This window comes from Trichomycterus rosablanca, chromosome 23 (assembly GCF_030014385.1).
Source record: "Trichomycterus rosablanca isolate fTriRos1 chromosome 23, fTriRos1.hap1, whole genome shotgun sequence".
Classification (NCBI taxonomy): Eukaryota; Metazoa; Chordata; class Actinopteri; order Siluriformes; family Trichomycteridae; genus Trichomycterus; species Trichomycterus rosablanca.
In genome coordinates this window covers 2503717-2564664 of record NC_086010.1, presented here as the reverse complement: position 1 = coordinate 2564664, position 60948 = coordinate 2503717, and the positions used below count along the sequence as shown (strand labels likewise).

The window sequence follows — 60948 nt, the reverse complement described above, 5'->3', positions numbered from 1 at the left end:
CCTAAAGAAATGATTGTACTGTATTGTACTTTTACTCCGATACATTTACCGTATGTAAGTTCGTTACTCTTTACTATAAAATAAAACAAGATTTAGATTTAGCTGAATGATGTGAGGTTTGGTAAATCTGCTTTTGTAAACTAGATCTGTGGTTAAACACATTACTGCGCATGTGCAAAACATGTTTTCTATCAGCGATCAGAGTGAAGCGCGTCTTTCACGCAGATCACAGATACAGAAATATCAACATATCAGAATCTCCCCGTCCAACACACTGATGTAAGTTAGGAATGATTAACAAAGTAAAGTAAAAATTATTAGCATTAATATATTATTAACAGACATCCCAAGTTGCAAAAACTCATTTCAGGGAGGTACCCCCGGACCCCGAACCCGACCAGAAAAGAATGTATGTTCCTTACTTAGTGCATTAGATAGTGTACTAGATAATAGACTTGTGTTTCTTACATAATGCTTTAGGTAGCGTATTAGTTAACGGATTTAGGTTCCCTACATAGCGCACTAGATAGTATTTTAGATAACGCATGATGATGATTTGTCATCAACTAGATGATGATTTGTGTTCCTTACATAGTGCACTAGATAGTGTATTACATAATTAATTCAGTTGTTTTTGGTTATTGTTTATTTACAGTATCAATGACTTGAATGTACAACCCAAATAAAAAGAAATGGGACAGGATAGAAAATGCAAATAAAATAGACACAGTGTTTCTTACATTTACATCGACTCTTTCATTTCATCTTATATGAACCTCAAAATATTTCATGTTTTGTCTGGTCAACTTCATTACAATTCTTAACATACACATACATGCATTTTAAGCCTACAACACATTCTAAAAAGGTTGGAACAGGACAATTTAGGGCTAGTAATGAGGTAAAAAAAAAAAAAAAACACTAAATAATGACGTGATTTCAAATAGGTCATGCGAACAGTTGATTATAATCATGAATTGGCACAAATCATGTTCAGATGGAAGGAAGAAAAAAGGTTGTTAAGGTGGTTTACAGGCTTAAAAGAACAATCTTAATAAACGATTGCTTCCATTCAGGGCTGGACTGGGAACAAAATTCAGCCCTGGACTTTTTTCTTGACCAGCCCACTACAAGCACATCGCGCCACACATATCACCCCCTAATAACTCACTCACTTTATCACTATAATAAAAATTTAAATAATAAAAAAATAACTACAAACAAATATATATATATATATATATATATATATATATATATATATATATATATATATATATATATATATATATATATATTTATTTCCAACACTTTCCTTTGGGATTAATAGTTCTATCCATCTATCACCCACAATTACAAATTCTACAGTATTTCTTAAGATTAAGATTTACAGTTTATTAAATGGTTCTATTGGATTTCCCCATCCTGTCTCATTAAACCGCAAGAAATAAAATCAGTCTTTAAACCTTTAACACTGGTAAATATGCTTTTTTTGCACTTTTATTCACACGTGATTCACGTTTGTTCCAAATTAGTGCATTGCTCCGATGAGCAAAGAAATAAGTCGCATGTGTAAATACTTTAATATGTTGAATATGTGAGCTATGCACATAATCACTCTAAAAATGTCCTGAACAACTGCATTTTCCGTTCTGTATTATATAGGACAAGATGAGGAGCAGAGACAAATGGTACCATCTCAAATTATATCCACCGCCCTATGTAGTGCACTATGTTGGACGTGACATAATAGAACTTTCACAAAAATAGTCCTTAACACGGCTGGTTTAAAGCCCCTGGTATCCAACAGTAGCTTAGATAACTACTAATCATTCAGTGACTGTTAAAAGAAATGTTTTGTACTGTTAGGAAGTACCCTAGGTAGGGCATAAACGACATTTGAGATGGGCCCACAGTCTCTTCTTAAACGGCGTTACTAACGAAGCAGAGGCTCTGAACTCTAACTATATCTTTCTGCTCTTTGGCTATACTGTAGTTCCTCACTGCCAAACAGGTTGTCCAGTTTCCTGCACTTTTCTGCATCTGTTTGCAGCTTTTTCTGCACCTCCTTTACGCCTTTTCGACCATTTCTCCATCTCGCACTCATTCACTATGTATTTTTTGTACCGGTGGTTGTGATTACGGTTTATCCTGGGGGAGGGACATTTCTGTGATTGGCCAATGGACATGCAGTGAGGATACTGGTGTGGGCCAATGCACACTTCAGGATTATTATTCAGAAATATTTAAAACAGAATTTATTTTTCACTCCCTCAGCGGCCCACATACAGAGCGGCCCACCGGGAAAACTCCCGACCCTCCCGATGGCCAGTCCATCCCTGCTTCCGTTTATACTAACAGCATTCACTTTTACTTCTACTTTTAATACTTAAGTACATTTAATATCAAATTACTTTTAATACTTAAGTACATTAAACATCAGATACTTTTAGACATTTACTCAAGTAATATTCTGAAAGGTGACTTTTCTATCAAAGTAAATTTCTGGTAAGATACTTGTACTTTTACTCAAGTATGGACTTCAGGTACTTTATACACCACTGATCAGTGTATATATGACAATTACAGTACACTATAAACTTTTAATCAACATACCTATCATACCTTAGCATGTTATCTTTTGTCCTAAGTTCTTAATAAAAACCCCTTCTAATAACATTACATGTTTTAAATGCACTTAACTGCATTTAATCTACAGGTTCCTATCGAAAACCAGATCTCTTAAATGTTTCAGACAGGAAAACAGATGGGTTCCAGGGCTCTGTGTAGGAAACTGAAGCTTTCTTGCACACAACTAGTCAGACCATGTCTTTATAGAGCTCGGTCTGTGCTCAGGGGAGTAATCATGCTAAAAAAGAAAGAGAAATTCCCCAAACTGTTGGCACAATGTCAAAAGCATATTATTTACCTCATACCATTTTTATATACACCTGTTAGATGTGAAGAAAACAACTAAACTAAATCATTAGGAGGAGTGTCCACATACTTTTGACCATATAGTGTTTTTTTTTTTCTCATGCTGGGCACATGCAAAACATTCTTTACTTTTTATCCTTTCAAATTTGCAAATGTAAGTATGTCACAAATTGTTCCCTTTCTAATTAAAAAAATAAAAGAGTATATTCATATTCAAAGGTCTTGGGGGCTTAGTGCCCTGCATGTACTGTTGCATGTAGCTTTGTGTAAGCTTATAGTTTGCTACCTACGTTCTTTTGCAGACACTGTCAAAAACCACAAACAGCCACCCCCCCCACCCACACACATTAACATTGGGTAGTATACCCTGGTTAAATATTAGACACATTATACATATGTGTGTGTGTGTGTGTGGGGGTGGTTGAGCGGGTGTTTGTGGTTTTTGACATAAATATGTATGTATATGCTAAAAGAGAAAGAGTAATTCCCCAAACTGTTGGCACAATGTCAAAAGCATATTATTTACCTTATACCATTTTTATATACACCTGTTAGAAATGGATGTGAAGAAAACTAAACTAAATCATTAGGAGGAGTGTCCACATACTTTTGACCATATAGTGTTGACACAACGGGCGGCATGGTGGCTCGGTGGATAGGACTGTTGCCTCACAGCAAGAAGGTCCTGGGTTCGATCCCCAGGCGGGGCGGTCAGATTAATTGGAGACACTGAATTGCCCTATAGGTGAATGGGTGTGTGTGTGTCTGCCCTGCGATGGACTGGCACCCCGTCCAGGGTGTAACTGTGTGCCTTGCGCCCATTGAAAAGCTGGGATAAGCTCCAGCACCCCCATGCGACCCTGATTGGATAACCGGTTAAGAAAGTGAGTGAGTGTTGACACAATGTCAAAAGTATATTATTTATCGTATACCAATAGTGTTTAATAAGATTCACCCTCTCAATACGTGCTACCTATAGTTTATAATAAGATACAGATTCATCGAGATGTGCTGCCTGTAGTCTAGTTTTAATAAGAACAAATCAATAAAAGGTATAAATATTTACTATATCTATAAATCTGCACTACAGTAGTACATTTCAAAAAGGTTGGACAAATCAACAACTCCACAACTGTCCCAGATTCTTATGTGGTTCCTTATGTGGAAAATGAACTACCCACCTCTGCTTTATACAGTGTGGACGGTGACTCGGTCAGTACGAGAACCCACCCCTGGTTTCCTGAATTCCTGTTGTACACAGTCGGTTGTGGAGAGTTTATTAAAGTTCTGATTAAAGAACACAAAGTGTTTTGAAATGAAGTAAACGTGGGTTTTGCACATGCAAGTTAATTTGAGTGAAAAGGAAACGAGCCACTGCTGAATTAGGGGGAAGTGATTTTATTTAAAAAAAGCTGAGCAGGAAGAGTGCACTTTATTAAGACAGGCGTCTGTAGCAGTGGAAGGTAAGATGATAAAAATAATAAAGATTATTAAGCTTTAAACATGTAAAAATGTCAGATTATTGTTTTGTACAGAGCTTGATGCAGAGAAAATGTGACTGAATGATAATTACAGTTGAAGTCGAAATTTTACATATAATTTTTAATGTGAGCTTTAGGATTTCATTGATTTCTGCAACATGTTTGAAACACAATTTTCTGAAAAAATGCTTTTATACTACTACTACTACATATTATTATTATTATTATTATATATTTATTATAATTGTGTTATATGTGCCATGACCTCCTAAGTCCTTGTCTGTGCCCATATAAATATGGCTATTTTACTTGCACCCTACAGTACATTTAAAGCTCCCAGAACGTGGGTGACACTGTTTACAGTCAAACAAGCCATTGTCTGGCTGGCCAGGGTTGGTTACACTGTGTGTGTCCGTGGATGGAGGCTGCAGGCATGAAGAGGCCCATTCTCCTAATTTTTCTGTGCCCATGTGATCAGTAACATATTTTATTCAAGTTTTAAGGTGCAGATTTTGAAACGTGTTTAAGTCTAGAGAAATGTAAAGCACCCAGCCATACAAATGCTCTTTTATCTGAATAGGTGTGAGAAGCCTTCTCAGAAGAGCGGCTGTTGTTCTAGCTGAAAAGATCACACGCGTCACTCTATTTTAATAGCATTTGTTTTTAAAACTGGATGTCCAACAAGCTCATGGTCAGGTGTCCAAATACTTTTGGCTACATATTTGGCTACATATTTTGTGACCGGCCATTAATACAGTTTTAGGTTCCTAATCTGAATGATTAACATAACTCATGGTACTTTTATTTCTTCTTTTTCTCTGGTTGATAGACTCTAAAGATGTGGAGCTTCACGACGCTGGAGCTTTTTCTAACAGGTATGAACATGATGTGTGGTGTGATGTCCGACAACTAAACCTAAACCTCATACAATTTTATGATTTTATTATGTTATTGCTTGAATTAACACACTAGAGCGTATTTTAGTTTGAATTTATTTTATGTTTTGTATCACAAAGCAAGTAGAAGTTAGAATGTTATAATTAATAATTAAATAAATATGAATAATAATGACTGTACACTTACTATTACTTAGATGCTATGTAGAGTGTTATATATAGTTAGATATGTAATGTAATTATGTAATAATCATGTATAATTAGAACATATTAGTATTACAGTGATCCGGGAAACCAGGTATGGGTCCTTGCGGTGTTATCAGCCCGTCGGGTGAATACGATTGGACATGATTGGCAGGTTGTTTTGGGAGGCTGGCCGGAACAGTCTAGACTTTGGGAGGTGCGCTTTGATAGAAAACAGGAGGGTTGGCGCAAATACTGTGTGTGGTACGCGGACCAGATCCGCTATGCTGGTCAGGGTCACGGTGGATCTGATTTCCCTGGACAGGATGTCAGTCCATTGCAAGGCCAAGACACAGAGAATCACATATAATTAATAACAACAGCTATTATTATTATTATACTGTTATTATTATTAGTGGTAGAGCTTTGGACTATCATCTGAAAGTTTGAGAGTTCCAATCCCAGCTCTGCCATGCAGCCACTGTTGGGCCCTTAACCCTCTCTATACATGTTCATATGTATATATGACAAATAATTTATTCAATAGTCTGTATGTACAGATCAGATTAAAAACAACTATTATTTCTATTGCTATTATTATTATTATTATTTTATAATTGATTATATAAATATTAACAAAACAAGATTCTAAACCAGTCAAATGTTCAGTAGAAGCAAATAAAAGACTATGTGTACCAGTGAAAACCACATAAGAATGTGTGAACCATCGAGCAAGTGCTACTGGTGTTATACAGTACAAAGGACTGAAAGCTCTGAAACAGTCTCGTACTACAACACCACAAAGGCTGGCGTACATGCTCTGGACCAAGTGAAGAAGTATTCTGTAAAAATAATAATAATAAATAAATAACAAAAAATGGCTTTTGGAGAAAGTCAACGGCTGTCAATCAATCTACTCTGTACATGCATGAACCTCTGAGGGGAAACTGAGGAGGAACTTCATTCTAAAGTTAGCAAATGAACTTTGTGCAAATTTCATGAAAGCAAAGCGTCAGGCTACTGCAGCAGCAGATTAAAAATAAGAAGAGGAAGTAATACCAAGTAATCAAGCAAAACAGACCTTCGTGAAAACAGATTTCATCGTGAGAAATGTCACAAAACACTTTAGTGTTAATGATGTGCTCATGGTCTAACCCTACCATTCAATTCTAGCTTACTAAATAATACCTTGTTATTGTTTAGTAAATAACTAAATACATTTTCAGTACATTAATAATCATTCACTGACCAATTTTACTGTTGTAGACTTTTAGCATGTTTACATGGGTGTATAGTGCTTTCTTACTTGCCTTTGATTACTGTTGCTAGAAATAAAATTAAAATTGAATGAGACAGGTTAAGGTATCTTTAAGGATATAAGGTTAAGGTATCTTTAAGGATATAAGGATTTTATTAGATTAAACCCAATTCCAAATTATAAACAGGACATTTAGAGTTTATTTTTTTATTTTTTTTATTTAAGATTTTTTCACCTTCTGCCAATTTTGAATCCTCTGCCGGATCACCACATGCCCCCTCCAATCTACGGCCACTTGTTATCACCTGCTAAGTATTACTGTATCATGTACGGAGAGCCACAATTAGCTCCATGTTCTTTCTACTTTCTACTAAATGGTGTAAAATGAGCTTTTTTCGCTGCAATGAGACGCTGCTCTCACCTAGGGGTGACTCTAAGACAATAACACCCGAAATAGAAGCAGTGAAACTGCTTTTCTAGCGATCTCTAATTATTCATTCTTACTGTGCAGCCCGGTAATAAATAGGGGATAAATAAGTTGGGGACCACTGCTCTAAGCCTCTATGGAAGTTGTAGCCTCGAACCAGCACTATTTAAATAGGCACACGTATAGTCATTGTTATTACTTAAAAAATCTATTTGTAGGCCATGGCATTGCTGTCGGTATATTCCTGGCCAAATTGTATAGTTTTATAATAATTTCTCTTTAAAAACTCTTATTTGATACCTAAGAGCTGTGATTTATTAATTAAAATATACTGAAATAGGACAATAACCAAATATTTCACTGTTTCCCTCTTTAGCTTTACTGCTGAGTGGTTTGCGTCCCTCCCTGGAGAAGAATGCTGAAGTGCCGAAGTCAGTCACCGCCGTGAAGGGAAGCTGCGTTCTGGTGCCGTGCAAATCTCCCCCCTATAAAGTACTGCACTGGTACAAATATCAAAGCCGAGGCTACCCAACAGTTTACGCAAAAAATACAGACGAGATAATTGATCAGTTTAGAGGAAGGACATCAGTCCCGGGAAATGCTAATGAGGGAGACTGCACTCTTAGGATTGACAACATCCGCCAACAAGACAACGTGGAGGTGTACGTTTACTTCACACGTTATGAAGATATAAAAACAAGAATAAATGTCTGTAAGTATCCAAACCAAATGTAACACGTTAGCGATGCTAACTCTTCATGCACAAGTTTAATTCCCTCATACGTTAACTTTGACATGTTTTGCTCGCAGTGGAACCCGAGACCCGCATTGCCGTGCAAAGCTCAGTGGAAGAGGGAAAGATTTTCAACGCATTTTGCACCATCCGCCATTCCTGTCCCTCATCTCCTCCTCAGATCGAATGGTTGGGCTTGGAAACCATTAGCAATAAAGTCTCCAACACAAAGAGCGAGGACAGCTTGTGGATCGCCGAAGCCTCTGCCACGTTTCGACCTTCCAGTGAGGATCACGGCCGAAGAATAAGCTGCAGGAGCAACCTGACCGAGACTGTTGTACCGGCCGTTAATCCAGTCACACTTAATGTCTTATGTGAGTAAAAATTCTACATGAAACATCTTCTTCCACCTCAGATTTTGGTGAAAACAGGTGAGCGTGGCTCCATTTGCAGAGAGCGCAGTGCTGATCACTGACCAGAGATCACAAACAAACAGAACCAGAGAAATTCAGGGGCAGGTTTGAATCTCATACCAGGGTCTGTGCTGAGTAACAGTGGACAGGCCTGGACTTTACATGAAACAGTAACGTCACAGCAGGAAGGTCCAGGGTTCGATTCCCAGGTGGAGCCGTCCGGGTCCTTCCTGGGTGGAGTTTGCAAGTTCCCCCAGTGTCAGGTCAAGTCAAATTTATTTGTATAGCGCTTTTTACAATGGAATCCAGGGCCAACAGACCAATAACCCCTATTTTATTTTATTAAAAAAAACTCCCTTAAAATTACAGGGAGAAACCTTGAGAGGAACCAGACTCAGCAGGGACCTCCGTCCTCTTTGGGTGGCTTGAAGGATACGTTAAATAAATAGGATTTACACAAATCATACAAACACAAAATTACAAATTAGACCCACCATGACCCTGAATTGAATGTTAATATAAAAAAAAAAAATCCCAGCTTTTTCTGAATTTAGAAACCCCATTGCTAAGTGTTATATTAAATAAATTACATACGTCTTTTACAATAAGTGAATAATCAATGCATGATTGAGACTGCTCATTCGCAGCCTTTATATGTTCACAGATGCCCCCAAAAACATCAAAATAAATCACACGAGAGAAAACGTCATCGCTGAGGGTGAAAACATCACACTTGAATGCAACAGCAACAGCAACCCACTACCAGCTAACTACGAGTGGCGCATTAGCCCAACTAACACCATCATCCAGAGCAAAGAAAAGACAATCACTCTTTGGTACGTCAGGCGAGACACGTCTGTCTTCTGCATCGCTTCTAACACCGCTGGACGGGGTGAATCGGAGCCGCTGTTATTCAATGTGACATGTGAGTTCTTTTAATTTAATATTTTATTATTTTAATATTTGTAGTGAATGTGTGATCACCAAAACAATCATTTCCACTAACTGTCCTGTACTGAGAGGAAAACCAGTGCAGCAGCAAAGTCAAGAAAATTCAGGGTCGAGCTTGTTACCTTCTAGCCTGTTTCTATCATAACTAAAGTACAGAGTAGTGCTAACATAACACATAACACAAAGTATATTCACAAAGCAAAGCCACAAGAGCTAAAAAAGTGAAAAATGCCCAGCTACATAAGCTGCTAAATATTAACATTAGTTTGAGTCTAATAATGTTTGCCTATTTGTCTAATAATTATGACGGCAGTTGAGACAATGATAGCTCAGTGGATGAGATAATGAACTAGTAATCAGAAGGTTCTTGGTTCAAACCCCACCACCACCAAGGTAACACGTTGGGCCCGTAACTCTCAATCGCTTGCACTGTACTTAGCAACAAGTGTAAGTCGCTTTGGATAAAAGCAAGTTAAATTCAAATGGTAAAGGTGCCACTGTTAAATAAAAATAAAACAAATATGGCATTATAACAAGGAAAAGTTGCAATATAATGGCTAAAGGATGTGCAAAAGAAGGGGAAGGAACCTAACCTGAGAACGTTGAGGATCTCCTGGAACATCAGTACCAGAATGTTATTAGGATAACAACACTGAAATGGCGGTTCGAGATGCTCCCTTTCGGCAGAGCTTCTCTAAACCAGCAACCCCCAACCTTTTATGCATCACGGACCAGTTTCATGTAAGATATAATTTCACGGACCGGCGGGGGCTGGAGGATTTAAATAGAAAACCAATACTACTCACAAATGATGGAAAATCATTGAGAACCCTAAACTAAATGACCCACGGACCGGTACTCATTACTACTATTACTAATAAGCCTACTTCGTTTCATTATTGAAATATTATGACTTCACTCTAAAAAATATGACTTTACTCTCAAAATATTAAGTCCACTATATGAACAATGGCCCCGAAATGCAGTTATAATTATTAAAAACACCATAAATAACAAATATTTATGATATAGGCTTATTCAATAATATGAATAAGCATCAGGGCTATCTAGAAACTCAAACATATTGACATTGCCCTGGTGTAACAATACAAAGGTTGAAATTAATGTATTAATCATCAAAAATGATCATAAATCGTTATAAATCTCTGGATTTATTTATAGATAACTTGATTTCATAAAGTAAAATATGTTTAAAAAGAAAATATGTTCCTGGCATAAACAGTCAAAGTCTGTCCTAATTCCCTCTTTACTGAGTTTGTTTTCTCAGTGCAAGTATTGGTGTTGAAATGATTGTCCATGGTAATTGCACCCCTACACTATATATGAGGTAAAGATCAGGTTAAAAATTCCAGGTGTATTTCTTTACCACACCGTAGCCAAAACCCAACTTGCCTTTTTTTGCACCTCAGACTCTCCCACCATCCTGCCGGACTCGTTTTGCTCGTATCAGGAGGAAAATCTACGATGTGTCTGTCAGGTAGAGGCGAATCCACCTGCTGACATCTCATGGACAGTGAATGGAAGTCTTGAGGTGTTTCCACACTTTAACATCACCACCAGACAGGACAGACGCAGGACCGTGTCGGAGCTCACAGCCCACAGCTCACAGGCGAATATCACCTGCAGTGCAAGGAACTCCCTGGGTGAAAGCTTTTATCAGATGCCTGTTCGCTCCGGATTGTCGGGAGGTAGGTTGGCACGGCTTTTAAGTGAGTACGTCAGACAGACGTGACTGCAGGAATCTCAGATTTGTTTTCTTTGTTGTATTAAAGTGATGCGGGGTGTGGGAGGAGCCGCGGCAGCTCTGGGCATCGTAGGAATCGTGGTGACAGCTACAGTCTGTTTCAGAAAAAGAAGGTACATTTATTTTTATTATACATTTACATTATACATTTATTCTTATTTATATTATATAATGAAGTTATTACTGTAGCAATGGGTGTGTTTAGGTGAGTGTTTAGGTAAATTTATGTGAGCGTTTAGGTGAGTGTTTAGAGGAGTGTTCAGGTGTGTTTAGCTGAGTGTTTAGATAAGATTAGGTAAGTGTTTAGGGGAGCGTTTAGGTGAGTATTTAGGTGAGTGTTTAGGTGAGTTTAGGTGAGTGTTTAGTTCAGTATTTAGGTGAGTGTTTAGGTAAGATTAGCTGAGTGTTTAGGTGAATGTTTAGGTAAATTTATGTGAGTGTTTAGGTGAGTATTTAGAGAAGTGTTCGGGTGTGTTTAGCTGTGTGTTTAGGTGAGTGTTTAGCTGAGTGTTTAGGTGTGTTTAGGGGAGTGTTTAGGTGAATGTTTAGGTAAGATTAGGGGAGTGTTTAGAAGAGCGTTTAGGTGTGTTTATGGGGAGTGTTTAGGTGTGTTTAGCTGAGTGTTTAGGTGAGTGTTTAGAGGACTGTTTAGGTGAGTGTTTAGGGGGAGCATTTAAAGGAGTGTTTAGGTGAGTGTTTAGTTGTGTTTAGAGGTGTGTTTAGGTGAGAGTTTAGGTAAGATTAGGTGAGTGTTTAGAGGAGTGTTTAGGTGTGTGTTTAGGTAAGATTAGGTGAGTGTTTAGGTGTGTGTTTAGGTGAGTGTTTAGTTGTGTTTAGAGGAGTGTTTAGGTGTGTAGGTAAGATTAGGTGAGTGTTTAGGTGTGTGTTTAGGTGAGTGTTTAGGTAAGATTAGGTGAGTGTTTAGAGGAGTGTTTAGGTGTGTGTTTAGGTAAGATTAGGTGAGTGTTTAGGTGAGTGTTTAGAGGAGTGTTTAGGTAAGATTAGGTGAGTGTTTAAGTGTGTGTTTAGGTGAGTGTTTAGGTAAGATTAGGTGAGTGTTTAGAGGAGTGTTTAGGTGTGTGTTTAGGTAAGATTAGGTGAGTGTTTAGAGGAGTGTTTAGGTGTGTGTTTAGGTAAGATTAGGTGAGTGTTTAGGTGAGTGTTTAGGTAAGATTAGGTGAGTGTTTAGAGGAGTGTTTAGGTGTGTGTTTAGGTAAGATTAGGTGAGTGTTTAGGTAAGATTAGGTGAGTGTTTAGAGGAGTGTTTAGGTGTGTGTTTAGGTAAGATTAGGTGAGTGTTTAGGTGAGTGTTTAGGTAAGATTAGGTGAGTGTTTAGAGGAGTGTTTAGGTAAGATTAGGTGAGTTTAGAGGAGTGTTTAGGTGTGTGTTTAGGTAAGATTAGGTGAGTGTTTAGGTGAGTGTTTAGGTAAGATTAGGTGAGTGATTAGAGGGGTGTGTAGGTGAGTGTTTAGGTAAGATTAGGTGAGTGTTTAGAGGAGTGTTTAGGTGTGTGTTTAGGTAACATTAGGTGAGTGTTTAGGTGAGTGTTTAGGTAAGATTAGGTGAGTAGAGGGGTGTGTAGGTGAGTGTTTAGGTAAGATTAGAGGAGTGTTTTGGTGTGTTTAGAGGAGTGTTTAGAGGAGTGTTTAGGTGTGTTTAGAGGAGTGTTTAGGTGAGTGTTTAGAGGAGGGTTTAGGTGAGTGTTTAGGTGAGTGTTTAGGTAAGATTAGGTGAGTGTTTAGAGGAGTGTTTAGGTGAGTGTTTAGGTAAGATTAGGTGAGTGTTTAGCGGAGTGTTTAGGTGTGTGTTTAGGTGAGTGTTTAGGTAAGATTAGGTGAGTGTTTAGAGGAGTGTTAAGGTGAGTGTTTAGGTAAGATTAGGTGAGTGTTTAGAGGAGTGTTTAGGTGTGTGTTTAGGTAAGATTAGGTGAGTGTTTAGGTGAGTGTTTAGGTAAGATTAGGTGAGTGTTTAGAGGAGTGTTTAGGTGTGTATTTAGGTAAGATTAGGTGAGTGTTTAGAGGAGTGTTTAGGTGTGTGTTTAAGTAACATTAGGTGAGTGTTTAGGTGAGTGTTTAGGTAAGATTAGGTGAGTAGAGGGGTGTGTAGGTGAGTGTTTAGGTAAGATTAGGGGAGTGTTTAGGTGTGTGTTTAGGTAAGATTAGGGGAGTGTTTAGGTGAGTGTTTAGGTGTGTTTAGAGGAGTGTTTAGGTGTGTGTTTAGGTAAGATTAGGGGAGTGTTTAGGTGAGTGTTTAGGTGTGTTTAGAGGAGTGTTTAGGTGTGTGTTTAGGTAACATTAGGTGAGTGTTTAGAGGAGTGTTTAGGTGTGTGTTTAGGTAACATTAGGTGAGTGTTTAGGTGAGTGTTTAGGTAAGATTTTGTGAGTAGAGGGGTGTGTAGGTGAGTGTTTAGGTAAGATTAGGGGAGTGTTTAAGTGAGTGTTTAGGTGAGTGTTTAGGTAAGATTAGGGGAGTGTTTAGGTGAGTGTTTAGAGGAGTGTTTAGGTGTGTGTTTAGGTAAGATTAGGGGAGTGTTTAGGTGAGTGTTTAGGTGTGTTTAGAGGAGTGTTTAGGTGTGTGTTTAGGTAAGATTAGGGGAGTGTTTAGGTGAGTGTTTAGGTGTGTTTAGAGGAGTGTTTAGGTGTGTGTTTAGGTAAGATTAGGGGAGTGTTTAGGTGAGTGTTTAGGTGTGTTTAGAGGAGTGTTTAGGTGTGTGTTTAGGTAAGATTAGGGGAGTGTTTAGGTGAGTGTTTAGGTGTGTTTAGAGGAGTGTTTAGGTGTGTGTTTAGGTAAGATTAGGGGAGTGTTTAGGTGTGTTTAGAGGAGTGTTTAGGTGTGTGTTTAGGTAAGATTAGGGGAGTGTTTAGGTGAGTGTTTAGGTGTGTTTAGAGGAGTGTTTAGGTGAGTTCTAAATGTGTTTACTGTCACTATGTTGTACATTAAGCTTTTAGCTGTTTGTGTATTTAGACGACAAGTAAAGTCAGCAGAAGAAAACGTCACTTTCCGTAACGACAAGACGACCAAATTACACCACGAGTACAGATATGATTCAGATGAGGAGATCTACGTTAATAATGGGCATCAAGCAAAGGTTCAGACTCAGAAGGTAACATTAACACACCATTACATTAACACACACCATAACTAACACTCACTGTTACATGAACTAACACACACCATAACTAACACTCACTGTTACATGAACTAACACACACCATAACTAACACACACCATAACTAACACTCACTGTTACATGAACTAACACACACCATAACTAACACACATCATAACTAACACACATCATAACTAACACACACCATTACATGAACTAACACACACCATAACTAACACACATCATAACTAACACACACCATTACATGAACTAACACACACCATAACTAACACACATCATAACTAACACTCACTGTTACATGAACTAACACACACCATAACTAACACACATCATAACTAACACACATCATAACTAACACACACCATTACATGAACTAACACACATCATAACTAACACACACCATTACATGAACTAACACACACCATAACTAACACACATCATAACTAACACACACCATTACATGAACTAACACACACCATAACTAACACACATCATAACTAACACACACCATTACATGAACTAACACACCATAACTAACACACACCATAACTAACACTCACTGTTACATGAACTAACACACACCATAACTAACACACATCATAACTAACACACATCATAACTAACACACACCATTACATGAACTAACACACACCATAACTAACACACATCATAACTAACACACACCATTACATGAACTAACACACACCATAACTAACACACACCATTACATGAACTAACACACACCATAACTAACACTCACTGTTACATTCACTAACACACAACATAACTAACACACACCATAACTAACACCCACTGTTACATTCACTAACACACAACATAACTAACACTCACTGTTACATTCACTAACACACAACATAACTAACACACACCATAACTAACACACACTGTTACATTCACTAACACACAACATAACTAACACACACCATAACTAACACTCACTGTTACATTCACTAACACACAACATAACTAACACACCATAACTAACAAACACTTTTACATGAACTAACACACACCATAACTAACACTCACTGTTACATTCACTAACACACGCCATAACTAACACTCAATGTTACATTAACTAACACACACCATAACTAACACACATCATAACTAACACACATCATAACTAACACACACCATTACATGAACTAACACACACCATAACTAACACACATCATAACTAACACTCACTGTTACATGAACTAACACACACCATAACTAACACACATCATAACTAACACACATCATAACTAACACACACCATTACATGAACTAACACACACCATAACTAACACACATCATAACTAACACACACCATTACATGAACTAACACACACCATAACTAACACACATCATAACTAACACACACCATTACATGAACTAACACACACCATAACTAACACACATCATAACTAACACACACCATTACATGAACTAACACACCATAACTAACACACACCATAACTAACACTCACTGTTACATGAACTAACACACACCATAACTAACACACATCATAACTAACACACATCATAACTAACACACACCATTACATGAACTAACACACACCATAACTAACACACATCATAACTAACACACACCATTACATGAACTAACACACACCATAACTAACACACACCATTACATGAACTAACACACACCATAACTAACACTCACTGTTACATTCACTAACACACAACATAACTAACACACACCATAACTAACACCCACTGTTACATTCACTAACACACAACATAACTAACACTCACTGTTACATTCACTAACACACAACATAACTAACACACACCATAACTAACACACACTGTTACATTCACTAACACACAACATAACTAACACACACCATAACTAACACTCACTGTTACATTCACTAACACACAACATAACTAACACACCATAACTAACAAACACTTTTACATGAACTAACACACACCATAACTAACACTCACTGTTACATTCACTAACACACGCCATAACTAACACTCAATGTTACATTAACTAACACACACCATAATAACTTATACTGTTACATGAACTAATACGCACAATAACTAACACACACCATAACCAACACTCACTGTTACACTCACTAACACGCACCACATCTTTTCTGTGTTTTCCTAGGATCCTGACGTCTACGAGAATTTCTCTTATTAGTGATAAACCATGATGATGACGTCGCCCCGGTCATCTTTAACCCAGAACGTACCGCATTCAGGACAGTAATTGTGGCGGTCAGTTACTGGACAGACGTTAACAGTATAATAAATGATACAGTTGCTGTATTATTATTGGTAAATTATTGACCAATTCATATGAAGGAATTAATGAATGTTCTGTGTTGAATTTTGTGACGCAGCCTCCTGATTTTAATCATTATAATTCTTGTAATTTTGTATATATGTAAATAACTGGTGGCTTCTCTGTGCCCATATAAACACGGCTGGTTTGCCACGTCGTCTGAGGGATCGATTTCTCTCTGGTTCTCCGCTTAAAAACAATCAAGTGCACTTTCATTAAAGCTCTTTTCATATTCAAAATTATAACAGAATGAACTTTTTATTAAATATTAATATGTATAATGTTCCGAAACATGTTCCACATTCCACAAACTTCCATCCACTCTTTCGTTGCTCCCGTCCCAACATAATGTAATCACTAGTGTTTGTTTATAAAAATCAGTAAAGTTGATAAGGTAAAACATTAAATATCTCTTTATTTGTGCTGCTTTTCTGCCTTTGTGTATTTTTGTAATGTATTTTGTTGGAACCACAAGAATGTAAATCTTTTAAATGTGCTTCTTTCTACTGTAAATGTAAAATCTAAGAATAAAGTTTATTTAAATATAGTGCTCCCTGCCTCCGTGCTCCCTCTGCCGGCCAAAAATGGCAACGCAGGAGGAAGCGACTCCACCAGATTTGTGCTGCAGATTCAGTTCTCATTAAGAGTAAGTGAAACTTAATATCCTTAGACAAGAAGAAATGAGTCTCTAAATAAGTCAGGGGAAGTAATGTAGCAAATAGAAACTGACACTAGCAAGTGCAATACCTGACCGCTTCTTTTTACCTGTATGAGTTCACACGGGGATCTGTATCATGTACAAAGAGTCACGCACTGCTCTCCATTATTCACCGTCTCTGTGCAGCGCCTTGACCTGCCAGCAGAGGTCATAACTGCAGCAGTAATGATGAATCTTTTCAACCCGCCAGCCTCAGACATAGCCATTCATGCCCGTGTGGGCGTCTGGCCAGCCAATAGCAGAGCACTGGTGGACTAGCGTGTTTTACCGCTCAGCCACCTGGCCACCAGTACTACCAGTCACGTGTTTTTGACTAATGAAAGGAAATAAAATGCAGTAAATGAACATCACTGAGAATTCACTCAGAATTTGTTGACCGTTCCTAGGGCTCGTTTGAAGCTAAAAGGTGATCGTGCATTTGCAGTTTATGCTCCGAGGCTATGGAACACTCTACCTCCTAATATTCGACAAGCACCTTCGGCCGCTGTTTTTAAATCACTCCTAAAAACATACCTTTATAAGCTGGCATTTGAACAGTGAGGAGCTGTGTTAATTTTAATTGTTTGTCAATTTTAATTGTTTTTAATTGTTTGTCAAGTTTGTCAAATTGTCTATTTGTATTTGTTTTATTTTGTCTCTTACTCTGTATTTTTATTTGGTTCTTACTTTTTTAATATAATGTTGTGTTATGTATGCTTATTCGATGTACAGCACTTTGGTCAACATAAGTTGTTTTAAGAGTGCTTTATAAATAAAATTTACTTACTTACTTACTTACTATCATGATCATTAAATTAAAAACATAAACTTTTTATTGAATTTGGCCTAGTAATTATTTACCACGTCCATCTTACTATTGATATCTGAATGTTGTTTTTATTGCACACACGCCGGCGCTGAGAGATCAGCCTGTCCTTCCTCTGTTGATTTTAGAAGAAGATCCCTGAGTAAACGTGCAGCAGGTTGGAGGAGATGATGATTAGGAGGTGGTGGAAACACACCTCAGTAGAAGCAGATGGCTGATCATAAAACTCCCTACAATGTTTACAGTCCTCATTTATTTATGTTCATTACTGAGACAGCAGGAAGTTCTGCATCAGGCTGTCAGCATGTCTAAGAACTTCTTCCTTCCAAGAAACCAGCATCACATCAACACCTCAACAACTTTTACAATAAATCATAAAATGCTGCAGTGCTGAAGGATCTTCGTTTAAATGGATATTAATGGATGCGTTTAATTAAGGAATGATTGAGGAGCGACGGTGGGGACAAAAAGAAAAAACTCATCTGTGACATTTTACTTTGTTGGCTTTGATGTAAGTATATCAAGATTTGAAATGCTTATTACTGCAGAATTTCTGTATCGTTCAGATATAAATCAGTGACTTTCAGTACAACAACAATAATAATAATAGTAGTAATAATAAAAGTAATAATGACAATAATAATATGAATAATAATATAAATATAACAATAATAGTAATAATAACAAAAATATATGAATAAATAATATGAATAATAATAATATAATAATAATAATAATAATATAATAATAATAATAGTGAAAATAACAATATGAAAATACTAATATGATAATCATAATAACAACAATAATAATAATGTTAAAAATAATAAAATTAAAATAATAGTAAAAAATTAATAATAGTAATTAAATTATAATTAAAATAATTAGAAATAATTTTTAAAATAAGTTTTATTTTAATGTAATATTTTAATTAAAAAAATAATTCATTATTATTAATATTAGTAATATAATTATAATAATAATAAAAAATAAAAATAATAAAACAATAATAACAATAGTAGTAAAAATAATAATATTATAATGACAAAATAAACATTAATAAAAATAATTAAAATGATATTAATAATAATATAATAACAATAATAATAATTAAAATATTATTAATAATAATAAAATTATAATAATAATAGTAAAGATAATAATGACAATGACAATAATAATGATCATAACAACAACAATAACAATATTAAAAATAATAATGATAATGATATTTAAATAATAATTTACAAAAAATTAAGAATAATAATAAGAGTAATAATAATAAACACTTGATATTTGCGGTAGATTGGCAACCGGTTCAGGGTCTTTCTGTGGAAACAGACCTGATATACGGCCTTATTTTATGACGATAAACAAAATAAATAAATAAATAAAAACACTTTTTAAAAACACTACTTACTTTAATTGAAGTCAAAAGTTTACATACACTTAGACTGTGTACTCCATCAAAGTCTTGAGATTTTAATCATTTCTGCAAAAAATGTTTCTGTGACTAAATAAGAAAACTAAAAAAGAAAAATAATATTTTCTCATGACCTTCAGTTCTTTCGTAAGTTTATTGTATGAGAGTTTATTTAATATGCTTGTGTAACTTGTTAGCTTTATTTTGGACTGGATCATTAACCTCTCGATTATTTTTTTTATATATGTTTAGACATCATTCAGAGCCATGGTGTCAGGCCTGGTCATCCTCTCAGTCTTCATTCTCACCTTCCTGATTGGCCTGCCAGCGAACGCTCTCGCTTTGTTCGCATTCATCAAGAAACTGCGCGACAAACCCACTCTCACCGACATCCTGCTGCTCAACCTGACCATCTCAGACCTGCTGTTCTTGCTCTTCCTCCCGTTCAAGATGTACGAGGCGGCATCCGAGATGCGCTGGCTCCTCCCAAACTACCTGTGTCCGATCACCACCTTCGTGTTCTTCTCCACCATCTATACCAGCTCGGTGCTGCTGATGTCCGTCAGCATTGACCGCTACTTGTGCGTGGCCTTCCCGGTCCATTACAAGGTTTACCAGAAGCCTCTGTATGGCCTCATCTGCAGCCTCTTCATCTGGATCACCACGTTGGCTCATCTCTGCTTCGTCTATTTCGTGGAACACCTATCTGAGGGGGATAATCCCACCCACAACTGCTACAACAACTTTACCGGGCCCCAGCTGGATGTGGTTTTGCCCATGCGCTTGGAGCTTTGCGTCGTGTTGTACATCCTCCCGCTCATCGTCTGTACGGTCTGCTACACGAGGTTCATCCTGATCCTCAAGCGCACAGCCAGCCTTAACGGAGGGAAGAGGCGCAGGGCCGTAGGCATGGCCGTGGGTACGCTGCTGGTCTTCGTGGTCTGCTTTCTGCCCTACAACATCACGCACGTCATTGGCTTCATCATTGAGGACAACGTGACGTGGAGGGACGACGCATTGCTTCTCACCGCCGTCAACACAATTTTTGACCCCATCATCTTTTACTTCTCCTCAGCCGGCTTCCAAGGAACTCTTAAGAACCTCCTGAGACCCAGGGCGAGGAGGTCTTACCCTGGCAATGTCATGCCAACTGTCTACACTATACAGAATCAAACGACGCACGTCGAGAAAACGAAAGAGGTAGAGATCAGCAATGCACGGCAACTGCAGCCACCACAACAACTTTGATTTCTTTTTTGAGGGGAACAATTGTAGAACCTGTTGGTTTGAATAAAAATGGACATGAGGCAGGTCTGCAATGAAGGACAATTATTCAATATAATTTTCTCCTGATCTGAAGGTCACAGGACTTGAATAATAGACATTTGCTTTAATTAATTATCAAATGTGGGAAAATTTGATGCCACCAGGTCAAAAATAGGCAAATACTAGTAGACAAAATGGTCAGCACATCATGGAATAGTAAAGCTATCATGTGACTACATGCCAAACACTGACAGAAGGTCTAAAACAGTGGTAAGACAGTGGGTAGAACTTGAAAAGTTATCAATCAAGCCACTGTCTGGCCCTTGGGCAAGGCCCTTAACCTTCACTGCTCCAACGGCTGACCCTGCGCTCTGATCCTAGCTTCTAAACAAGTTGGGATATGCAGATAAAGAATTTTATTGTACTGTACACATGTAAATGTATATGTATATATGATAAAGGCATATTCTATTCTATTCTATTCTAATTGGGTCAAAGTAAAAGTAATGGACAAGGATAGATGGGCATGTAACAAAGTGTGATGTCAACTCTTCAACCAATGGTGGCACCTAAGCAACTGTTAAACAAAATGTAAACAATCTTATGGAAGACCATTATTATGTTTGCTCTGTAAGGTTGTATAATCGCCAAGGACAAAGTGAACTCCAGTGCAAACACCGTCCTCCTCTTTATGTCAACACACTGTATTGAAAACATCGCTGTAAACTGATTCAAGAAGGGTTTCAGGAACACCCTTTATACTTTTACTAAATCAGAACATCATAAAGTCCTGTCATAAAGTTCTGGGTCTCCTTCCTGATGAAATATATTTGTACCTTACTTCCTTAAATAATTTAATAGTTTCTTTTTTAATTCGAAAGCAACAGTCTAGATACATTTTTATTAAAGCATTCACAGGAGCAAAAATATTCACACATCTGCCAAAATACATGCTTGCACGCTCACAATGCACTCCTGGTCAGAGGCGATTTAATCTGCCTGTGGGCCCAGGGGCTACAGCTGCTTGTGGGCCCCCACGTATAGTTTTCATAAAATCAGTACACAACGCAAGACAACAGAGTTCAGTGGCAGCTCATGGGCCCCAGTACAAATATATATACAGTGCCTTGCAAAAGTATTCAGCCCCCTTGAACTTTTCAACCTTTTGCCACATTTCAGGCTTCAAACATAACGATATGAAATTGTAATTTTTTGTGAAGAATCAACAACAAGCGGGACACAATCGTGAAGTGGAACGAAATTTATTGGATATTTTAAACTTTTTTTAGAAATAAAAAACTGAAAAGTGGGGCGTGCAATATTATTCAGCCCCCTTGCGTTAATACTTTGTAGCGCCACCTTTTGCTGCGATTACAGCTGCAAGTCGCTTGGGGTATGTCTCTATCAGTTTTGCACATCGAGAGACAGAAATTTTTGCCCATTCTTCCTTGCAAAACAGCTCGAGCTCAGTGAGGTTGGATGGAGAGCGTTTGTGAACAGCAGTTTTCAGCTCTTTCCACAGATTCTCGATGGGATTCAGGTCTGGACTTTGACTTGGCCATTCTAACACCTGGATACGTTTATTTGTGAACCATTCCATTGTAGATTTTGCTTTATGTTTTGGATCATTGTCTTGTTGGAAGATAAATCTCCGTTCCAGTCTCAGGTCTTTTGCAGACTGCAACAGGTTTTCTTCCAGAATGGTCCTGTATTTGGCTCCATCCATCTTCCCATCAATTTTAACCATCTTCCCTGTCCCTGCTGAAGAAAAGCAGGCCCAAACCATGATGCTGCCAACACCATGTTTGACAGTGGGGATGGTGTGTTCAGGGTGATGAGCTGTGTTGCTTTTACGCCAAACATAACGTTTTGCATTGTGGCCAAAAAGTTCGATTTTGGTTTCATCTGACCAGAGCACCTTCTTCCACATGTTTGGTGTGTCTCCCAGGTGACTTTTTATAGATATCTTTGAGAAATGGCTTTCTTCTTGCCACTCTTCCATAAAGGCCAGATTTGTGCAGTGTACGACTGATTGTGTCCTATGGACAGAGTCTCCCACCTCAGCTGTAGATCTCTGCAGTTCATTCAAAGTGATCATGGGCCTCTTGGCTGCATCCCTGATCAGTCTTCTCCTTGTTTGAGCTGAAAGTTTAGAGGGACGGCCGGGTCTTGGTAGATTTGCAGTGGTCTGATACTCCTTCCATTTCAATATGATCGCTTGCACAGTGCTCCTTGAGATGTTTAAAGCTTGGGAAATCTTTTTGTATCCAAATCCGGCTTTAAACTTCTCCACAACAGTATCTCGGACCTGCCTGGTGTGTTCCTTGGTCTTCATGATGCTCTCTGCGCTTTAAACAGAACTCTGAGACTGTCACAGAGCAGGTGCATTTATACGGAGACTTGATTACACACAGGTGGATTCTATTTATCACCATCAGTCATTTAGGTCAACTTTGGATCATTCAGAGATCCTCACTGAACTTCTGGAGTGAGTTTGCTGCACTGAAAGTAAAGGGGCTGAATAATATTGCACGCCCCACTTTTTAGTTTTTTATTTCTAAAAAAAGTTTAAAATATCCAATAAATTTCGTTCTACTTCACGATTGTGTCCCACTTGTTGTTGATTCTTCATAAAAAATTACAATTTCATATCGTTATGTTTGAAGCCTGAAATGTGGCAAAAGGTTGAAAAGTTCAAGGGGGCTGAATACTTTTGCAAGGCACTGTATATATATATATATATATATATATATATAGTCTAGTAACGTTAAGCAGGTTACACAGATTCCCAAAATCCCTTGCTGTGTAGTGTGATTACATGCATTCTGATATTTTATTGTCTTTTAGTTATTTTTATATTTTACTTAACAAAATCATTGCCGTGTTTTTTTTTACTTTCGTTATCGCAGCACTTTACTGCTAGCATTAGCCACTTGCTACCGTAGAGGGTCGGCTCACCTAGCCGCTGTCTGGTGTTGATGCATGGGTCTTTTGCTGTGCGGTGGTGGAGGTGTGGGAATAAACACACACGACAGGGTAGAGTCACTTTAACTGTTTAGTCAGGACTTCAGTGAGCTTTACAGCGTTACAGCACTTTAGATCGCCTAGTTCCAGAACCCGAACTTCAATGCTGGGACCATAAGGCGAGACTCACATACAAAACTAACTGCAGAACGTCCGAACGCACGTGTATAAACCTGGTGCTGCATTCTGATTGGCTGAGCTGAATGTCACTCACATACTAGCTCTAACGTCCACGTTGCTTAACTGAAACCACCAATCAGAATTACGGCAGCTCGTTTATCTGGCCAATCAACAGTCAGAAATATGAATAACGCGTAAATGATTTTGTAAGCTTCCCCATTCTTATTAACCAAAATAACTAACAAAATAAATAAAAAATAAAAAAGCCAATCCGGGGCCCTCAATTATTCAGGGCCCCTGGGCTGAAGCCCAGGTAAGCCCATGCATTAAATCGCTCCTGACTGTAGCTCAAACTGCTGAAGAAGTTCATGCTGGTTCTGATAGAAAGGTGTCAGAATACACAGAGCATCACAGTTTGTTGCATATGGGGCAGCAGAAGCGGGACCAACACTATATTAGGAAGGTGGTCATAATGTTATGCCTATTTGGTGTACATTTATTCACACACTTTCAAGGCGATAATTTAAATACAGTTCAGAACTTCTATCACATCATTCACAGAGGAAACACAAAAAAGAACAGGTACTAAGTACCATGACTTTTCTATGATTCCTCTGCTGCTTTGAAAAACCTCTCACCCCTCACCTGCCTGCCACTTCTTTACACCAGCAAGCAGTGGATTCTTAGAGTCATGCTGCGTATTGGAGTAATGGTATTCCCCATATGTATTTACTACTTGTGATGGCACCTTGACCAGACAGCAGCGGTCGCTATTACAGCAGCTATGAGAAGAAACCCCGTTCGACCTTCCCACCCTTAGACCCGTCCTGTCAAGCACCTAAACATTTATTTATTTAGAAGATCAAGCAGATGCTTGTATTCTTACAAATGAAGCAAAGCTAGAAGGCTTGAGAGCACCGACACTGGCTTTATCCGGAGATTTAAACTCACAATATTTGGTCACTAGATCAGAATTCTTCTACTGACAACTGGCAAAAGAATAAAGTGATTCACTGTGAATCTTTATTAGCAAAATATAAAATGAATTTAGCAGCTAAACGTTTAGCTAAAACTCATAAGCATGAGCTAAACATCTTTTCTTTTAACAACCCAGCAGTGCCTCCTCTTTTTAGGTGAAAATATTTTTTTTTTTATAAATGTTTTAATATACATGTATTTTATCCAGTTGGTGTGTTATTTTAACTGTATTTAACATGTGCAATCGTATTTTGACAAACTCAATACGCCTCAAAGCAGATGAAGCTATGCATACCAAATGTGATGTTTGTCGCCCCCTTGTGGTTGGGAACCATGATGTTAAACCAGACCTGGGCATTGTACGGCCCGCGAGACATCCCCAACCAGCCCGCATGAGGTTCGTGGCAATTAAAAATTAGACGTAAATAAATGTACATGAAACATGCAATATAACAGGATTGATTTTGACGGGAGCGCTGTGTCTTTAAATATCCGTAAGTTTTACGTGTGTGAGAGTGAGAGTGTATCAGCTTCACCGTAATGCGAACACAGCTGAGTGTGACTGACGGTCGAGTTTTTAACAAGACGTGAACTTCTGAAGTATTTATGTACTGAAGTCAGGTGTAAAGCTGTTTAACGATCACAATTTAGGCTTTAAATCGCTGTTATGGTACTAAACTGAGAAATGCATGAACATGAACGATGCGGAGCGTCACACCTGAAGCTTCACTAACTAAACTGCAAAAGCAACAAGGACTTTTTATAAAGTTTAACACATCCAGAACCGAAGCAGTCAGCACCAGCTCTGTGATTTTAATAAGAATATCCAACAATAACAAAGGACTGAAAAATAAATGAGGTAATTAGACTCAAAACAAAATAGTGTAAAGTTTAAAAACCTGCACATTTTGTTCACATTTGTTTGTTTTTTTGCATTTGTTTGTTTAAATAGTAAAATAATGTTGATGTTTTACTCAGCCTACTTCTAATTGTCATCTAAACATCAACAACTTATTAGAACTGCACAATTTACTGCTTTTAATAAAGAGTGGGCAGTTGTAGCCTAGTGCTTAAGGTACTGGACTAGTAACCAGAAGGTCGCTGGTTCAAGCCCCACCACCGCCAGGTTGCTGCTGGCCCTTAACCCTCAATTGCTCAGACTGTATACTGTAACTTTATTGTAAGTCACTTTGGATCAAGGCGTCTGCTAAATGCTGAAAATGTAAATAAAGAGATAAAATTAATATTGAGCAGAATTAAGTTCACCTTATTGGTCCGGCCCTCCACAACAGTCCCAGTTGCTTATGTGGCCCCTTCGAAAATGTAATTGCCCACCCCTGTGTTAAACTATAGAAACCCAGGGTAATGAAAATGTATTTTGTATAAATACTAATGCTGTAAATATATTAATGTTGTTAGCTTGTGGTGCAGATGTGTTGAATCCAACACTCAGTTTTGTTTGTTATTCCATAGGTACTTTAATTTAAAAGAGACTAAATTTACCTTAGGCTGATGTGGAGCATTCCTTTCACCCTGAGCATGCAGGCTTCAAACACAAAAGCATTGAGTTTAAGGACTTATTACTTCTAATTCAACACCATTAAAATATAAACTGTCTCAATCTTATAGGAACATGCTTTGTTTTTAAACTCTTCTTCCATGCTTTGTGAAATCTAGAACTTTACCGCCATCTAGTGTCTGTATAACTGAACTTACACTAAAATGAGAGGTTCTACATGCTGTGAGCTTCCAAACATTCAGTATAACACTAATTATCTTACATTTTGTAGTGCCAGTTAGAAAGACGTGGTTTGATGAGTTTGACCTGCACAAAGCCCCGACCTCAACACTGTTTGACAGCTTTGAGATGAACTGGAGCAAGGATTACAACTCAGGCCTTCCCATCCAACATTAGTGCATGTCCTCATATATGCTTTGAATGCTCTAAATAAACAGGAATTCCCACAGATACATTCTTGTAGAAGAGTGGAGGCTGAAATAGCCATAAAAGGAGTTAAGCACATAGTACAGCAATGATTTTATTGTTTTTACTTTTTGATGCTGATGTATATTCTGATATATTTGGAAGAAATGTACAGGGGTGAATGCTGGTGCAGTGGTGGAGTGTGTGTAGCGAAGACACATGAGTCGCGATGACCTAGGTTTGATCCTCAGCTCCAGTCACTGACTGTGAGGAGTTTCGGAAGTCGTTCGCTGGACCGTCTGAGTGACCGACTGATGTGGGCCGGTCTGTAATGAACTGTCCCATTTGTCTGGGTGTATTCCTGCATAGCTCTTGGTCTTTCAGGGTGATGCCGGACCAGGATGATGTGGTCAGTGAAGTCGACTAAATAAATACTAGAATTTATTATACAGTAGTATCAGCAGTAACAGGGATCCATGAGGCTGAGAGGAACCTCGGACAGGAACAGCAGATCGATCGTTCCATTAGCAGTGAGTGTCCTGCGTCAGAGTAATTAACGCTGAGTGTCGTTCGGGGGTGTAGCACTTCCTGTCATGATTGAGATTAAATTTGCATGGACTTCCTGAATGTTTTGAAGTTTCTGTCCTTGTCTTTTGCAGACTGCAGCTGGACCTGTTGAAATTATTTTAGTCTTTTTCAGTTGTATTGCTACTAATATCTTTAATCTGCACTTACAAAAAGTACTATATTATTATTATTATTACTTATTATTATTTTACAGCTGAGCAGATCACTAGCAGTTGGTAAGTCCTTCAGATGGTTTTTTTCTGCATACAGATATGCAATCAAGATATTTTTGTAAATTCATATTTTAGCGGTTTAATCTCTTTTATATGTAATATGGAGTAAAATGTTTAAATGTAAATACTCGTACAAATAAATCTAATAATGTTGAGATACTGAAATTCATTTATATTGTTGACAGGTTCACATAGTTATAAAGATGTCCAAGTGTTAGAAATGGCAGAATGGTGTGTATATATATGTGTGTGTGTGTGTGTGTGTGTGTTGGTGATTTGAACCATTTTTTATACACATCAGTAATTTTTATTGAGGTCTTTTACTATTATAGTCAGTATAGTTCATATTCTAATACATATCAGGGATTTCAGTGATTTATGTAACTCTGTCTGACTTTTGGCTGAATAATTGTCATAAGTACAAAAGTAGGGTATCAGTTTCTAATCAGGGTTTTTTTTTATTTACAGCGGCCCCAAAACCCACTGCAATGTAAAGCTCACTGACCCTGCACAGTGTCACTTGTGCTCCAGTGACCTATACAGATTATGCGACAATTTGGGTTTTGTTCATAACCTTGGCAAGAAACCACTGTTTCTTATATATATATATACCGATCAGCCATAACATTAAAACCACCTCCTTGTTTCTACACTCACTGTCCATTTTGAGTCATTCTATAATTTGGGGTACATTCCATGTCCAATTATAATAATTATATTTATTCTAACTATTTTCTTTAAAAATATCATATTTTACATGTTGTAATATCACAAAAACATTATGTGCATCCTATGCTTCATTTAGCTTGAAATTTGTCATGATGTTCCTAAATGAACAGTTTTTGCTGTGTCCGTTTTTTAAGTTGAGGGTGCCTTGGTTTCAAAATAACGAATAAAATCATTAAGGGCAACAACATTATTACAACTATTTTTTAATTTATTTCAAAAGTTTAAATACTAAAGAAAAATAATATTTTTTTAATTGAGTTTCTCTTTTAAATAATTTAAATATCTTTATTTATTAATGTCCGCAAAAGTTCAAGTCAACTATGTTACTAACAGAACTCCACTCAGCAACTCAAAAATGGTTTGTTCTAAAACTATGTGAGCAGCATTACATGATATCATTGTTCTCTGTGGAGGGTATATTGAACAAACTGTGGTGAATGTGCTATTATAGATAAAATATTTTAAAAAAATAAGAGGACATTGTCAATGAGTATATTAATTGACCGTCAACTATGTTACATACATTGTCATGGTTACAATTTTTTTTATCATTTTAATTCAAATGTATGTTCAAATTAGATATTATTCTGTTCAAGAAATGACGTGGTCAGCCAGGCAAGGTCTACCACTGAAGTTATGGGTCAAAATAGGGAAATTGTCAACTATGTTACCTGTCAACTAAGTTACCTAGTAGTCTACATCTACTGTCCCTTTAATATAAAAATAAAAAAAATTAATGTTTAAGCTTTGCAAATAGTGGATATGTTACATAAAGGAATATGTTAACTTGTACCACTGATTGTTCTATTGAGAGAGAACATTGTTTTTGTACTTTTTTGGTGATGTGAAATGTACCCCAAATTATAGAATGACCCTTTATCAGCTCCACTTACCATATAGAAGCACTCTGTAGTTCTACAAGTACTGACTGTAGTCCATCTATTTCTCTACATACTTTTTTTAGCCCCCTTTCACCCTGTTCTTCAATGGTCAGGACCCCCACAGGACCACCACAGAGCAGGTATTATTTAGGTGGTGGATCATTCTCAGCACTGCAGTGACACTGACATGGTGGTGGTGTGTTAGTGTGTGTTGTGCTGGTATGAGTGGATCAGACACAGCAGCGCTGCTGGAGTTTTTAAATACCGTGTCCACTCACTGTCCACTCTATTAGACACTCCTACCTAGTCGGTCCACCTTGTAGATGTAAAGTCAGAGACGATCGCTCATCTATTGCTGCTGTTTGAGTCGGTCATCTTCTAGACCATCATCAGTGGTCACAGGGGCGCTGTTGGCTGGATTTTTTTGGTTGGTGGACGATTCTCAGTCCAGCAGTGACAGTGAGGTGTTTAAAAACTCTATCAGCATTGCTGTGTCTGATCCACTCATACCAGCACAACCACATGTAAAGATTTTACTTCGACAGCAGATCATTTATCATCGTGTATTTTTTTTTTATTACAGCATTTAATTTACGACAGATATAATTAATAATAAATGTCATGAAAACAGCAAGTGGCAGCAAATAACAGCCATAAAGTTCTTGATTTGCAGCGCGCTCGAGTCATATTTCATGTTTCGAACAGCAGGAAGTTCAGGGTTAATGTTTAAGCTTCTGGTTCTGTACGTGAACACAGGAAAGAAAAACAGATTCTGTCATGATAAGCAGTTTTGTTTTTTATGTCCAGGGACAGAATTAGATTCTCTGTATCAAGTTAATTTAACATGCGTCCTACAGACAGCATTCAATTATTCCAGTAGTTTTATTAATAATATATAATGATGCTTGCTCAAATGATGACATTTAGGGAGTATGACTGCAGGGTGTAAATGAGTGCATACAAAAGCTGACAAAACTACAAGTCACTTTTTTATTATTTAAACATATTTAAACTAATCCACTTAAAATACAGAGCTGTCCAGTAAAACATCTTTTTGTTTTTAAATTTAGCATCTTGTGACATGGACGATGATCCTTTAAAATGTAGAAGTTATGAAATTCATATTTTCTGATCTTATGTGGGGCAGCACGGTGGCTTAGTGGGTAGCACTGTCGCCTCACAGCAAGAAGGTCCTGGGTTTGATCCCCAGGTGAGGCGGTCCGGGTCCTTTCTGTGTGGAGTTTGCATGTTCTCCCCGTGTCTGCGTGGGTTTCCTCCGGGAGCTCCGGTTTCCTCCCACAGTCCAAAAACATGCAGTCAGGTTAATTGAAGACACTAAATTGCCCTATAAGTGAATGGATGTGTGTGTGTATGTGTGTGTGTGTATGTCTGTCTGCCCTGCGATGGACTGGCATCCCGTACTGTGTGCCTTGGGCCCATTGAAAAGCTGGGATAGGATTCAGCTCAGTAGGAGCATTTTAAGGAAGCTAAGAATGTAGACACACCCTCTTCTCAGGAGTGTAGGATGACGTAAATGCGTCTATATAGAGAGATCACAAGGTTTTCACACAGACCCGATAGTTTAGGTCTTAGGTCTTAAATAAGGTGTGGACTGTATTCCATGATTGTAGAAGCTGTACAGAAGCTGTTCATGGTGCTTGATGCTCGTCTCTCTTGTTCCTCCAGAGTTCTGCGTCTACCAGAATGACAAATTACTGGGTGCTTCTCTCAGGCTACATTATCACCTTTCTAATCGGCCTGCCCGCCAACATCCTGGCCGTTTACGCCTTCGTCCTGAAGCTCAGCAACAATCCCACTTCCTCGGGCGTCCTCCTGCTGAACCTGACCGTCTCCGATCTTCTCTTTCTGCTCTTTCTGCCACTGAAGATGCACGAGGCGGCGCTGGGCCTTCAGTGGAACTTATCCCAAGTCCTGTGCTCTATCATGTCTTTTGTCTTTTTCACCACCATTTACACAAGCTCTCTGGTGCTGATGGCGGTCAGCGTCGACCGCTACCTGGCAGTGGGCTTTCCCATAGCCTACATGAAGTTTCGCAAGGTCGTCTACGGCGTCATCGGTGCCGTTTTCATCTGGACGTTCAGCGCGGCTCACTGCACGATCGTCTTCATTGTCGTCCACATGAGTGGACAAAACCACACGCAGGCCAACGGCACCTGTTACGACGACTTTTCAGACGATCAAAAACGAGTGCTGCTTCCGGTGCGCTTGGAGTTTTTCGTGGTCATTTTTTTTATTCCTCTTTGCGTGTGCCTGTTCTGCTACCTTAACTGCATCTGGATCCTGTACCACAGGCCCCTCATATCAAAGGAGAAGAAACAGAGGGCCATCGGGATGGCGCTGGGCACCTTGAGCGTGTTCCTGGTTTGCTTCTTGCCCTATAACTTGTCTCATCTGATAGGCTACAGTACTAACGTCAGCCCATCCTGGAGGCCCTATGCACTGCTCCTGAGCACCTTCAATACCTGCCTGGACCCCATCATCTTCTACTTCTCGTCCAGCATGTATCGCAAAACCACCAAGTTCTCCTTAAAAAGTGTTTTCTCCTTTTGGTGCCAAAAACCAAGAACCTGAGAGCCAGGATGATGAGTCTCTTTTTTTATTTTTTTATTTTTTTTTTTTTTTATAGATTTAACCCCCCCCATTTCCCCCCCCACCCCCCCACCCCCCATTTCCCCCCTAATCTAGTCATGTCCAATTACCCTGATCGCGTCCTCTATACTGATTCGACCCTTCACCGCTGACTGAGGACGCCTCTCACCTGACATACGCCCCCTCCGGCACGTACAGTCAGTACAGACTGCATTTTTTTTTTACCTGCACCAGTCGAGTTCATACACTTGACGGGCACTGTGTACGGAGGGCCACACCCCCATCAGCATTATTGCAGGCGCCATCAGTCAGCCAGCAGGGGCCGCAGTCGCACCAGTTATGAGGACCTATGATCCGACTTTCTTACCTTCTAACCCTGAACAATCAATCGTTGTTCATGCTGCGATTCATAAACATGCTTGTATTTCTTTTTAAAAATCTCATTTCTCATAGATCAGGTGCATAATGAATGATTTATGCACCTTTTTATTGTGTAATTTTAAGTTCTTTTTAGTTTAAACTGCTGAAAATTTCATGGAGGAAGATGACGACCACTGAGCGAGTTTATGAGACGGCCAGAACAGAAATGAACAGAAAAGGAGCTACTAAGGTGGTTAATGTCTCTCAAATAAAGAACATAGACAAACTATATTTCAAGGATTGAATTTATTTTGTCCAGTTTTCATTGCAGATTTCACTTTGCAGTATAAATTCCCAGAGTAATAATACCGGGTTTGGTGTTTAAACAATTTTAATAATACTATTAATGCTAGATCAAAACCTAAAGCACCTTGTTATGTTTTTCTCCAGTTTACTTTAACATAGCGTTAGCACTGATGACTGATGTCACTGACTTTCACTTAATCATACATGCTAACTGCCCTTCCAATTGTCCTTCCAATACAAAAAAAATTTAATATAGTAAATAATAAAGTAATAGAGTTTATTTGTCCATCTAGCGTGAGCCGGCCACCCGCCTGCACTCATGCATCCTGTAGGCGCACATGTAAAAAATACCTGCAAAACAAACCAAACCAAACACAAATGACCAACTAACGTATTAAAAAACGTACATTACGACTTACTGCTGATATTTTACCCACCTGCAAAGAAGGTCATGAGCAGAGCGACCCAGCCGAGGATGTACGACCAGGAAAAGCGCCAGTCTCCAAACCGCCTCCCGAGGAAGTTCACGGTCACGCCGGTGTAGATCGCCATGGCCAGCAGAACGAAGAGAGCTGTCAAGATATCGGAGGTTAACGTGAACAGTTCGTCGGATGAGATATAAAATGTTTGCTAGCTTCTATTGCAATTGACTTCCTATGGACGGCTGTGCAAGTTAATTTATGGCCAATTTCATTGTCCAATCGTTGTCCATTCAGTTTCTGTTGATGAAATTTGTCCCTACAGAGAGTTGTGTAGAAAAACTCACAAATGGTGCTCAGGTGGCGCAGCGGTAAGACACACTAGCACACCAGATCTGACATTTGCCACCCAGCTGGGCTGGGCGCCTACATGAACATCAAATGGCTGTAGTTCATACAGGGTGGGAGCCGGATAGTGTTCCTCATAACTGATGCAATTACGACCTCTGCTGGCTGGTTAATGGCGCCTCCACAGAGTCGAGGAATAATGCGTTGATCAGGGTGTGGCTCTCCGTACACAAAGCTGATCCGTGTATGAACTCGCCTCATGCAGGTAAAAAATGCAGTCGGTTACTGCACACGTGTCGGAGGCGACGTGTGTTAGTCTCGCTCTCCTCAATCAGGGCGGGGATCAGCACCAGTAGAGAGGAAGCATAACGAATTATTTTATGAAATATTAAGATGTATAATTCGTTCCCCGAATGTTCTGCTTCTATATATTTCTCTACAAGTGCTAATCAGTTGTTCTCCATTCTTTCTGATCTTTAAGTCTCACCAGGTCCGACTGCTATAATCATACCCAGCATACACAATGGTGTTCCTTTTAAAAACATTCCGAAATCAAGTAACTGAAGCACATCTAATTTTATAAACATGCTTAAAATGTGACAAAATTGACATGGCTATTATTAGCAGATCGTACTTTAGTAGATACGTCAGGCTAACAACTCACTCGAAACGAAAAACATGATCCCCGCAGCGAAGGAACGACTGAACCTCTCGAAAGCAGAGAAGTGGGCAAAGGAGAGGATGCCAGCGATGATCCCGGCGAAGCACGTCATCGAGGACAGAATCATGAAGGCTCTTGTGGCGTTCCAGTACGCTGACGAAAGAAAAAAAACAGAATGTAAGACTCTCAGAACGGTTAAGGTCCAGAAAGTCCAGAAAACCCCAATTGATGAACGGTTGCTATGGATAAACGTATCTGCCAAATAAATAGATGTAAATGTAATTCTATTCATTTACTGCTCATTTCACTGTAATTATGGTCTGGTGCATCTTGTTTGCTTTAATTATCCTTGACATGTCTAAAACTCAATTGGAGTCCATCTGATGCATTTTGTATTCACTGGACATAAATTGGCATAAAAGGCAACGTCAGGACGAAAACCAAACCTTGAAGTCTGAGGAACTGCTTGTGGCAAAGGCATAAATCAATATCTAAGGCTGTGAATGTTCCAAGGAACAGACTGGGCTCAATACATATGAAATGGAAGAAGCTTGACTGAACTTTGAGTCACATAGAGCTGACTGTTTGGTCAAACTGGGCATCCTGGCAAGAAGAGGGTTAGTCCCATGGCCACTTTATAACCATCAAGCGTCTTTGCAGCACTCCCAAATAGGCAAGTGGCAAGACGTAAGCCACTGTTGAGGAACCTTCCTTAATGTCCATATATATAATCCTTAAGGAATATATGGCTCTATATGGCCCAGTGTTTTTGTGTTTTTGTTATTTCTAGACAATGCCGGTGCTAAAAATAAAATTGGTGATATTAAACCAGTGATTTGATTCCAATGTTTGGCCCTTTTCCATTCCAAAATCAAACCTAAACCCTCTGTTGAGCAGCCGAGGGTGACAGTGGCTCCCCTAAAATTACAGGACGAATCTTTGAGAGGAACCAGATTCAGCAGGGTCCTCCGTCCTCCTTCGATGGTCTGGAAGGAACATCAGGGCCTGACCAATGACTGAATGGGCACACACGTCTTTAGACATACGCCAAAATCTTGTGACAGCTACAGTTTTTGAAATAAGATGGTCAACAAGCTCATACTCGGGTGTCCATATACATTTGGCCATTTAACAAAGTCAACTGTTCAGAAAGGTGTTAAATAATGCAGTACGGTGTCAAAAAACATGATTAAGAGGTCAAGTTTGGTCTGTTGTAATTAGGGGGTTATATAGGTGTCATGTAGCCCTATGAACATTACCCATAGTTCATGTACAACCATCCTATAAAAAAAACAACCAGACTCATAGTAAACATGCACGTTCAGCATCAGGAGCCTTTATGTAATCTGTTTATTTATATTTATGGTACCAGTACTTCATCTTAGGCTTACCGATGCTGTCTGTCTGCATGTAGCATTTGCCCGACATGCAGTAGCGCCACAGACCCTGGTGGGCGAAGCTGCCCGACAGGCGGTACTGCATCCAGTAATCGGTGGCCGTCGACACCACCAGCAGGATGTTGGCCACGATGGCGCAGAACAGACCTCCTCCCATGAAGCTGTACATCCCGACTGACTCTCACCACACTGAAATCACATCACATCCCATCAGCCAATATACACTACGAAGCCAAAAGTATGTGGACACCGTCGCGAAGTATTAAATTCGGGTTTCAACTGCACCTGTCGTTGTGGTGTCAGTTTAGAACCTCTTTATCTTGTCCCCGACGTCAACCTTGCTGGACATGTTTGGAGTTAAAGACATTCACTAATCCACAAACCCACATCTAGGGGGATGTTTAGAGCAGCCAATCCACCTACCTGCATGCTTAAGGAAAGTGGGAGATGCCCACACAAAAATAACTTTATTATTAGGAATAATAAAGGCTATCATGCAAAAAAAGGAACAAACTTCAGGCATTAAGGTTCTAATTTGCTTTCAGGTTCTGAAGCCTTTGAACCTAAAATAAAACAAAGCTTGCTTGACTGCTGACAGTGCCTCAGTGTTTCAGCAGCTTCCAACTCATAACAACTTTTTTAATGTTTTATGGATTTCACCTGATCATCCAGACCAATTTTATTCAACAGTAGAAGACCTTTTTTTTTTTTTTTTCTTTGAACCTTGCATGAGACCACTGTTCCACGTTCTTTTAATGTAACCATTATGTGCAGTCAACTGTAGATAGAAAACCACAGATTACAGCAGATCTGGAGGTGAATGTATAGCTTCTTTATCTCATTTCCTTTCTCACTCATCGCTTGAATTGACCAATCTAACCCAAAGCTGTATGTTAGGTTTTAGATCAGGACTCTGGGGTTCCTTCAAACCAAAGTCACTTGCTCAAGGGACTTGCTCAGGGGCCCAACAGTGGCAACCTGGTAGTAGTGGGGCTTGAACCAGCGACCTTTCGGACTTACTGGTCCGGTACCTTAACCACTAGGCTACAACTGCCTTATGCCTAATGTATAATTCATAATAGGGTGTCTGAGCGGCGCACTGGTGCGGGTCCTTTCTGTGTGGAGTTTGCATGTTCTCCCCCTGTCTATGTGGGTTTCCTCTGGGTGCTCCGGTTTTCTCCCACAGGTCCACAGACATTTAGTCAGGCTAATTGGAGCTACTAAAAATGTGTGCATGTGGGTGTGTGTCTGCTCCATGATGGACTGGCGACCTGTCCAGGGTGTTTCCTACCTTTTGCCTAGTGAATTGCACACACTGCAACCCTGACCAGGATGAAGCGGTGGTAAAACAGACAGTGAATGAATGAATAGAATAGATCGCCTTTATTTGTCATTATACATATACACATGTACTTGTTTGGTAGCTGGGGTCAGAGCGCAGGGTCAGCCACTTTACGGTGCCCCTGGAGCCCCAGGGTTAAGGGCCTTGCTCGAGGGCCAAACAGTGGCTTAAAGGCAGAGCTTGGATTTAAACTCTCAACCTTTTGATTGATAGCCAAAAGCTCTACCCTAAATTTAGATCCCTAAAGTCCCTATAATAGCTTAAATACACCTGTTAATGATGGGTGTGGCTGAAACACCTGACCTCAATAATTAGAAAATGTCCACATACTTTCGGCTAATACCGTGTAGTGAATAATGCAGGCTGGTGACAGAAACCCAGAGCTGTGATGTTATTTGCATGCATCAGTCTAATAAATGGAAAACAGGCTGAATATTAGTATGGCTGTAATGAATGATTAACCGAGATGGTATCTGTTCTAAACCAACATGACAATGGAATCATTCAATGTCCTATTGACTTATATAAAAAAGAAGATATTAATTAACTGTTAGGTCTTTTTAGGCAGTCCTCTAGGTGCTATGGTTCGATTCCCAGTGGATGGACTCCACACAAGGTTGGACATATTGCAGTATGAGTCCATCCACCGGGAATTAACAAGTAGAGCCTAGAGGATTGCCTAAAAGGACAATAGTCGCTGTGTATGCAATGCACCTATTACTAGGCATCTACACAGATCTACTTTCTCTCTGAATTTTACCTCCGTATCACTCCGCTGACCACCGGTTACTAGGTACACTATATGGACAAAAGTATTGGAAAACCCCTTCAAACTATCGAATTAATGCATTTCAGCCACATCAGCTTCAAACAGGTGAAATAAATTAATAATTTAAAGGTAATTATATGCTTATAACTTTGTAGCAACAGTTTATGGAAGGGCCTTTCCTGTGCACAAAGCGAGCTCTATAAAGACGTGAAGACAAGCTCAGTTTATTATTTCTGCGCAGAGCCCTGACCTGGAATAAAGCCATACAAATGCTGTTATCTCATGACCAAATGGGCACAAATTCCCACAGACATACTGTACTTGTCTCGTAAGTGTTGTGAGAAGCCTTCTCAGAAGACCGGCTGTTGTTATAGCTAAAAAGATCACACAGATCAACATTTGTTTTTTTAATGGGAAGCTCATGGTCAGGTGTCTAAATACTTTTGGCACCAGTACGGTGACGCCCTGGCTCAGTGGCGCATTCATAAGGGTCCTTTTTGTGTGGGTTTCCTCTGGGTGCTCCGGTTGTCTCCCACAGGTCCAAAGACATTCAGTCAGGTTAATTGGAGATACCTGTTGATAAAGGGTTTTGCTGAAACACCTGAACTCAGTAATTCGGTCAAGTGTCCACATACTTGTAGTGAATAATCCAGGCTGGTGACAGAAACCCAGAGCTGTGATGTTATTTTGGCAGTATACTTTTGGCACCAGTGCAGCGACACCCTGTCCTACAGTGCAGCCTTTAAGTTTTTTTTATATTTAAATAGGCCTTAATTTTGTAATATTTTCTACCTCGTAGTGTGGAAACTTTGAGAGATGTCCTATCTTTTTCAGAAGCTCTTATCTCTTATGTCATGGCTACTTGCCAGAGTTCAAAATAACTGTATATAGTTTGTACATTTTGCTGATGAATATCTGAAGGATGTGAGAGGAGTAAATGTATGAATTCACCTAGAAAACGTTTCAGTGCCTCACATCAACCTGCTTTTACATGGCGCCTGTTGTTCCACATATAATGCACGACTTTATAACACTTTGTGCTACTTGATTTATTAATTATTACTAATTCGCATTAAGTCTAATACATAAGAGGTGTTAACATTATTGATTAGCGTAAATCCTCTGTGCTCTAATCAATAAACGATAAATAATCTACAATCCATCCAAAACCACTTCATGAAATGTATGTGGGGAGTTGGAGCGGTTGGTATGTATTTAATAAATGAGATTTGACTAAAGAGCACATGTAGTAGAGTCTGTTACTAAGTCCGGGCTCATGTTCTTTATGAAGCATGCTCACACTTGCAGCATTAACAGGCGCTTTTATCCAAAGTGATTTACAATTAGGACTGAATACAATTAACACAGTTGAAGGTTAAGGGCCTTGCCGAGGGGCTTGAACCAGCAACCTTCTGATTACTAGCCCAGTACCTTCCAGCAGGCATATTTCATTTTTTTTGTAGTTTGCACTTCTATACTTCCAAACATTTAGTCAATTATTATTATTATTATTATTGACACCAGTGATGAAGAGGATTTATTTAGTTTTAGAGAAAAAGAAGTATATTTGAATATTCAGTCATAGAAACAGAACAGTTGCAAGAATCATTGAAATCTAATTCATTAAATACATACCAACCACTCCCACCCCCCACATTTAATCATGAAAAAATGTGCTAACATTTTTGCTAAGTAAATGCTTCTCAGAATGTAAACAGGTTCTTTTGATTTAGTGAGTTTGGAATCAGTATTTCTAGCTCTAGCTTCTGTGTTTCTTCTTCTTTACACTTTAGGCAACTATAGTCGTCGATCATTAATGACATGAGGATTATTTCATTTCTAGTCAAAATATTCAGACCCGTAACCTGCAATAAATTCAGTAATGTTTCTTTTTTAATGTAAATTTATCTTACCTGAGTTCTTCAGAAAACAAGAACAGTAAACTTTCCTGCAGGGAATGAGAGAGGAGGACAGAGGAGCGAGGAGTGAGGAGCCCGGAGCAGACGTAACCCCAAAGAGAACTCTGTAGGCCGAATTCCAAAAAGTTATCCCCCCTGTGTTTTTTGTCGAGGGTGGCAAAATCCTTTAAGCTCACGCGTCTGCCCACGCTGAACAAATGCACTTGAGCCGGGTGATGCCAGGGCCACGTGACCCCCCTCTGTTCAGATTGGGGTCATTGTAATTTGTGTTCTCTTTTTTTCTTGTATTAGCAGTTCTGGAACTGTGGATGTGCCGAGGCTTGCAGTAACGCTGGTCAATGCATCGTGCTGACGCTTCACTTTCTTTCACGCTCCGACTGGCCGGGTTGTTTCGGACACGTGATCGTTCGCACCGAAAATAAGGTGTATAAAAATCAATAAATAATTAATATGTATATACACAGATGAGCCAAAACATTAGGACCACCTGTCTGATTTAATATGGAGACATGGTCTCCACAGGTCATCTGAAGGACTGTGGTACTTAATACCTGGACATTACCAGCAGGTCCTTTAACGTCTCTATGTCTGGTGCATCTCGTCTGATTTAAAGCAAGTCTTCCATTGCTTTGATGTCCAGTTCTCCCCCAGTCATCACCAGTATTAAAATAAGCTGCAATTTAGCCACATGTTGGTCTGTACTATACATACGCCATGGCCTCATGCCCCCCTGGGGTCTAATTTTAAGTGCACCTTGCCTTTTCAGAGATACCTGACCAAACTGTTTTGGCCCTTATCAAAGTCACTCAGACCTTATTAATCTGATTATTCATTTTTGTAAAGCACATCAGATCTAAAACAGTTGACACGACAACCATAAGCAGCTATTTATGCATATTTATTTTTATTTATAAAAAATAGACAGTAAAATAACAGAAAGATATGTTAAAGATAAAAGTTCATATAAAACGTATTATTACATTACATTATTAAGGTTTTTATACATCGGATGTCTGACATAATGAGAGGATTAGAACCTGGGCATCGGGGCTGGGCTACACCGTAGTTGCCAGTCTTACAGGGGGCAGCGCTGATGGCAGCGGGCCTGATCGCTCTCCCGACATCTGAAAACAAAGCAAATCCAGCAAGAATTAGAATCAAAATCTAACAAATCAGGACAAATCAGTGTTTATATCCAAATATTCACATCTTATTATCTGTTTTATTATTATTCAGTCACACTAGATTTCTAGATCAAAAGTATGTGGAGCTTATTGAACCGATTAAGGTACTAAAGTAGTAATCAGAAGGTCGCTGGTTGAAGCCCCAACACCCACCATCAGGCTGCCCCTGGCCCTTAAGCTCCAAAAGCTTGCATGTAGACAGTCACAATTGTAATTTTCTTTGGATAAAAACGCCGGCTAAATGGCATAAATATAAAAGTCAAGATCATGGCATTGTGTTTCTGTAGATACTTTAAGTTGACAGCTTGACTTCAATGGCAAAATTTGGAATGGCTGTGATGTATTTACTGCAGAGCTGCTGAAATCGAACCTGGCTGGTTTACCAGTTCCATTTTATGAACCGTTTGAGTAACAAAAAAGTCAAAAGTGTTTTAGGGCACTGGAGTGGTGCAGCACTACAACACTCGCAAGTTCGAACCTTAGCTCTGCTATCAGCCGGCCGGCCCCTACACACAGACATGATTGGCTCTCCATACGTGATATTGATCCCTGTGTGAACCTGCCTCGGATAGGTGAAAAGAAGCGGTTGGCAGCTGCACACGTCAGAGGGGGGGCGTGTGTTAGGTATGGCCCTCCTCGGGTCTACAGGAGTGGAGGAGAGAGAGAGCTGGATACGACTAAATTTGGGAGAAAAATAAAGCTACGATAAGCTACGCATGCCCGCCTGAAAACGAGAGAGCGTCCATCACCTGGAGATGGTAGATGTTATAATCTGGAGGAGGTTTCAGACCGATGGTGAGGAGTTGATGAGGTCGGGTCAGATCAGGTTGATTCATCACTGCCTAATGAAGAACACAAATCAGTCAGATCAGAGAAACAGAAGTATTATTATTAGTAGTAGTATTTTTATTATTGTCATTATTGTTCTTATTATTATTGTTATTATTATGATTATTATGATTATTAGTATTATTTTATTGTTATTATTGTTGTTGTTGTTATAACCAGTGTTTCTCGGTGGAACCAGACTCGTTGACCAGGATAAAGCAAACAATGAAAAAGAAAAATGAAATGAATAATAATAATGATAATAATGGGCGGTACAATGGCTCAAGTGTAGCACTGTCGCCTCACAGCAAGAAGGTCCTGGCTCCGATCCCCAGGCGGGGCGGTCCGGGTCCTTTCTGTGCAGAGTTTGCATGTTCTCCCCGTGTCTGCGTGGGTTTCCTCCCACAGTCCAAAAACAATGGAGTTTATTGGAGACACTAAATGTGTGTGTGTGTCTTGAGCCCATTGAAAAGCTGAGATAGGACATATATATATAACAATAATAATGTTCAGCTCCCTACTGTGAAAAAGAGACTTGCCATAACTTTATAACGAGCTGCACGACCTTCAGGAGCCGCGACTGTAAATAAACAGTGTGTGTAATCTGATATTTCAGCTCCACTCTCAGGCTTTTGTTGGGCTTGTGAACCTGTAGCACAACGAAATTACGACATGAACGTTGAACTTAGCCGTCTTTAAGTCTTACTGACTTCTTATTTTAGGTGAGTTGTCGCCGAGCCCTTGGAGAAATTTCAGCCGACTGTTCAATACTGGGTAGATTTACCACTGTTCCAATTTTCCTCCTTGTGAGGACAATAGCTCTTACTGTGGTTCGGTGGAGCAACTCATAATTCATTATTAGCAATGTTAGCATCTGTGAGAAAGAACGTCTCGTACTCACTTTCTCCACGGCTTTTGCGACAGGATACTCGGGGTTCCGATCTGTCGACACAAATCACGTATTAGAGATGATTATAAACGAGAGGATGAAGACGATTGGCTGAATATTGAGATCACACACCTTTCTTTTTGTGGCAGTAGTAGCAGAGGAAGATGAGGGCTGCGATGAGGAGCAGAAGAAGGATCCCGCACGGGACTCCGGCGGCTATAGCAGCAATGGCCGACCCGCTAAGACCTGCACAAACGCCACACAGATCGAATGTAGAGATCTGTGTATTGGGACGCCCCTTCTAGTTATCGAATTCATGTGTTTCCGCCACGACAGTTGCTAACAGGTGTAATGAATCAGTTATATAAAGGAAATTAGGTGCTTCCAACTTTGCAGCAACAGCTCAGTGCCCAGCCATACAAATGCTGTCATCTTTTGGCTGAATGGGCACAAATTCCCACAGACATACTGTACTTCACATGTCTTGAGAGAAGCCTTCTCAGAAGAGTGGCTGTTGTTCTACCTTTAAGATCACACACAGAGGTCACATATTTGGGATGAAGGTTGGTTTAAATGTTTTGGCTCATCAGCGTATTTGTCCTTTGCATAAAGACTCGAATTACTGGCTAAATGTTCGACTAAAGCAATCCAACCAGTTTGCAGAGTTTACAACAACAACATATGAAGTTATCATCATCATTATCATCATCGTTATCATCGTCATCATCACTGCCTCAGCATGGAAAACGAGACAAAACCCTGTTTAAAAATACGGCTGAAAATAGTGGCCTGAAAAAGTATTATTGCATATTTAATAATAATAATAAAATAAAGGACACTTTAAATTTACATTTTTGGCATTTGGCAGACGCTTTTATCTAAAGTGACTTACAGTTTACAGTCTAAGCAACTGAGCCCTTGCTCCAGGGCCCAACAGTGGCAACCTGGCAGTGGTGGGGCTTGAACCAGCGACCTTCTGATTATTACTTCGTACCTTAACCGCTAGGTTACTGTGGTCACAAATGTCATTATATTTTTTCCTAAAAAAAGAAGAGTGAAACTCTTGGCAAGTATTGGCTAGTGATTGGTTTTGTATTGGCTAGTGATTGGTTTAGTATTGGCTAGTGATTGGTTTAGTATTGGCTAGTGTTTGGTTTAGTATTGGCTAGTGTTAGTGTTTGGTTTAGTATTGGCTAGTGATTGGTTTTGTATTGGCTAGTGATTGGTTTAGTATTGGCTAGTGATTGGTTTAGTATTGGCTAGTGATTGGTTTAGTATTGGCTAGTGATTGGTTTAGTATTGGCTAGTGTTTGGTTTTGTATTGGCTAGTGTTTGGTTTAGTATTGGCTAGTGATTGGTTTAGTATTGGCTAGTGATTGGTTTTGTATTGGCTAGTGTTTGGTTTAGTATTGGCTAGTGTTTGGTTTAGTATTGGCTAGTGTTTGGTTTAGTATTGGCTAGTGATTGGTTTAGTATTGGCTAGTGTTTGGTTTAGTATTGGCTAGTGTTTGGTTTAGTATTGGCTAGTGTTTGGTTTAGTATTGGCTAGTGTTTGGTTTAGTATTGGCTAGTGATTGGTTTAGTATTGGCTAGTGTTTGGTTTAGTATTGGCTAGTGTTTGGTTTTGTATTGGCTAGTGTTTGGTTTAGTATTGGCTAGTGATTGGTTTAGTATTGGCTAGTGATTGGTTTTGTATTGGCTAGTGTTTGGTTTAGTATTGGCTAGTGTTTGGTTTAGTATTGGCTAGTGTTTGGTTTAGTATTGGCTAGTGATTGGTTTAGTATTGGCTAGTGTTTGGTTTAGTATTGGCTAGTGTTTGGTTTAGTATTGGCTAGTGTTTGGTTTAGTATTGGCTAGTGTTTGGTTTAGTATTGGCTAGTGATTGGTTTAGTATTGGCTAGTGTTTGGTTTAGTATTGGCTAGTGTTTGGTTTAGTATTGGCTAGTGTCTCCAGTGCTTGCCGATTCACCCAGATTGACTCCTGTCCTGTTTTTTTTTACTAAACAAATGAAACTCTCCATGTTTTCCTAAGTCTCGGCTTGTGCAGGTTCTCTTTAGGCTCCATTTTACCCCGGACGTCTATGGTGACGTTCCTCTCGAGCTGCGCCTTGGTCCTGCCGTTACTCAGTACGCATGTGTAAACGCCGCTCTGGCTCGTCTGAACGTGAGGGAGTTGGAGGGCGCCGTCGGAGGAGGACGGGAGAGTCCTGCCCTTATAAACCCAGTGGGCAGTGGGAACCGGTTCTCCTGCAGCTCGACATGACAGAGTCAAAGTCTCTCCGGACACGAAGGCTGCTTTCGCAGGGCTGACCTCCAGCACCGGCTGATCCGGACCATCTAGAACACATGGATTTGAAAATTTGAAGGGGTGTCCCAATACTTATTTTCCTTTTTTTTTTTTATTTGCAGCCACTGTTCATGGTTTAAAGCTTATATATCTACCATATTATTGAGTTTAACACACGTCAACCAAGAAGTAAATATGACCCAAACAAGATTATTTAAATACAGCTTATTTTTACCCAAGTATTTAGTCAAATAGTTAAGCAGACCATTAAAGGATTAATATATAAATACCAGTGACCGACACTTACACAGCACCGCAACCTTAATGCTCTGGTTCACGGAACTGAACGGGTTCCTGAGCACCACGCTGTAGTTACCGGCGTCGCTGCGGCTCGGCCGATTAACCGTCAGACTCTTCTGCGTTATCGAGTACCGAGAGTTATTTCTGATCTCCAGACCTTTGAAGTACCACTCGAAAGTACTCGCTGGCCCTTGCAGATAGCTGTAAGACAAAGTCATCGTGGCTCCGCCCTCTACAACGTCTTGTGCTCCAGCGTCCACAGAGACGTCCGTTATTTTGTCTGCAAAGATAAAAAAGTCACTGAATTTGACCCATTTTAATGAAGCACATTTATTAATCTGGTCTAAATTTATTCATGGCATTGTAGGTGCAAATGAGGCGTCATCTGCCAGATTAAGTTCTTCAAGTAGAAATTCATCCTAGACTCAGAAGCTGTGTTTTAAAAAATGTTTTACTCACCATACACAAAGAGTGTAAAGTTCAGCGAGGCCTCGTGTGCCCCGGACTTCGCCATCTGTACTGTGTATGTCCCGCTGTAGCTGACCAGAACATTTTGGAGGACCAAAGATCCAGTCTGATCCACCGATAACACTCCTCTGTATTCAGAGGCGATGTCAGCATTTGCGCCAGAGCCTATGTTATGCGTAGCCAGAATCAGCGTACCCTTCAGCCACGTCACCAGAGGATCAGTGACTCCGCTGTAGGTGACGCCGAGGGTCACGTTGGCACCCACGGAAGCGGTAACCACTCCCGGTCCAGTGGGCACGATGACAAGGTTGCAAATGGAACCTGTGAATGGAAGAAAAAGAACAATAAAACACAAGCAGAAGTAAATCATGAAGACCCCAAAGGATTGTCCATAATTGCTGATTTTCATGGACTGCCTGACATGTCAGCACTCTAGTGACTAGCGAGTGCGTCTTGGATCAGGTGAAGCAAGACCTACTTTGGGTACTTTCCACAACAAAAAGCTATTCATTGCAAAGTCTCAGGGAAGTGTTTTCTTAAGTCAAGTGAGCTTTTACTGAGGAAGAAGTGTACAGCTAAAGTCAAAAGTTTACATACATAAAAATAAATGACTCCTATAACTTCTATTTTTGTTACAAATTTCTGTCAAAAATAACTCAAAGAATTTTGAGCCTTTCTGTACAGTAATATAATAATATTACATGTCAAAACATACATAAATCAAACCTTATATTTGGTTGTATGTCCCCTTGTATGTCTTTTTAACTCGATCGCATACTTTTGATAGCAGACGACATGCTTTTGGCACTATAAGGGTTATGATCAGGAGTTTATTACAAAACCAGTTTTCCTCATAGGTTTTGTATCACTTATTATTATTTATTCGGCTGACTTTACACATTGCAGCAGTTTCACTGGAAGCAAAACCACCAGCTTAATAAAAGCACAATACTATCGCCACCATGCTTCACAGGAGGTACAGTGCTGTTGGGTCTCCACCTAACATACTTACGATCATAGTGGCCAAGTAAGTCCATTTCATTTCAGCTGACTACAAATCTCCCCTGCAGACTTATTTCTTCCCTTCACTTCTATCTTGCACTGCAATCATGACATCCATGGTGATGTCTAGCTTGATTGACTGTAAACAATGACACTAATATTGTGGTTCTAGGATTACATCTGACCATCCAGACCAATTTTAGCACATAATAAAGTCCAGTTTAGGGTTTTTTTTACTGACCTTTCATCTACTTTGTATTTACATACAATTTAACGTTTGACTTTTATTGTATTTTTAAAATTACCATATTAAAATGGAAAAAAAAAGTCCTACACGGATTGTATTTATCATAGAAAACTATTTTTTTTCAACATGTAAAACATAATTCAGTGGTATTTAGATTAATAATGATTAAGTATCAACACTTTCCTGTTTTTATTTGTATAAATATATACACTTTGCTGTATATTACAAATAATATTGTTATATTTTGAGCATTTTCTTACCTGTAATGCTGCAGGCGAGCAGAAGTAACGTTACCGGATTGGCGATGTTAGAAGGACTACACATCATGACGACGTAAATACGCATTTATAACAAAAAACAGCAAAAAAGTAATTTCAACAGGCTTTAAACTAACCTAAAGTTGTCGAATGTTTGTCTAATAACGGGATAGAAAACTTAAAAATAATATTTTCACCGCCTCACGACTTGAACTGTTTTGAGGACGGTGCTGAAAGATTCACGATTGAACCGAACTCTTTCAAACGACTCATTTGATTCTAGAACTGAATCAGCCACGAGAGTCGATTCGCAAGCACAAATCAAGTACCGTTTGTTCTTATATAATTTATACCTGTTTTTTGTACACAAGTTTTTTGTACACATGTATTTATTAGCACATAAAGTGTAGATTTTAGTTACATATAATTAGTATTAACCTCAGATTGTAGTTGTAAATCTAGTCAGCTGTGCTGATCTACCAAACACAGAGAAAGCAAAACACGTTAAACCAGGTTTTCTTAGAAATAAAATTACTTAAGTACACACGTTTAATCAACTTGAGTTATTTTTCCATTTGTTTGTCTGTGCATTCATACAACTTTGTAAAGTGAATCAAATGAGCATAAATTGATTTAAATCATTTAAATGACTCATAATAAACGAACGCCACTATTCGGAGCTAAGCGAAGGCATCTAAGACCCGCCCCTTCTGTGTGCTTATTGGTCAGGTCAGGTAGGTTACCTGTCCCAGGTAGCTTACCTTCAGGATGGTTGGGCTGTCCCACACTGCGGAAAAATAGTACCAGAAAACACACTAGAAGAACATAATGTACTTTTCAGATAGGAAGGTAAAAATTAAACCCAAGTACACAGCAACCACACTGTGCAGTTACCCTTTGTTCTACTGGAAACTGGAACCACACTATGAACCAGACAATGCCATTAATAAAACTGTTCTCCTGGTGTACACCACTGATGCATCCATCCACTTGTCGAGCGTAAGGATCACTGCCATCCATGACCCAATAATGAAATCTTCTAGCTGTTCTGGTATTTATATATGGTGAGTGCTTGTGAAAGTTGTGTTCCACTGCAATGGCATATAATCCAGAGATTCCTCTCCTTGAGCCTACCTTTTGTACATTGTGTGTTTGGTGCCAGACCCACCATGCCCCTAACCAGGAACATCAAATACCTTTGGCCATATAGTGTCACCTGATCTTTTGCCAGGTTCAATAAGAAAAATGAAATATTAATCAAATGCTTAGATGTTAGCTACAAATTAAAAGCTATTAGGAAATGGGTACAACAACATACAGTCAAGGGAGCTTTAACATGTATCTGGGACAGAAAAAAGAACCCTCTGCCCCCAAATGGACTGAGGCCTATTGGTTTCTGGGTTTGTGTTATGACCTTAGCCCTCTAGTAAAGACAATCTTCTTCTTCTTCTTCTTCTTTCGGGTTTTTCCCTTTTTCAGGGGTCGCCACAGCGAGTCATCCTCATGATCGCTCATTGATTTGGCACAGTTTTTACGCCGGATGCCCTTCCTGACACAACCCTCCCTAATTTATCTGGGCTTGGGACCGGCACCACAATGCACTAGTGCATCTAGCGGCTAGGTATCTATAGGACAATTCAGTGTTTCCAATTAACCTGGTGGCATGTTTTTGGACTGTGGGAAGAAACCGGAGTACCCGGGGGAAACCCACGCGGACATGGGGAGAACATGCAAACTCCGCATAGAAAGGACCCGGACCGCCCCACCTGGGGATCGAACCCAGGACCTTCGTGTTGTGAGGCGATAGTGCTACCCACTAAGCCACCGTGCCGCCCCCTCTAGTAAAGACAATAAATATAATAAAACAGCAAACAAAGCTTGAAAATAAAAATATTTAATAAAAAACAATTAAGCTGAAAATAGACATCAATATTCCAAAGAATTGTAAAAAAAAACAACTTTAAAATACTGATACATTAAACAGCTAATACATGCACAACGTTCAGCTGGAGTGTGCTGATTCAATACTGCATTGTGCCACACTAACACTTTCATCTGTAAAGAAGGAATTAGATTTTTATTAGTCACTTTACATCACACATACATTTACAATGAGTGGGCATTTTAGCTGGTATACCTACCAGTTCAGTAAGAAAAGGGGCGCACTGTACTTTGAGTGCCAGTCTCCTCCACAGAGAGTCTAACACCATCATCTGTAAACAAAGAATTATATTTCTATCAGTCACTTCACATCACGCGTAAATTTACCATGAATGGACATTTTAGCTGGGCATTTTAGCTGGTATACCTACCAGACTGGCAGATAAAGGGGCGCACTGTACTTTGAGTGCCAGTCTCCTCCACAGAGAGTCTAACACCATCATCTGTAAACAAAGAATTTTATTTCTATCAGTCACTTCACATCACGCGTAAATTTACCATGAATGGACATTTTAGCTGGTATACCTACCAGATTGGTGGATAAAGGGGCGCACTGTACTTTGAGTGCCAGTCTCCTCCACAGAGAGTCTAACACCATCATCTGTAAACAAAGAATTTTATTTCTATTAGTCACTTCACATCACGCGTAAATTTACCATGAATGGACATTTTAGCTGGGCATTTTAGCTGGTATACCTACCAGATTGGTGGATAAAGGGGCGCACTGTACTTTGAGTGCCAGTCTCCTCCACAGAGAGTCTAACACCATCATCTGTAAACAAAGAATTTTATTTCTATCAGTCACTTCACATCACGCGTAAATTTACCATGAATGGACATTTTAGCTGGTATACCTACCAGATTGGTGGATAAAGGGGCGCACTGTACTTTGAGTGCCAGTCTCCTCCACAGAGAGTCTAACACCATCATCTGTAAACAAAGAATTTTATTTCTATTAGTCATATATATTTAGTTATATACTATATATTATATATTTTATTTTATATATTTATTTATATATAACTTCTAAAATAATGTTTCACTCTTATTTTGCTCCTGTCCCAACTGCGCTGCAGGATTCAAATTTTAAAATTTGTTTATGCTGAAAACATTTTAAAAATCGTAATTTGTTTTAGTGTATATTTAACTTATAATGTGTAACTGGTACATGTATAAAGTGATATGCTTGCTACGCAGGACTGTGCCCTCATTCACAAAGCGAAGTATTGGATACACATATCTGACCGTAGTATCGGCCAAAGCTCTTTTTCATCTATAAGTTTTAATACCAGTGATGTTGGTAGTTACTGGTTATCTATATTAACTTTAGCCTATGGTGTTTGAAAGAACGCAGCATATTCAGAGCATAATTACCATTTTCCACAGCTTCGTTGGCATCCAACACGATGCGAGTTGCCATGTTGAATTTTGCGCGTGCACTCTTTTTTTCTTCGGCTATACTAAATTTTAAGTTAGCTTCAAAGCCCAGGCCAATAACACTTAATATGAGTTTTAAGTGTGTAACAGAATTAACACTAGGACTACACGGGGCACAAAATACTATTTGGAAAAGAATAGCAAAAATAATCTCGTTATCGCTAAAATTGCTTTGTCATTTCCGGATGTAAACAGAGGAGGGTTGGGCGATGTATCTACCAAGCTGTACCGTAAATGCCTAGATGCGCAATAAAAAAAACTTTCGGCAAAGGACTAATGCGATGATACCGGCTAACCCCTAAAATGATACACCAAGAAAAGCAACAGGCATTGCGTCAAACTAAAGTCGTGATAGCTTACCAGAAAGAGTGTATCAACTTCTCGTCCTTGACATTTGGCTATGATTTAAAAAACATATCCAGTAAAAGTAGACTTGTCCTTTTACTCCAACTTCTGTGCAGGTTTTTACTTTCATCAATTTTTGTTTAGATAACTACCAAAGGTTTTTTTTTTTTACAAATTTCTTCTTCCACCAAAATTCTCCAAACGTTTTAATCTGCTCCTGTGATTTTGACAGCACACATCTTTCCCATACAGCCATTCTTTCCAGTGAATGTACATGAAAAATAAGATGGGATGGGGATGAGATGCAGCCCAATACCAGATCCAAGATCCAAAAGACGAGTAAAAAAGTCATTGCTTCACATCAAGACAAACTGTGCTAAATCTTGTCGAAGGCTTAGTGTGTCTGTCCTTGCTTTGGCTCCACAGCTCTGATGCTGCTACCAGCTGGAGAGAAATTTACCTGTGGACAAACAAATGGACAAACAAATCACGTGCAAATCTAGAGAGATGGTATCATGTGATCAGTATATAATGTAGGATATTATTTTTCTTTCCCCTTAGGTAGGTCTATTATATTCACAATCTATTCATTGGCAATTAATTGGGCAATCTATACCATTAAAGCAGATGATCCAACATAAATTACTCCAACAATACAGAGCATCCAACCCATCTCGGATTCCAAACGATAGCCACACTATTGAATGAAGAGTAAAAACACAGATGTTTTTTTTCTGACAGTGTTTGGCACAGTTAATCAGTCATAATGACAATGTAAAACATGTTTAAATATCTTATTCACAAAAGTATTTAGTCACTTTGCTGTGGCACTTCAAATTGTGGTCAGTTGCATCCTGCCCAATTTGCTTTAATTTAAATGTCTGTGGATCTCTGCAATTAAATCATAGCAAGGTGTAGATGATGGCAAGGATATAAAACAATATCTAAGGTTTTTCGTGTTCTTAGGACCTCAGTGGCCTTATTAATTATTAAATGAAAGAAGCTTAAACTTTCCAAGAGCTGGTCGTTCGACCAAATTCTGCATTCGTGCAAGAAGGGCCTTGATCAGTGTTATGAGCGAGTGTGTGCTTTGCTCGATTTGTTTCTTTTTTCACAATAGTCAATCTAAAAGCCAATGTTAAATGCATGTATGGCCTAACCATTCTCCTGACCTCAGTCCCAATGGACATATACAGAGGACTTTAAAATTGCAAGTCTTTCAGAGGGACCCTTCAGACCTTGGGCAATTGAAGTCAACTTGCCAGGTGAAAAGAGCTAACAATATTGAAAAAGGCTAATTACACTCCTGATTATTGTTAGAACATGGTATGGAATCTATAAGAGATAGCTAGCTAATTTGTTGTACATCGTGAAAACACACCTAGTGTTTACCAGTAGGTTCAGCTTTGAATGTCATTTCAAAGTCAAATGAGTCAAAACACTGCAAGCTTTTAAAGAGACCAATCTTCATTTCATTCCACTTGCTTAATCAGTAGGTACTGGTCTTTAACTTTCTGATAACTAGTAGTAGATGATAGAAACTATACATAATGCATATCTAGGGGGCCTCAGTGAGCCTAGAGGAGGGTCCCATTGCATTTAATTGAAGAGATAAAAAAAATCATGTGATGGGACCAGAAATTCAATAAGCTGTTGAAAAATGGGAGATTTCTTTTGACTTCAAACCCAATGTGTGTGGCTAACACACCTAAACTTAATAATTACGACCAAAGTCCACATACGTTTGGCCATAGGGTTCATTATGAATAAATCACTAAAAGAATAAAAGAAACCAGACACACATATGAAAATTACAGATCATTTTAATCGTTTAAATTTCAGAGTAGATTACTGTACAATCAAGACTCTCCAGAGGTTCTTATGGGAAATAATTCTTTCTGTTTTATGCTCTATACTGAGAGACACTGTCCACTATCCAGTTAAATTATATTTATATTATTATATTCAGTTGGATACCAGTTATATATTATACCAGTTGTCACAGACATTTGCAGAATTGTAATTATTATAAACATGAAGTTTATAAAAGAATAAAGAGTACAGATCAAAAATCATGTTCCATTATTCACATTATCATTCTAAGGGCCAACAGAATTTAGAGGGTTAAGACCCTTTTAGAATAAGGTGGACAGTTGTTTCTCAGCATTTATCCACACCAGTTTCCCCAGTTCTGCTCCTGTAGTCACTGATGAGTAAAATCAGGTACATTAGAGCAGGAAATTTAAAAGGAGCAGAACTGGGGAGGTTCTGTTCTACAGAGTAAATTATGAAGTCTGAATAAAGTAGCAGACATTGATACAGCAGGTCGTGTTTGAGAATTACTGAGAACACCGGGACCAGATGAAACCATCCATGAACGTTTGCTGTGGGTTTAGTGCAGTTACCAAAAAGAGACCTGGAAATAGAAAATACAAGAAATTAAAATCCAAAAATGCTAATGGTTACAATGCAGCATCCACAATGCTGCTTCCAAATTCTTCTTACCATTCAATTACTGACAGTTTGGTCTTGCAGGGCCAGATCTGTCTCTACTAGGGCTCAGTTTGATCTTGCAGTGCCACTTTTTCTCTACCGAGGCTCAGTGGTCAACAGTTAGGTACTGCAGTGCCAAATTTGTCTCTACTAGGGCTCAGTGGTTAAAAGTTTAGTCTTGTAGGGCCAGATTTTGAGGGTCAGTGGTAGACAGTTTGTCTAGTTGGGTCAAATTTTTCTCGATAGAGGCTCAGCGGTTAATGTTTTGGTCTTGCAGGGCCAAATTTGTCTCTACTAGGGCTCAGCGGTCAACGTTTTGGTCTTGCAGGGCCAGGTTTTGAGGGTCAGAGGTGGACAGCTGGTCTAGCGGGGTCAGATTTGTCTCTACTGAGGCTCAGTGGTCAACGTTTTGGTCTTGCAGGGCCAGGTTTGTCTCTATTTGGTCCCATAGGGTCAGTGGTAGACAGTTTGTCTAGTTGGGTAAGATTTTTCTCCACTAAAGCTCAGCAATTAACAGTTTGGTCTTGCAGGGTCTTCTAAGGGTCAGAAGTTGACAGTATTTCTCACAGGGTTCCATTTTTTGGTACTGAGGGATAATCTAAGGAATCTGAGCTCAAAGCGGGTCCTGGATCACACACTACTGAAGTACATGTTATGCCAAATTAGTGCATTTTAAGTGGTTTAGTTATTCACCATGTAGCACACTTAATAATATTATAATAACATTTAATTTCCCAAATGTTACACATGACCCACAGCCAGTATTGGAGACACCCGATCAGCAAGTCTATTGTGTCTGGAATAGAAATACAGCTAGAAATGTTCCCGGGTGAATCTGGGTACCCGTCTCTTACCCCAGTGATAATGTGCCGCTCCTTTATATTCTTCCAGCCTCCTTCAGTTTGCTGACCAGCTCCTCCACCGACTCCACCTTCATTCCAGCCTGTCTCTGTGGAGGCTCGTCCACCCGCAGCACCTCCACCCGAGAGCTCATGTCCACCCCGAGGTCGGCTGGTTTCACCGTCGCGATCTTCTTTTTCTTAGCTTTCTGGAGGTCGGGAAAAAAAAGCCAACGTGATTTTCCTTCACCTACATCATGCTTTTATCAGCCGTTCTACACAGAAATGCATTCATAAATACAAAAAAGTTTGTAAATGGTCCAAGACCTGCAGGAGGACGCGCCATGTTCTAAACCAGGTACTTCTAAGGAGTCATACCGTACCATGATGTTCGGCAGAGTGGCGTATCTGGGCGTGTTGAGCCGAAGGTCAGCCGTCACCACCGCTGGCATGTTAATCTTGATCGTCTCCAAGCCGCCATCGATTTCTCGCAACACCTTCAGTTTGCCTCCTTCAAGTGTCACCTCAGAAGCAAAGGTCCCCTGTGGAGGAACCAGCAACAAGCCAAACAGTGATGTGATGCTGTTTTTGTCTGTTCTGACCTCTGCTGGACGAGTGTATACACTCCCCTGGACTTTGTATATAGTGTATACTGTATAAGGTGTATCTAGTGTATATATATACAGGTATATATGTGAAAGTCGTGTGAGCAGAACGCTGAGCCAGCAGCTCATACACACCTGAGGCCAGTCCAACAGGGCAGCGGTCATCTGACCTGTCTGATTACAGTCGTCATCAATAGCCTGCCAAACAAACACAATCAAAGTGCCTTGATTTATTTACCTTTCCCATCATCAGAATCAATTCCACTTCGAAAACACACGTCACATTTAGTTTGGCGGGGATGAGGGGGCTACCTGTTTGCCCAGGATGACCAGCGAGGCGTCCTCCTTCTTGGCGAGAGCGGCGATGATCTTGGAGACCTGCAGTGGCCCGAGAGACTCGTAGTCTTTTGCGGACACTTCCACGTGAATGCCGCGGTCTGCACCCATAGCCAGCGCGGTCCGGATGGTCTCCTGAACACAAATATTAACAATGCAGATGCTTTGTGAGCTGAATGTAACACAACATGAGCTTGTAACCACCTCTATTCTAGAACATGCTAAAGCGAGCGAGTAGAACAGCAGAACGGCTGACTTTCCGTCCGCATTATGTACACGTTACCTGCACTTGCTGAGGTCCGCAGCTCACGGCCACCACCTCGTTCACCAGCTTCTTCTCCTTGAGTCGTACGGCCTCCTCCACCGCGATCTCACAGAACGGATTCATGGAGTGTTTCACCCCATCGGTCACCACGCCCGTGTTATCTGGCTTGACTCGGATCTGAGAGAGAGAACAAGGCACGAGAGCTTTCAGATGAAACCAGATTATGTTCCTGTTTGGTTCTTTTATAGACTTTGGGATGGCAGGATTGTATAAATACAGAATACAGGGCATCCAGAAATATCCGACATTGGTTGGAAGAGCATCACCAAGACTTCCAAGTACTACCTAGGCCCCCTAATTCCCCAGACTTGAACCCAGTTGAGCATCTGTGGAAGCACCTCGATCGTCCTGTTATTCGCTCCCTCCAGCAGCTGTGCGATGCACTACAGTCAGCATGGCTCCAGATACCTGTGACAACCTACCAGGACCTTAGTGAGTCACTCCCAGCCCGCCTGGCTCCTGTCTGTGCTGCACACAGCCAGTGCTCTGGATATAAGCTGGTGGTCGTAATAATGTGACTTGACTGTGTATGGGTGCTGCACGACAACATAGGTCCAAGAGACCTGGGTTCAAACCTGGCCTCTGGTCACTTTAAGAAGAACAAGAAGAAAATAGGGGAACGTCAACACTGAGCCAGACAGGTCAGACCGCGACTCCTGATTTGGTGACGGTCCAGGCCGACTTTGGCCGATCGCCTATCTCGTCAAACTGCAGGACAGTGCTGACTCAGCCAATCGCGGGTCGTATATTAGAGGGTAAAAAAAAGCCTAATTATGCTGAAATGAAGATGATAATAATCATGTTCTGCAAGAGGTCTGAAACATCAATAGATACTATTGATGAAGAGGCAGATAATCAATATTCAGACTCTACTGAGAGGTGAACTGAAAGTTACTCAACTTCACTGATATATTGACGCTGAACTGACTGATGAAATTCAGACTCTGAAAGTGTCTTTTTTCCCTCCTCAACCAAAATTTCAAATATTTCAATTTAAAACTAAATTAATTCATTTCAGTTGCTGCTTTTAAAGACTTAATCAAAGGCAAATTGAATGATACTTGTATCAGAATCAGAATATCTTTATTGTCATTATACCAGGTATAACAAAATCAAGGTGCAATACTCTACAGTGTTACAAACAATACATTTAAAAAACTAGAATTTACAAAATACCAAAAATTTGAATTCACAAAATTTACAGAATTTACAACAATAACAATAACACAAAAACAATAACAAACAAAATAGACTTTCTGTCAGTAACAAGCTGGTGGAAATTGCACATTACCCTTTGTAAACATTGCCTTAAATTGCACAGTCCCATGTGTTTAATGAAATCACCTTATACAGAAGTATTTAGAGTTCGTACTGCGGCTATTTTTGAGCCGGTTCGTCCTTGTTTTGATTGTAATTGTTTTATGTGATGTGTTGTGTGATGTTTTTCTCTTTGTCCCTCTTTTCACCGTTTTCTTCTTTCCGTAAGTGCTCCCTGGCACTTGCCAGGCTGTCTTTGTAAATAAGAACTTGCTATTAATGTATTGCCTGGTTAAATAAAAGTAAATAAAATGAAACATTTTAATATGCCTACAATTTATATCCCATCTATGTATGTACAAACAGTGAGCATATCTGTAAAGCTAAATTATTTTACCACTCTGTATCTACACACATCTACAATCTGTAAACACATTTTTACTTTATTGCAATTGTAAGCACAGTTCTATGCCCCCTCCGCAATCCTGTCATCTTCTAGACGTCACTTCAATCCCTCCTGCACAACCTTCGAGCACCTAAGCCCTAAAAAATATGTAGAAAATTCCCTATGCACAGTCAAATAGGTTTGGCTTTTGTTTACCTTTATTCAGAATCTGTGAGGATTGTGCTGTTTTGACTGAATGTGCACAAATTCCCACATACCTGCACAGATCAAAGTCTTGTAAAAAGCCTTTTCAGAGGAGTGGCTGTTGTTATTATAGCTGAATAGAGCATGTAGAGGTCAGTCTATCTAATAATACCATTTGCTTTTAATTCAGGGTGTCCAACAAGCTCATGGTCAGGTATCAATTGGGGATTACTCTGTGCCCATATAAACAGGGTTTGTCTGACTGCACCTATTAAAATCTACATAAAACTGTAGTCTCTTGCAGGAGAAAAAAAACACAGTCACCTTTTGCTGAAAGGACATGTGTCTGGATGATCTGTAGTCATTAAAAAACACAAAACACATAACTGTCACCAGGGCTGGACTGGGAACAAAATTCAGCCCTGGACTTTTTTCTTGACCAGCCCACTACAAGCACATCGCGCCACACCTATCACCCCCTAATCAAATGTTAGATGATTGATATTAATAGTTTTCATCTATCTTACCACTAAAGTTAATAACTCACTATAATAAAAATTAAAACAAAAAAAAATAACTACAAACAAATATACATATTTCCAACACTTTCCTTTGGGATTAATAGTTCTATCCATCTATCACACACATAAAATTTACAATTTCTTAAATGGTTCTATTGGATTTCCCCATCCTGTCTCATTAAACCGCAAGAAATAACATTAAACTTTTCTTTCATTAAACCTTTAACACTGGTAAATATGCTTTTTTCGCACTTTTATTCACACGTGATTCACGTTTGTTCCAAATTAGTGCATTGCTCCGATGAGCAAAGAAATAAATATTTTCTATGTTGACAAGGGAAATTAACCATGTGAGCTATGCACATAATCACTCTAAACAATGTCCTGAACACCTGCATTTTCCTTTCTGTATTATAGAGGACAAGATAGTGTTTACTTTTTCTGAAGAGCAGAGACTAATGGTACCATCTCAAATTATAGCCACCGCCCTATGTAGTGCACTATGTTGGACATGACATCATAGAACTTTTACAAAAATCGTCCTTAGAACGGCTGGCCCACAGTCTATTCTTAAACGGCGTTACTAACGAAGCAGAGTCACTGAACACTAACTTTTCCTTTTCTGCTCTTTGGCTATGCTGTAATTCCACACTGCCAAACAGGTTGTCCAGTTTTCTTGCACTTTTCTGCATCTGCTTGCAGCTTTTTCTGTTTTTTTTTTTTTGTGTTTTTTTTTATCACGGGCTTTTTCTGCACCTCCTTTACGCTTTTTCGACCCTTTCTCCATCTCGCACTCATTCATAGCTTTTGTACCGGTGGTTGTGATTACGGTTTATCCTGGGGGAGGGACATTTCTGTGATTGGCCAATGGACATGCAGTGAGGATACTGTGGTGGGCCAATGCACACTTCAGGATTATTATTCGGGAATATTAAAACATAATTCATTTTTCACTCCCTCAGCGGCCCACATACAGAGCGGCCCACCGGGAAAACTCCCGACCCTCCCGATGGCCAGTCCATCCCTGACTGTCACTGTAAACAGTCGAGCGGGCTTTACATAAGTGTGGGTTTAAAGGCGACAGTGTATGAAAAAGCCCTTCGTGTTTGAGCAGCGTCCTTAAGTCATTTAATAAATGTTAATTCAGCAAAAGGTGACAGTTTGTGTTCTGCCTGACCCTGGTGGAGAGAACACTGTTCCATGCTCCACTACTTTTTACAACGTGAAATCAAACTAACCCTATTTATCCAGGCAATGTGAATCCAATCATGAATGAACAAAACAACTACAAACGGGCGAATTTTTATTTCATTGTTTCAGCATATTGAGATTAGTAACTGCTAATATAATTATAACTATAAATGTTATTTTATTATCTCGTAATATATTAAAGTTGCTCTTAGTGCTGACCTTGATCTTAATAGCGATTGTACTTGGCTAACCCTGCACAGCAACGCTACGGCTAGGCTGTATCCCAAACAACACCACACGACTACATTAGTGCACTACAAGTACAGTAGAAACATCAACAACGCAGCGCACTATTTAGTGCACTACAAGCACTAACAATATAAATTTTGTATTCTGCCCCGGCTACCTAGGATATCAGGACCGCCTTGTTGTTAAATTAAGCAAAACCCTGGCAAAATAAAAGAGACATGTTACAAGAGACACGACTTTACATTATGATTATAAAGGCTGTACCTTAACAGCGTAGTCAATAACTCGCTTAACCCCAACTAACACCCGGGCGGTCATGATGAAGTTTCAGCTCTCTTCTGGACGTGACACTGTCGGAAGAATATCGGTGTAACTCAAAAGGGGCGGGGACATCACACGAACGCCTGCTTGCTCAGCCAATAAAATCCCGCAATCAGGAATGGTTGCGTCTCAAATCACGTATTATTTGTCCTAGAGGGGCACTATTTAGACAACCTATTTTGTTGGAGTGTAATTTGAGACGCAACCAACCGTCTGGAACGTGTTCCAGACAATCTCGTTCGGACTGAAATAATCCCGACTATGTGTTCCGGATATGAAAACTAGGTGAAAGGTTAGACAATCCTGTTTCACTTAATTATTGTTTTCATAATTCACGAACCGCTTCTAACTGGTCAGGGGAGCGATGGGTCCGTGTGGATCCTATTGTTTAAAGGCGTCATGCTACAAAGTTATATGGACACCAGAGAAATAATCACTACGTTATCTGTATATCAATTTATATCTGTATATCACTGTATATTGCCATTGGTATGTAACCCTATATTGTGTACCTCTGCTTATATATACATACATACATACATGCACACGTCCATACATTTTCTATATATTACCTGTGTATATATATATATATATATATATATATATATATATATATATATATATATATATATATATATATATATATATATATATATATATATATATATCCCCTTTTCTCCCAATTTCTGCCCCCTCTCACTAATGCTGGTCCCTGCTCCTGATTGGGGAGGACGAGGCTGCTCCACGCCCCCTCCGACACCTGCACAGCAATCGAAAATCTTATCACCTACACTTGACGAGTGCAGTGCAGTACAGCGCTGTGCACGGAGAGCCACACCCTCCACCGCACTCCTTCCCCATCTCCGTACAGGCGCCACCAATCAGCCAGCAGAGGTCGTAATCGCACTAGTCTGAGAGAGAGTCCCCATCCGGCTTAATCCCGCGCCTATTTGAACAACAGGCCAATCGCTGTTCGTGTGGCTGCTCAGCCTCAGCCGGGTTTGTGTATTTTTGTGTTTAATGTTGTTGTGCATTGTCTGCAACTTGTACATTGCTTGTATACTGTATTTATACTAGAGAGATACCATCAGCCGGAACCAAATTCCTTGTGTGTATCCACATACTTGGCCAATAAATCTGATTCTGATATGTGATTGTTAAATGTCTCATTTTATTATTGTGGGTATTTTCTGACAGCCTTTGCTCCTTTTTAATAGATTTTGGAACATGACTGTAGGCATTTGCGAAGGCTGGCAGACTAGCTCCTGATAATGCAGTCCACATCATGATTACCGTAAATCCAGTTTATTCTTGGTCATCCTTCCACAAGTCCTGTCATAACCCCCATCGTCAGTGTTATCATGTGGGCGCCTTATCACACGTCCAAAGTATAGTAACTTAATGTGCTTCAGTAGCTCCTTTTCTGTTCTGGCCGTCTTGTACGCCTACTCAGAGGTTATCATCTTCCTCCATTCGATTTTCAGCAGTTTTCGTGATGCATCTTTCTTCCATTCTTCAGTGTCTAGGCTTCACGTCCAGGGAGGTGCAACAAAACAGGATTTCCTCTAAATGACCAGAGTGCCAGGATCAGAACCAGATCCTCAGAACCGTTGTGCTGTACGGCACCAACACTACCCGCTACCCCACCGTGCTGCCATTTTTTAAACTGACATTTACCATTTGATTGTGAACGTTCTGCATCTCTCCTAATATTTACATCTCTGC

At 39.4% G+C, this 60948-nt stretch overlaps 6 protein-coding genes and 1 long non-coding RNA gene across 7 annotated transcripts; 3 read left to right on the top strand and 4 right to left on the bottom strand.

The window, feature by feature from the left end:
• The first annotated feature begins 5256 nt into the window (after positions 1 to 5256).
• Positions 5257 to 16942, top strand: LOC134300750 (myelin-associated glycoprotein-like). The gene is made up of 8 exons (XM_062985172.1): positions 5257 to 5293; positions 7559 to 7894; positions 7993 to 8289; positions 8993 to 9253; positions 10710 to 10988; positions 11073 to 11157; positions 14010 to 14148; positions 16337 to 16942. Exons 1-8 carry the CDS (start codon positions 5257 to 5259, stop codon positions 16367 to 16369), a joined length of 1467 nt encoding a protein of 488 aa, XP_062841242.1. The 3' UTR covers positions 16370 to 16942.
• A 2784-nt stretch (positions 16943 to 19726) lies between these two features.
• On the top strand, positions 19727 to 20707 carry LOC134300749 (free fatty acid receptor 2-like). Its single transcript, XM_062985171.1, has one exon. The coding sequence runs from the start codon at positions 19727 to 19729 to the stop codon at positions 20705 to 20707; it is 981 nt and encodes a 326-aa protein (XP_062841241.1).
• Positions 20708 to 30885: 10178 nt separating this feature from the next.
• On the top strand, positions 30886 to 31773 carry LOC134300748 (free fatty acid receptor 3-like). The gene has a single exon (XM_062985169.1). It carries the CDS (start codon positions 30886 to 30888, stop codon positions 31771 to 31773), a length of 888 nt encoding a protein of 295 aa, XP_062841239.1.
• A 973-nt stretch (positions 31774 to 32746) lies between these two features.
• On the bottom strand, positions 32747 to 35451 carry lim2.5 (lens intrinsic membrane protein 2.5). The gene is made up of 4 exons (XM_062985884.1): positions 35277 to 35451; positions 33889 to 34038; positions 32895 to 33029; positions 32747 to 32808 (listed from the first exon to the last, which is right to left on the bottom strand). The coding sequence occupies exons 1-4, from the start codon at positions 35449 to 35451 to the stop codon at positions 32747 to 32749; spliced, it is 522 nt and encodes a 173-aa protein (XP_062841954.1).
• Positions 35452 to 40210: 4759 nt separating this feature from the next.
• vsig10l (V-set and immunoglobulin domain containing 10 like) lies at positions 40211 to 46847 on the bottom strand. Its single transcript, XM_062985916.1, has 8 exons — positions 46778 to 46847; positions 45260 to 45589; positions 44808 to 45080; positions 44284 to 44550; positions 42346 to 42459; positions 42226 to 42266; positions 41246 to 41338; positions 40211 to 40436 (listed from the first exon to the last, which is right to left on the bottom strand). Exons 1-8 carry the CDS (start codon positions 46842 to 46844, stop codon positions 40368 to 40370), a joined length of 1254 nt encoding a protein of 417 aa, XP_062841986.1. The 5' UTR covers positions 46845 to 46847; the 3' UTR covers positions 40211 to 40367.
• Positions 46848 to 48754: 1907 nt separating this feature from the next.
• LOC134300868 (uncharacterized) lies at positions 48755 to 49292 on the bottom strand. The gene is made up of 4 exons (XR_010007377.1): positions 49245 to 49292; positions 49087 to 49158; positions 48916 to 48987; positions 48755 to 48829 (listed from the first exon to the last, which is right to left on the bottom strand). It is a non-coding gene; the product is annotated as an uncharacterized LOC134300868 (long non-coding RNA).
• A 3010-nt stretch (positions 49293 to 52302) lies between these two features.
• On the bottom strand, positions 52303 to 59256 carry etfb (electron transfer flavoprotein subunit beta). The gene is made up of 7 exons (XM_062985499.1): positions 59167 to 59256; positions 55054 to 55212; positions 54747 to 54905; positions 54570 to 54632; positions 54213 to 54371; positions 53845 to 54038; positions 52303 to 52913 (listed from the first exon to the last, which is right to left on the bottom strand). The coding sequence occupies exons 1-6, from the start codon at positions 59218 to 59220 to the stop codon at positions 53868 to 53870; spliced, it is 765 nt and encodes a 254-aa protein (XP_062841569.1). The 5' UTR covers positions 59221 to 59256; the 3' UTR covers positions 52303 to 52913; positions 53845 to 53867.
• Between the last annotated feature and the right edge of the window lie 1692 nt (positions 59257 to 60948).

Coding starts and splice junctions, on each gene's coding strand:
- LOC134300750 (XM_062985172.1), top strand. CDS start 5,257: ATGTGGAGCTTCACGACGCTGGAGCTTTTTCTAACAG. Junction 10,989..11,072: donor TCGCTCCGGATTGTCGGGAG/GTAGGTTGGCAC, acceptor GTTGTATTAAAG/TGATGCGGGGTGTGGGAGGA. Junction 14,149..16,336: donor CAAAGGTTCAGACTCAGAAG/GTAACATTAACA, acceptor GTGTTTTCCTAG/GATCCTGACGTCTACGAGAA.
- LOC134300749 (XM_062985171.1), top strand. CDS start 19,727: ATGGTGTCAGGCCTGGTCATCCTCTCAGTCTTCATTCTCACCTTCCTG.
- LOC134300748 (XM_062985169.1), top strand. CDS start 30,886: ATGACAAATTACTGGGTGCTTCTCTCAGGCTACATTATCACCTTTCTA.
- lim2.5 (XM_062985884.1), bottom strand. CDS start 35,451: ATGTACAGCTTCATGGGAGGAGGTCTGTTCTGCGCCATCGTGGCCAAC. Junction 33,030..33,888: donor GATCATGTTTTTCGTTTCGA/GTGAGTTGTTAG, acceptor ATATCTTGACAG/CTCTCTTCGTTCTGCTGGCC. Junction 32,809..32,894: donor GCTCATGACCTTCTTTGCAG/GTGGGTAAAATA, acceptor TTTGTTTTGCAG/GTATTTTTTACATGTGCGCC.
- vsig10l (XM_062985916.1), bottom strand. CDS start 46,844: ATGATGTGTAGTCCTTCTAACATCGCCAATCCGGTAACGTTACTTCTG. Junction 45,590..46,777: donor GCTCGCCTGCAGCATTACAG/GTAAGAAAATGC, acceptor TTCCATTCACAG/GTTCCATTTGCAACCTTGTC. Junction 45,081..45,259: donor CTTTACACTCTTTGTGTATG/GTGAGTAAAACA, acceptor TTATCTTTGCAG/ACAAAATAACGGACGTCTCT.
- etfb (XM_062985499.1), bottom strand. CDS start 59,220: ATGACCGCCCGGGTGTTAGTTGGGGTTAAGCGAGTTATTGACTACGCT. Junction 55,213..59,166: donor TTATTGACTACGCTGTTAAG/GTACAGCCTTTA, acceptor TCTCTCTCTCAG/ATCCGAGTCAAGCCAGATAA. Junction 54,906..55,053: donor GCGGACCTCAGCAAGTGCAG/GTAACGTGTACA, acceptor ATTTGTGTTCAG/GAGACCATCCGGACCGCGCT.